Source organism: Capricornis sumatraensis, chromosome X (genome assembly GCF_032405125.1).
Source record: "Capricornis sumatraensis isolate serow.1 chromosome X, serow.2, whole genome shotgun sequence".
Taxonomy (NCBI): Eukaryota; Metazoa; Chordata; class Mammalia; order Artiodactyla; family Bovidae; genus Capricornis; species Capricornis sumatraensis.
In genome coordinates this window covers 113,307,165-113,379,253 of record NC_091092.1, presented here as the reverse complement: position 1 = coordinate 113,379,253, position 72,089 = coordinate 113,307,165, and the positions used below count along the sequence as shown (strand labels likewise).

Genomic DNA, 72,089 nt, shown 5'->3' with positions numbered 1-72,089 from the left:
ACTATTCTGAATCTTTTCTTTGTCTATTCCAAAATATTTTTAAGTTTAGAGTTAAATAATCAAGAGCTATACAGAAATACCATCCATAAGGTTCAGAATCTGTAGACTTAGGGGTTCTAATTGAGGCCTAAATACAGGTAAGACTGAAAACCAAAAGATATGTGAAGCTCTACAGACACCTTGATCCCCTCCATACTCCGTGCAGCCAGGACCCCTAGAAGACAGGAATTGTACCCCCTGGCGATGTTGAACCAGAAGGACTTCCTATTACTGTGATTCTCAACCTTGACTGCACATGAGAATCATCTTGGGAGTTAAAAAAATCCCAATACCCAGGCTGACCTCAAAACTAATTAAATCAGTGTATCTGAAGATGGTCCCCTGTGAATTACTATTTTTAAAGCTACCCAGATGATTACAGTAGGCAGCCATGGTTGAAAACCACTGTTGGGGTATCAGGCAGACGCACTGAAAAAAAAGAAAAAATGACCCATAGCATCTCTGCCTGGTGAGCATAGACAGACCACTGCTCAATAAACTCTACCCACACGTGCGGGGCTATCGGCCAACACTGTAGTGCCAGTGTCATGTGTGTATGAACATCAGCCAAGAATTACTGAACTGTGGGATACAGTAGGTTTTTGTTAGTTACCTATTTTATATGTGTGTGTGTGTTAGTCACTCAGTTGTGTCCAACTCTTTGCAACCCCATGGACTGTAGCTTGTCAGGCTCCTCTGCCCATGGAATTTTCCAGGCAAGAACACCAGAGTGGGTTGCCATTTCCTACTCCAGGGGATCTTCCCAATCCAGGGATCAAACCTGGGTCTCCCGCATTGCAGGCAGATTCTTTATGGTCTGAGCTACCAGGGAAGCCTATTTTATATGTAGTAGTATATATATGAGTATTACTCAGTCATAAAAAGGAACGAAATAGTGCCATTTGCAGAGATGTGGAGTGTTCAAGGAGTGTTTGATATAATTAATATTTATAGTTCTCATGATTGAAGCTTGGATTTTACAGTCACATATTTTCCTCTAAGAGATATGTCTCAGGCCTGCATTTCACTTCAGAGATTGGTTTACAATTTATACATTGCTTAGCAGCACACAACAATGTAATTAACTTTCCCTTTATTTTCTGTCTCTTTTCATCTCTTAGGCCAGAGTATTGATGTTTAATACTGTATCCTTACCCAGCCGAGACTCATAATCAAGAGAAGGGTGTTTTTAAAACTAATGTGAGGAGTAGAATAATAGTATTGACCAGGTAATGTGTACCCTAAATCTGTTAGCTGCATGAATCATCAGACTAGTTCACTGATGAAAATAATTAGTCTGTATGTTTTGTTTTATATTTCCAGCCCACTTATAATCTTACATGATCCTCCCAGTGCTGATCCCAGAGAGCAAAAGTGATATTAGTCTCTCATTTTGTAGATGAGAAAAAAAACCTGAGGTTCAAGATTAAAAGTTGCCCAGCAACATATCTAGCAAGTGGCGGGGGAAAGAGCACTATTCCAATCATTTGGACTCAGAATGCATTTTTTTTTCTCCTCCATACCATCCTCCCTCTTACATGAGAATGTTTCTCAAGGCTTATGATCCTCACCCCTGCTCTAAACATTTACTATTGCATAATAATGTTTTCTCTGATTTGAAGTCTTCTGTCAAAAGTGGAAATCTGACAGTTTACCTAAATAATCTCAAAAGCAACAGGTGATATAAATTTTCAAACATGCATTTATATGTCAAGTCCTCTTTACTGGCTCACAGTACAAAGATTTCTTGGAGACACTTGAAGGATTTCCATGTGGAACTTCCCCCAAACTATCACCTTTACAAAGTCTATTTGAAAGGAAAAAAAAATCAGTAGCCTTTATTATCATCTAAGAAAACTGACACTAATAAAATTCATGTGCTAAAATTTTATATATTTTTATCAAAACTGACACTAATAAAATTCATGTGCTGAAATTTTATATATTTTTATCAGTTTTTTTCAAACTTTGCTGTACATTGGAATCACCAGGAAGCCTTTGAGAAAAAAAATGCACCTACCTTCAGGCATTCTGATTTAATTATTAAGACAGGCAACTTGGACATCCTCATCTATAAAATGTTCCAAGTGGTTTTAATGAACCTCAGATTTGGGGAAACATTGCTATTTAGTCTACATCTGGAAAATGAAAATTAAAGATGTTTCAAAATAGCATAACTTTGGTTCTCTTCAATTTTAAAGATAATTAATTGATTGACATCTGATAATTTCTGTTGATTTTGCCCTCTGTTTTTCAATAATTACATACAGTCAGACATGTAAAATGTCATGTCATACACAACTGTACCTGATTATACATTAACATATAATTCAGTATGAGTGTGGCTGTATGATTCTCTTTTATATAATGTTATGTGTAAAGAATCTGATGATTAATGATAAGATTTGAGGGCTAAAAAAGTGCCCATTGCCTTGTGTAATTTTAGCTGATCATTGTTGCTAATCACAAGAACCATTTCAAAAATTACTTGGTGACAGTATTGCATTAATAAAATCTATAACACTAGCTAGAAAACAGCACTTGTACACTTACATGGAAAAAGGAAATGACAAAGTATTTAAGTAAACAAATTGCACTGAAAGGCATATTTTTTATTCACATTACTATACCATTTCCTAGTGTCTGTCACCATGTTCATTAGCTTTAAGTTAAGATATTTGTTAAATCACTATCTTTAATGCTATCCACACTGCTAAGGATAATAAAAATAATGGAAAAGTAAAATCTTACTTGACAGTTGACTCTTATTATCTAAATACTTTTGTTTCATCAATCATATCAAAGCAAAAATGAACACAACAGCTTTACTTCTATGAAAAATGTTAAGCATAATACCATGAATAATTATACATATATAACATGTTATACTTACATAGACATCAATCTGAGCAAACTCTGGGAGACAGTGAAGGACAGGGCTGGGCTTCCCTGGTGGCTCAGATGGTGAAGAATCCACCTGTAATGTGGGAGACCTGGGTTTGATCCCTGGAGAAGGAAATGGCAAATCACTCCAGTATTCCTGCCTGGAGAATCCCAATGGACAGAGAAGCCTGGCAGGCTACAATCCATGGGGTCACAAATAGTCAGATATGACTTAGCAACTGAACAACAACAATATACATACATAATATGTTATATATGTAATAAATAAATAAATACATACGTGTGTGTGTATGTTACTGATCCCTGTTTACTTGACCTGTTAATGTTTATGTGATGTAAATACCAAACTGGGCTATTTTTCCCTAGTGTCTGTCACCAAGCTTCTGACGTTTCTAGTGAAGTATTTAAAGCTGCTAAAAAAAACAGGCTTATTGCCCCCCCTCTCTACCTAATGTTTGTTCTTTATTATGTCAAACCAGATATAATGTAGAGCCCATAGCTTTCTGGCTATCATGGCATAAGTGTTTTCATGTAAGTAAGAATTATAAAATGTTAGAATCATTTGTGTGGCTTATTATGTTGGGTTCTTAAGACTGAAGATTTCTTTCAAATATTTTATTTTAGATAGTAACAAGCTATGAAATATTCCTAAAGTATATTGCCAACAGAATGTAGTATAAATATCTCTTAGAAAAGATACAAAAATAATATGCAGCATATATACAGGAGTTTTTTCAAAACAGAATTTTGAGATTACCACAGTATATAATTTATTCATTTTTATCAACTTGAAGCCATCAAATTTTGATGTTTCTGTTTGATGTGAATCAATTTTGGGGGTTATTATAGGAGATACCCAATGAAGTCATAAGTTATTTGCAAACATACATACTGCTTATTGCTCAGGTAGGATGACAGTATGATCCAAAAGAAGCAAAGGTTTAGAAAGGGAGAGGGCAATGGAGAATTCATGTGAATTGGGAGAGCTAAGGAAGGTGAATAGAAAGAAGCCAGATTAAAGAAAAACTGAGAGTGTGACACGAAACCCATTGAACCGCTTATCTGGGCACTCTATTCCCAGTTATATACTACTGTCCTCACGTAACATTGAAACCATCATGGAGTTCACTGGTGTGACTGAGAATTGAATGTAGATGAAAAACAGTAGTTAATTTTGCACATGATTTACATGGGTTATTTGCTATTGAATTGTAGGACTTTCTTACATATTTTGGACATAAACTGTTTTTCAGATATATGGTTTGCAAATATTTTCTCCCATTCTCCATGTTGCCTTTTCATTTTGATGATTGTTACCATTGCTGTGTGGAAGCTGTTTAGTTTGTCTGTTTTTTCTTTTATTGCCTGTGCTTTTGGTGTTAAATCCAAGAAATAATTTCCAGGACTAATATCAAAAAATGTCCTCCTGTTTTCTTATTGGAGTTTTATATGGTTTCAGGTCTTATGTTGAAGCCTTTCATCCATTTAAGGGTTTTCTGTATATTGTATCATGTCATCTACAAATAGTGACAATTTTACTTATTCTTTTACAATTTGAATACCTTTTTTTCCCTTACCTTATTGCCATGGCTAGGACTATCAGTACTGTGTTGAATAAAAGTGGCAATAGTATTTTTCTATTATAGTTCATTTTCTGTGGGTCTCTTTTTGTTTTGTAAGTAAGCTTGTGTGCATCACTTCTTTTTGGATGCCACATATAAGGGATGTCATGATACTTCTCCTTCTCTGTCTGGCTTACTTCACTCAGTATGACACTCTCTAGGTCCATCCATGTTGCTGCAAATGGCCTGATTTCATTCTTTTTAATGGCTGGGTAATATTCCATTTTATGTATGTACCACATCTTCTTATCCATTCCTCTGTTGATGGACATTTAGGTTGCTTCCATGTCTTGACTATTGTAAACAATGCTGCAATGAACATTGAGGTGCATGTATCTTTGGGGGCCTCGTTTTTCCTCTGGATATATGCCCAGGAGTGGGATTGCAGGGTCATATGGTAGCTCTATTTTTAATTTTTTAAGGAACCTGCATACTGTTCTCCATAGTGGCTGTACCAATTTACATTCCCACCAACAGTGCAGCAGGATTCAAAGGGTCTTTTATTTATTCCATTATGCCACTCTGTGTTTTTGATTGGAATACTTAGTGTATTTACATTTAAAGTAATTATTGATAGGTATAAACTTATTGCCATTTTCTTCATTGTTTCCTGGGTATTATTGTTCCTCTGTTCATTTCTCTTTCCCTTTTCACTTATGTTTCGGTGGTTTTCTTCACTGTTATTTTTAAATTCCTTTCTCACTTTTGTTTGCATATTTACATTTTCTCCTTGTGATTACTGTGAGATTTAACATAGGACATCCTACTTAGGTTGGTAGCAACTTAAATTTGAACACATTCCAAATCTTTGTCTTTGTACCCCCTCCTCCATGTTTTATACTTTGATGACAAGTTTTGCCTCTATTTTATGTATCCCTTAACTAATTACTATAGTTTTAGTTATTTTTACTACTTTCTCTTTTAACCTTCAGGCTTGCTTTAGTGGTTTGTCCGCTACCTTTATTATCTATTTACCTTTTCCAGTGAGATTTTTGGTTTCATATGTTTTCTTATTAATTGACACCATTGCACCATTTCTTTTTAGTCTATAGAATTTCATTTGATATTGTAGGTCTGGTCTAGTGATGATGAACTCCTTTAGCTTTTACTTTTCTGGGAGACGTTTTATGTCTCCTTCAATTCTGAGTGATAACCTTGTTTGGTAAAGAAATCTAGGTTAGAAGGTTTTTGTTTTTGTTTGTTTCAGCTCAGTTCAGTTCAGTCACTCGGTCGTGTCTGACACTTTGTAACCCCATGGATTGCAGCACGCCAGGCTTCCCTGTCCATCAGCAACTCCTGGAGCTTACTCAAACTCATGTCCATCCCATTGGTGATGCCATCCAACCATCTCATTCTCTGTCATCCCCTTCTCCTCCCGCCTTCAATCTTTCCCAGCATCAGGGTCTTTTCCAATGAGTCGGTTCTTTGCATCGAGTGGCCAAAGGATTGGAGTTTCAGCTTTAGCATCAGTTCGTCCAATAAATACTCTGGATTGATTTCCTTTAGGATGGACTGGTTGGATCTTCTTGCAGTCCAGGGGACTCTCAAGAGTTTTCTCCAACACCACAGCTCAAAAGCATCAATTCTTCTGTGCTCAGCTTTCTTTATAGTCCAACTCTCACATCCATACATGACTACTGGAAAAACCATAGCTTTGATTAGATGGACCTTTGTTGGCAAAGTAATATCTCTGCTTTTCAATATGCTGTCTAGGTTGGTCATAGCTTTTCTTCCAAGGTGCAAACGTCTTTTAATTTCATGGCTGCAGTCACCATCTGCAGTGATTTTGGAGCCCCCCAAAATAAAATTTCTCACTGTTTCCACTGTTTCCCCATCTATTTGCCATGAAGTGATGGGACCGGATTCCATGATCTTAGTTTTCCAAATGTTGAGTTTTAAGCCAACTTTTTCACTCTCCTCTTTCACTTTAATCAAGAGGCTCTTTAGTTCTTTGTTTTCTGCCATAAGAGTGGTGTCATCTGCATATCAGTTTATTCATATTTCACCTGGCAATCTTGATTTCATCTGTGCTTCATCCAGCCCGGCATTTCACATGACATACTCTGCATATACGTTAAATAAGCAGGGTGACAATATACAGCCTTGACGTACTCCTTTCCCAATTTGGAACCAGTCTGTTGTTCCATGTCTAGTTCTAACTGTTGCTTCTTGACCTGTATACAGATTTTGTTTGTTTAGCACTTTTAATTAAATGCCATGCTTTTCCCTTCTGGCCTATAAAGTTTATGCTTGAAAATCTGCTGGCCTTACAGAGTTTCTCTTGTACATTACAAGTTCTTTTTCTATTGCTGTTTTTAGGATTTTCTCTTTATTCTTAACATTTACCGTTTTAATTAGAATGTATGTCACTTTGTGTTCATATTATTTGGAACTCCCTGGACTTCCTTGACCTGAATTTCTGTTTCCTTTCCCAGTTTTCAATCACTGTCTTCAAATATTTTTTGGCCTTTTTTTCCCTCTCTCTCTTCTCTTTCTGGGACCCCTATAAATGTGAATGTTACTCTGCTTGATGTTGTCCCAAAGGCTCTTTAAGATATCCTTACTTTTTAAAATTCTCCTTTGTTTGTGTTTTTGACTGCCCTGGCTGAATGAGATTCGCTGTTTGGTCTTCCAGCTGGCTGATTTGTTCTCCTACCTCGTTCAGTCTGCTGTTGAATCCCTCCAGTGTATTCGTCAGTTTAGTTGTAACCCATGGGGTTGCAAAGAGTCAGACATGACTGAGCGACTTCATTTTCTTTCTTTCTTTTTCTTTCTGTTTAGTACTTTCTTATATTTTCTGCCTCTTGATTGAAATTCTCACTGTTCATCCATTCTGCTCCCAAGTTTGATGAGCATCTTTATTCATGACCATTACTTTGAACTCTTTATCAACTATATTGTTTATCTTTGTTCTGATTAATTCTTTTCTTGGGTTTTGTCTTGTTCGTTTGTTTGGAACTTATATTCCACTGTCTCCTCATTTTGTCTAATTCTCTGCATTCGTTTCTGTTTATTAGTTATATCAGCTATGTCTCCCAGTCTTGAAGGGCTGACTTTATTTAGGAAATGTCCCATGTGGCTCAGAATACAGTCCTACATGGGCACCAGAGCAGGTATTCAAGCAGTGTCCCCTATGTAGGCTGCATTGACCTGTTGTGGCAGGGCTGCAGCTGCAGGATGCTAAGGGGCAGGGCTGTCACTGGACTGGCTGCAGGGCCTGGTGGTGACTGCCATGGGCCACTGGTGAGCAGGGTTGTAGCTTGACCAGCCCTGAAACCCAACTAGGGTGCAGGAATGGGCAGGGCTTTTAGCAGAATGTACTTACTATCATGAACATGTTAGATAGAAAATTCCAAAATAGTACCCACCAGTCCCAATATTAGCAAGGTATGCTGAACTTGCATAAATGGCTCCCACCAATGACTCAGTCCCCAGTGATCATCTCAACTGGTTTTGCCTTTTTGGCAAATGATTCAGTATTAGTAAGTGGGTCCCACTTACCTGTGGTCCATGAGCTTTTCAATCTGGTGTTTTTGCACTGATGTTCAGGCCAAGTGTGCATGCGGGCCTTTTAAGCATTGGTCTTCTATTTCATGCCATTCTGTAGTTTTCCTGCGCATTTTGCCTGTTGGTTTTTTTCAAACTTTTTATTTTGTATTGGGGTATAGCCAATTAACAATATTGAGATAGTTTTAAGTAAACAGCGAAGGGACTCAACCATATATATACATGTATCCATTCTCCCCCAGATTGCCTGTTGGTTTTTAAAGCCTGGGGTTTAGGGGGCTTGTCTCTCTGTGCAGGATCTAGGGGGTGGAGTGACTGACGTGAAGTTGGAATGCCCTTGCTCCTCAGGTAAAAGATCCATTCCTTGTGATCCCTCTTGAAGGTAGATCATTGTAGCTGGGATGTGGGTTAGTCCCTGGGAGCCCATATTTCTCCCTCTCCTATCATCTCAGTGTTGTCCTTTTACCCTTTGTTGTGGAGAATTTGTTCTCCAAATTTCAGTTATTTTTCTAAGGGAGCTATTGTATATGTAGTTGTAGGTTTGTTGTGTCGATGGGAGGAGATGAATTTTGGGTCTTCCTATGCCAACATCTTGTACCTTCTCCAAAAACCCCATATTGCTGTCATTCCCCTATTCCCCTGTCCCTTACCAACCTAGCCCTGAGAACCACTAATCTACTTTCTGTCTCTAGCTTTCCCTACTGCTGGTCTTTAATGTGAATGAAATCATATAGGATGTGGTAACTTTGTAACTTACTGCTTTCATTGAGTGTAATATTTTCAAAGCTCATCCATGTTGTAGCATGTATCAATATTTCATTCTCTTTTATATAAACAATATTATGGACTATTTCATTGTAGGAATAGACTGTATTTTGTTTATCCATTCACCTATTGATAGACATTTGGGTTTCCATTTTTGGCCTTAATGAGTAATGTTGCTATGTTCATTCATGTACAAGTTTTGTGTGGAGGACATGTGTTTTTATTTCCATTGGGTATATAAATGTAAGAGTTGAATTACTGGGTCACGTGGTAACTCTGTGTTTGATCATTTGATGAACTGCCAGAATGTTTTCTAAAGTGGCAGAAAAGCTTTACACAAATCACTGTAATCCTTGCCATTGATGAAGCCAAGAAAAAGTTCTAACCAGCTGCATAACCTGCTCTTTTCTAGCAGTGTGTGTGTGTGCTCAGTCGTGTCTGACTTTGTGACCCCATGGGCTGTAACTTGCCGGGCTCCCCTGTCCATGGGGATTCTCCAGACAAGAATACTGGAGTGGGTTGTCATTTCCTTTTCCACAGTATCTTCCTGACTCAGGGATCGAACCTGTGTCTCCTGCATCTCCTGCATCGGCAGGTGGATTCTTTACCACTAGAGCAACCTGAGAAGCCCCTTTTCTACCAGGAAAGGAAATTATTGGATGGAAAAGTTTACTGTGCTCACAGCCAGAAGACTTGGGTTACGTCTTGGCCCTGCCTTTCATTATCTATGTGACCTTGTATCATTCATCTTCAGTGGGTACAGTTCCCCTGTCACTGTCTAGAAACTAAGGGAATTGAATTACCTGTTACCTAACTCTCAACTCCAACCCAGAGAATTTAAAGTGGTGTAACGTTCTTCGTTTAATCCTACAAACTATTTCACTCACATTCAAGATTTTGACTGGCAAAGAAGCAGAATATGATTTTTATCTCTAGATTATATCTAATTTTTATAGAAAGCCAAAGATCACCTCTTGTTGCTTATTTCATTTTTCCCTTAGGTAGACCATGTCCTGCTACTTCAACATAGAAAATTACCGTAAACTAGAAGCATTTCACATATCTTTCTGGACACGTGCCTTTTGAAAGAATATCTTCAAATTGGGTTATAAAGATGCCCATTTTGAATATGTCGCACTCAGCAGGAAAGCAGTTATTTAGTAGCTCCCTCCTACTCAGTGGGTGGGTCACAGATGACCAGCATTGACATCACGTGATATAGCATGTTATAAATGAGAATTCATAGGCCCCGTGAGTCAGAATCTCTGGAGGTGGAGCCCAGCAATCTGAGTTGTAACAAGATCTCTGAGTGAAACCTATTCACACTAAATTCTTAAATTCTACTTCAGACTATACATTGTAATCTTCCATCCTAGATCATGGTGTACAGAAGGAGGCCTTACAAATAGCTGAGAAAAGAAGAGAAGGTAAAGGCAAAGGAGGGAAGGAAAGATATACTCATCTGAATGCAGAGTTCCAAAGAATAGCAAGGAGAGATAAGAAAGCCTTCTTCAGCGATCAATGCAAAGAAAGAGAGGGAAGAAAGAGAATGGGAAAAACTAGAGATCTCTCCAAGAAAAGGAGAGATACCAAGGGAACATTTCATGCAAAGATAGGCTCAATAAAGGACAGAAATGGTATAGACCTAACAGAAGCAGAAGATATTAAGAAGAGGTGGCAAGAATACACAGAAGAACTATACAGAGAAGATCTTCATGACCCAGATAACCGCAATGGTGTGATCACTCACCTAGAGTCAGACATCCTGGAATGCAAAGTCAAGTGGGCCTTAGGAAGCATGACTGTGAACAAAGCTAGTGGAGGTGATGGAATTCCAGTTGAGCTATTTCAAATCCTGAAAGATAATGCTGTGAAAGTGCTGCACTCCATATGCCAGCAAATTTGGAAAACTCAGCAGTGGCCACAGGACTGGAAAAGGTCAGTTTTCATTCCAATCCTAAAGAAGGGCAATGCCAAAGAATGCTCATACTACTGTACAGTTGCACTCTTCTCACACACTAGTAATGCTAAAAATTCTCCAAGGTAGGCTTCACTAGTACGTGAACTGTGAAGTTCCAGATGTTCAAGCTGGTTTTAGAAAAGGCAGAGGAACCAGAGATCAAATTGCCAACATCCGCTGGATCATCAAAAAAGCAAGAGAGTTCCAGAAAAACATCTACTTCTGTTTTACTGATTATGCCAAAGCCTTTGACTGTGTGGATCACAACAAACTGTGGAAAATTCTGAAAGAGAAGGGAATACCAGACCACCTGACCCCCTGAGAAATCTGTATGCAGGTCAGGAAGCAACAGTTAGAACTAGACATGGAACAACAGACTGGTTCCAAATCAGGAAAGGACCAGTCAAGGCTGTATATTTTCACCCTGCTTATTTAACTCATACTCAGAGTACATCATGTGAAGTGCCAGGCTGGATGAAGCACAAGCTAGAATCAAGATTGCCAGGAGAAATATCAATAACCTCAGATATGCAGATGACATCACCCTTATGGCAGAAAGTGAAGAAGAACTAAAGAGCCTCTTGATGAAAGTGTCACAAGAGGAGAGTGAAAATGTTGGCTTAAAACTCAACATTCAGAAAACTAAGATTATGGCATCCGGTCCCATCACTTCATGGCAAATAGTTGGGGAAACAATGGAAATAGGCACAGACTTTATTTTGGGGGCCTCCAGAATCTCTGCAGATGGTGACTGCAGCCATGAAATTAAAAGACTCTTGCTGCTTGGAAGAAAGGCTATGACCAGTCTGGATAGTGTGTTGAAAAGCAAAGGCATTACTTTATCAACAAAGGTCCATCTAGTCAAGGCTGTGCTTTTTCCGGTAGTCATGTTTGGATGTGAGAGTTGGACTATAAAGAAAGCTGAGCGCCGAAGAATTGATGCTTTTGAACTGTGGTGTTGGAGAAGACTCTTGAGAATCCTTGGACTGCAAGGAGATCAAACCAGTCAATCCTAAAGGAAATCAGTGCTGAATATTCAGTGGAAGGACTGCTGCTGAAGCTGAAACTCCAATCCTTTGGCCACCTGATGCAAAAACTGACTCACTGGAAAAGACCCTGATGCTGGGAAAGATTGAAGGCGGGAGGAGAAGGGGATGACAGAGAATGAGATGGTTGGATGGCATCACCAATGCAATGGACATGAGTTTGAATAAACTCTGGGAGTTGGTGATGGACAAGGAAGCCTGGTGTGCTGCAGTCCATGGGGTTGCAGAGTCAGACACAGCTGAGCGACTGAACTGAACTTTCTCAAAATGACTAAGTATCCGTGCTACTGTGCATAGCTGTTCATTTGCATTGCTGTGCATTATTCCATTGTAATCTACCATATTGATGACATTTTGGTCATTTTTACTTGGAGACTAATAAGCATTCTCCTACATGTACATATGTATGTTTCTCTTCAATAATTCCTACAATTGTAAATTCTGGGTCAATAGAAGAAAGATGAAATTGCACAAGATTTTAGTAAGTACACTAAAAACATTATAACATAGTGACTAAGATCACAGCAGAATTGTCACGCACCTATGTCTCTGGACATATGTAATCAGTTATCTGCTGTGTAGCAATCATGGCCATGGAGGTTAAGTAACCTGCCTAATAGCTGCATTCACTTAACCAGTATTCATAGATGTCCTATTCAGTTCCTAGCATTGTTTTAGACTAGGGATTCAAGGATAACTAAACTGCAGTCTGTTGCTTTAAGTTGCTTACAGCCTAGCACAGAATTTTCTCTCTTAGGGACCTTTGTACCTTCCCCTCTAAGAAACACAGTAGAAGTATAGAAGTAAAGTATAATTTTTAAAACCCAACTTAATGAATACATGACTTTCATGCTTAAGACAAAGGATTCCAACAGAATGTGTTTAGGGTCTAACCAAAATTTATAGTAAGTTCAAAAGCAGGTTTGGACAGCCCAGAAAGAGCACAGGATATATCATTAAAAGTCTTTAGGTTGGATTTTTGTTCTAACACTACACTTTAAGGAACTTGAGCTAAGTTTGTGATGTGTTTTCTCTGAAACAGGCAAACTGCCTCAAATATATGTATATATGTATATATATAATTTTACTTATTTTTTTGGCTGTGCTGGGTCTTCGTTACTGTGCAGACTTTTCTCTAGTTGTGGTGAGCAGGGCCTACTCTCTAGTTGTGGTGTGCAGGCTTCTCATTTCGATGGTTTCTCAGGCTGTAGAGCACGGGCTCCAGGCACATGGGCTTCAGTTGTGGTGCCTGGGCTTAGTTACTCCACAGCATGTGAGATCTTCCCAGACCAGGGATTGAACTCATGTCTCCCATATGGGCAGGCATATTCTTGACCACCAAGGCACCAGCGATTTCCCTGCCATGTTTTTAATTGGTTCAACAACTGTTGTCCTTATTCATAAGGTGAAGGTGGTAATGTTACAATATCATACTCGTTTAGCAAATAAAAGCTACTAATGCACTCCTAAAGCTCAGGACTCCAGTCCCTATCTCCAGTGACCTAAATGGAAATTCTGAAGGTGGTAGGTATGTTCTTCATCTGAGGATGAAAGAACTGCAGCAAAGCACAGATTCAAACCTACCCTTACCAACCGCCCAGGCTCTTGGGATTTTCTGTGCCAATCATAGCCCACCTGTATATGTGGGCTGTGGAAAATGTCAGTGTGATGTATCATAAATGTTGCTGAGTTCCCACTTGTATTCTCTATTAATTGCTCAAAACTTCTACAAGATTTGATGTTTTTAAATTATTTATTTGGCTGCACTGAGTCTTAGTTGCAGCACCCAGGATATTCATTGTTTATTTCAGTATGCAAGATCTTTAGTTGCAGCATGTGGGATCTAGTTCCCTGACCAGGGATCAAACCCAGGCCCCCTGCATTCGGAGCATGTCGTCTTAGCCACTGAACCACCAGGGAAGTCCCTTGATTTTGTTGACTGCATGAATTCTTATGTGAGAACTTTGTAGAATATATTCTGAAAAAATGCAATTCACTTTTATATACTAGTGGTAGAAATAGAAATGAGTGCACTATTTCTGAAAAGCTATAGTCAATATACATAACAATTTATGTGCACATACTCTTTGACCACACAATTCTAGTTCTAAAAATTTATCTTATAGATAAACTTTCATATGTACACAAAGTTATACATTCAGAAATGTTTTGCAGCATTTCTTTAGTAGCAAGAGAACAAAACAAGACACCTGTCTGTTTTCAGAAGATTGGCTGAATTGATTTTGATAATCCTTAGAGTATAATAGGAATCTTCCCTGGTAGCTCAATCAGTAAAGAATCTGCTTGCAGTGCAGAAGACCTGAGTTCAATCCTGGATTGGGAAGATTCCCCTGGAGAAGGAAATGGCAAACCACTCCAGTATTCTTGCCTGGAAAGTCCCATGGACAGAGGCGCCTGGCAGGCTACAGTCCATGGGGTTGCAGAGTCAAACATGACTTAGCAAGTAAACCATCACAGAGTATAATATCCTGTCATCTTTGAAAAGCATTGGGTGGAGCCATATATAATGGCAAGGAAAGAGGTAATATTTTAAAATATAGAACAGCATGGGGGCTTCCCATGTGGTGCAGTGGTAAAGAACCTGCCTGCTAATGCAGGAGATGCAAGAGACTCAGATTCAATCCCTGGGTCAGGAAGATCCCCTGGAGTAGGAAATGACAACCCACTCCAGTATTCTTGCCTGGAAAATCCCATGGACACAGAAGCCTGCTGGGCTATAGTCCATAGCATCGCAAAGAGTTGGCCATGACTGAACACAGCACAGCAGCATAGAACAGCATATATGGTCTATATTTAGATAAGTATCTATATATCCATGTATTTATGTATATATACAGTAGATAACATCCATTATTAATAGCTCTACTTGGGGTTAGGATTATGTGGGCGATTGTCACTTTCTCCCTCATATGCTTATATGTTGCTCAAATGTTTACTAAAATGGTCATCAGCTTCTATAATGTTAAAAAGAGTCCTCTCCTTTTGGAAAAAAAAAATGTATTCTTTAAGGATCATTGTTTCAATTCATCATGGCCATTTAAAAACATATCTTCTTTAACAACCTCACATAAATCAGGAACACTGACAGATATTCCCCTTGGTCCAGATCATCAGCTAAGATTTATTCACAAGAATCGTTCCTCCCATTTTGGCTTCTTCCCAGTCAACTCTCGTTGACTTCTTGCACCTCCCCGGAGCACTGAGACACCATTCTGGCTCGTGTGCTCCCCGTGCCATGGTGTCCTGCTTCCTGTTGTTTCTTACCCGTGAAGTCTTCATTCCTTTCACTCACTGTTCTTACCTGACTGGTTCAATTCAAGAGCTCACATGCATTCCAGCCCACACCCTTCTACTACTTTGGGGGCCCAATCGTGATCCAGATGGAACCGAATGTAAATCTTTCCAATATATAAAGTACCACCCCTGTGGCACTGATATGGAATTCTTACCACATTTTCACTTCTATTTCCTGGCCACTCTATAACTGGGCAGAGGCACAACCGACTAGAGCTGGACAATGGGCTGTGAGTGGAAATGGTTATTTGTGGGCTGAGACAATGAACAGTTGATCTGGGGCCCTCAGCATTCTCATCTCATCAGCTAGGATGATCTGGGACAGCCAGATGGCTGTGAACTGCTTCCTCTTCTCTTTCAGTGTCCAAATATCATGCAGTTGCTTCTCTCTGATGAAGTCTAATTGAAGCCCTGTTCACAAGAGTGTGAGAAATACAGTTTCCAAGATTCCACCCTTGGGATACATGAGAGAGCATTAAAGGGCATAGTGTATACACCAACAAAAAATACTGCCCATGAGTGATATATTTTCCTAGAAAAATAAGAAGGCATTTAAGTTTATTCCTAAAGTAACAGCACTCTCCTATAATTGCATGCCAAACTTCCCAGAGAGGGGGAAGAATAGCATGATGTTTTATTAATAGTGAGTGAAGAGCTCACATTGGAGAACGTTTACTCATGAGAGCATTGAAGTGAAGTGAAGTGAAGTCGCTCAGTCGTGTCCGACTCTTTGCGACCCCATGGACTGTAGCATACTACACTCCTCCGTCCGTGAGATTTTCCAGGCAAGAGTAGTGGAGTGGGCTGCCATTTCCTTCTCCAGAGGATCTTCCTGACCCAGGGATCGAACCCATGTCTCCCGCACTGTAGGCAGATGCTTTACCATCTGAGCCACCAGGGAATGAAACAGAAAAAAAAAAAAAAAGTCAAGAATTGAACCGGATAATCTGGAGATACGTCTGCAAGTTTTCTACCCCAGCTCTATAGCAACATGAAAAGCATCATGTCCTTGATATATACTAATCAAATAAAAGGTAATAATCATGCTTTAAAGATGAAAGTGCAAGCTCTGTGTAATCATCCATAGAAGAATATTTCAGGTCTTGGAAATGAGATCATTTGAGATTCTGTCAAAATGTGTGGTTTCCAATTAATCTTAGTTTCTTGACTTAACACTAGAATTGGTTCCTTCTACATACTTCAGAGAAATTTTTCACTGAATTGTGTAAGCATTCATGCCTTCTTAGCCACTACTCTTGGTGTTAGCCATTTCACTAATAATAGAATGGGCTCTTCACTTCCAGGATGATAGGAATTTTTTTAAACAAAGCATCATTTTTTTGACACGTACGCACTGCTGTGTTTATCTTTGGCTGTGCTGGGTCTTCACTGCTGCATGGACTTTCTCTAGTTGCGGAGAGCAAAGGTTACTCTCTAGTTGTGGTGTGCAGGCTTCTCATTGCGGTGGCTTCTCTTGTTCTGGAGCACGGGCTCTAGGCACACATGGGCTTCAGTAGTTGTGGCTCATGGGCTCTAGAGCACAGGCTCAGCAGCTGTGGCACATGAGCTTAGTTACTCCACAGCATGTGGGATCTTCCGAGACCAGGGATCAAGCCCATGACCCCTGAATTGGCAGGTGGATTCTTATCCTCTGCGCCACCAGGGAAGTCCGGATGATAGGAATTTAATCAGTCATTTTTAGGTCTACATTGCACTCCTTCAGGCTTCTGAGAGGCAGTATAGGATAAAACTTGCCTTTTTTCCCCTTTCAAATGGCTATTAAGCAACTTAAATGTTAGGAGCACTTAATAATAAGTATAGAGTATGTACACTTACTATTAACAGCATATATTTCTATTAGCCCTGTTTTGAGTACGGTCCTTCCTTATGTTGATTAAATAGGTGTCTTTGGGTTCATGTTACTGTTACTGTGAAGGCAGTAGGAAATAGAGATTAAGCACACAGAGGATGGCATCAGACTGGGTTTCAGTCTGGCTTAATCACTACTAGCTGTGTGACCTTGGGCAAATTTCTTAATCTTATTTTGCCCCAGTTTCTTCACCTGTTAAATGGAAATAATAATAGTACCTATCTTACAGGATTGCTGTGACAATTAAATGAAATGACATGTGTATAGTGCTGAGAAGAGTGCCAAGCACCTAGTATTAGCAATCATTATTACTTAATGACATATTTCCCCCACAGGCCTAATCAAAACTGCTGTAACATCTACTTGAAGCTTCCTTATTCCATACAGTGGCAATGGCTCTAAGAATCTCTTTGTGCATCATGGTGTGAGATTTGTGTGCCTGGTGGATTGAATCACACACTGATGGCAAAAGACATTGTTTTATCTGAAAAAGAAGTAAAGAAAACAGTCCCATTTACTGCAGCATTGAAAACAACAAAATACTTAGGAATAAGTTTAACCAAAGAGGTGAGGGATCTCTATACTGAAGACTACAAGACATTGATGAAAGAAATTAAGAAGATGCAAATAAATGGAAAGGTATCCCATATTCACAGCTATGTTTTTTCCTGTAGTCATGTACAGATGTGAGAGTTGGACCAGAAGGAAGGCTGAGCGCCAAAGTATTGTCACTTTCAATTTGTGGTACTGAAGACTCTTGAGAGTCCATTGAACAGCAAGGTGATCAAACCAGTCAATTCTAAAGGAAATCAACCCTGAATATTCACTGGAAGGACTGATGCTGAAGCTGAAGCTCCAGTACTTTGGCTACCTGATGCAAAGAGCTGACTCATTAGAAAAGACCCTGATGCTGGGAAAGATTGAAGGCAGGAGGAGAAGGGGACAGCAGAGGATGAAATGATTGGATGGCATCACCAATTCGATGGACATGAGTTTAAGCAAGCTCCAGGAGTGGTGATGGACAGAGAAGCCTGGCTTGCCATAGTCCATGGGGTCATATAGAGTCGGACATAACTGAGCAACTGAACTGATCTTTGTGCAAAGAAAGGGATTCTCTGTACTTCTATCATTTTTGAACTTAATATTCATCACTTTAAACCCTTTTCACATATGTTATCCATGTTTTTAATATAAGTCTTCCTGATGTGGATAACTCAGTATGAATAACTTCATGTGCCCATAGGGAAACAGAATGTATGAAAGGATAAATGGTTTATATATTCATGTATTTGATAAGACCTTTTAGTTTCATTTTAAAAATATGGATATCATATCTTAAAATGATAATCAAATGACAATTTAACAAAGTGTAATTTTAAAAGATAAGTTAGGTAATAATGATGTAGGGGGGAAAAAAAAACAGGTTAAGAACTAGAAGCAAGTTCCCAACTCAGTCTTCATCCACCTGCCCTTCCACCCCACTCCACCAGACAGCTTCTGTCATTAATATGGGTGTTCTCACCTCGGAAGGGAGAAACAATGAGACGCTTAATTCTGTGGGCGAAGGCCAGCCGTGAAGGCCACCTCACCCTCAAGTGAACACTGGTGTAAGACAATGAAAACCCCCTTCAAGTAAAGCATGTGCGTTTGAACTGCCTGATTCTATTACAGCTGCATAACCTTCTTGTTCAAATGTTAATGAAATGCTTTTCAGCATGTGTTAATAGTGAGGATCTACTTAAGGAAAGCTTCAGGTAAATGTTGCATCAGCCGCTGTGTTATCCTCCCAGGGTTGTGTGGCTGCTGCTGCCACGTGTCTGTCAAAGGGAAGAATGCAGAGGAGTCTCCAAATGACTCCTTTGGCCAGTGTTAAGTGGCAGAATGACAGTGTTTCCCTTTGTGAAATGAAGGACGTTTGCACTTAAAAGTCTTTAAGAAAAAGAAATATTGAGAGCAATTGCTGTAAAACCTTAAAATTAAACGTGTGGTTTTTCCCTATTGTGCTGCATCTGATTTCTGTAGAATGAATCTTGTTGATGCCAGTTTCAAGGTTGCTGTTCTTTGTGCTTTTAAACCAAGGTCAAGCGAGAGGCAGCTCATAGGCCTTGAGATTGTCATTGACAAGGAAAATAGAAGCTTTATAGCTGGAGCACTAATTAATCACTTCTAGAAAAATAGAAATAGCAAAATATATACATACATATAGAATTTTGCATGTCAACAGCTAAATAGAAAATTTTCTTTGTGATCTTATGCATGTAATTATGTGTGTGTAAGCATACTTTAAGGCATGTTAATATATATACTCTATAGCTAGATAAATATAGGGAAAAACTGGAGTCTATTATAATAGCTTTCCAAATTACTGTGTAGTCAAGGTCAGCCTTCAGGAAGTCAAAAATTTCAGAGTTAACTGTGTCAGTTAAAATCTGAATCTGTTTCCACTGTGTATCACTGGATTCTGATATCTCATAACTTGAGACAAAGAGTGCTTTTGATAGCATGTTTATCTTTGTTTATAAAATATAACAATTAACCCCCAAATAATTCACATATGAAGTATTTCTCAAAAAAGTATTTTGATTCAAAACTTGCACATGAAAATTATTTGATTAAAAGTCATAGTTTATTCATTTTGACTGGTCTTTAGCAAACCTTTAATAAGCACCTAGTATGTGCCAAGTGTTCAATGACTTCTGTAATATTCTTTTGAAATATACAACATAGTGAAGAGCCTATTGCAGAGTAGGCTCACAGTTAACACTTTTTGTTAATTGCTAGTTTGAAAGTTTTATTGGCTTTTTGTTACATTAAAAATGTTTACTTTAAATGGAGATATTAAAATTGTTTTCAGAAAGAAGTTCTATTTTGCTTTATTACAAATGAGTAGTGTCATGCTCCTATAAGAAAGCAGAGGCTTGTCATTTAAAAAGATAAAGTGAAGAGAATAATATTTCATTCTTTCAGAATGTTAAGAAATCAAACATTAAATATAATTCATTACACAAACATTTAACACTTAAACACTGAAAACTGACTATGAACCAGGAGTTGTACAAGGCTCTAAAGATACAGCAGTGATTCAAAATGTTGACCATTTCTGCCTTCATGTAAGTTTGGGTCTAGTAAGGGTGCTTAGTCACTTTTCTGACAGAAGTAATAACCACCTTCTATTGAGCTGGGCATGGCAGCCCACTCCAGTATTCTTGCCTGGAGCATCCCATGGACAGAGGAGCCTGGCAGGCTATGTATACAGGATCTCAAAGAGTTGGACACAACTGAAGCAACTTAGCACACACTCACATGGGAGACTTAAGGCCACTCAATCCAGAATGGGGATTCAGTCACAGTTGTCCATAGGAGGTAGCTGCTAAACCCAGACCCAAAAGAGAGAAAAGGATTGCCCAGGCTGAAGAAAATAGTGGCTTTCCAAGTAGCAGAAAGAGTTCAGGAGTGGAAGAAGACCTTGAAGGAATTCAGATCTATTTAGTTGTGTCTTGAGTTTAGCTTTTGGGAGAAAAAAAAAAAAACTGGTGAGAGATGAGGTTCTGAAAGGTGAGCTGAAGCAACCTTAGTACAACTCTGTGTGCCCTTATCAAGGCTAGTGCTTCACCTTGAGGGTGGCCCCAAGCCACTGAAGTGTTTCAGTAAGGGATTATGATAAGATGGTCTTAAAATGATCACTTTGCCCATGAGGCTGAGAATGTAATGTAGGACAGCAAGACTGGAGGGAGGGAGATCAGACCCTCATGGTATCAAAGTGTGAGAGGATGCTGACCTGAACTAAGATGGTGGCAGTGGGCATAGAAACACCATGGTCTGACTGGAGCAGTGATTAATCAGTGGAATCAGCAAGATTATGGTGGTACATGGAAAGTAAGAGTGAGCAAGGTCTATGCCAGGAGTATTTCACCTGGGCACTACTGATAATTTGGACCAGGTCATTCTTTGTTGTTGGGAATGGTCCTATACATTGTATTGGGCTCACCAAAAAGATTGTGTTTTCCATCCCAGCATACAGAAAAACCCGAATGAACTTTGTGGCCAACACAACAGCATGTTTAGTAGCATCCCTAGTCTCCACCCACTAAATAATAGAATCCTTCTCCCTCTACCTGTGACAATCAAAAGAGTCTCCAAACATTGCCAATATCCCCTGGAAGAGCAAAATCACCCCAGGTTGAGAACTGCTTTGTCTATTCAAATGACAGTGTTCTTCCAGTCTTGACTCCATGTTAGAATCACCTAGGAGGTTTTATTTTTTGTTTTTAAATATTTATTTATTTATTTGGGGCTGTGCTAGGTCTTTATTGCTGTGTTAGCTTTCCTTTAGTTGCCAAGAGCTGGAGCTCCTCTGTCTAGTTGTGATGCTCAGGCTTCTCATTGCAGTGGCTTCTTGTGTTGTAGCATGCTCTAGGGCACGCAGGCTCCAGTAGTTGCAATGTATGGGTTCAGTAGTTGTGGCTCTTAGGCCCTGCAACACAGGCTCAATAGTTGTGATGCGTGGGCTCAGTTGCTCTGTGGCATATGGGATCTTCCCAGGTCAGGGATTGAACCTTTATCTCCTGCATTGGCGGGAGGATTCTTACCCTCTGAGCCACCAGGGAAGCCTGCTGGGAAGTTTTTAAAACACATTGATGGCCTACCCTTGTCCACTACCCATAAAAATCTCAGAGGCAAGACTATTTTCTGAAATAAATTCTGATGTGCAGCTTAGTTTGAGAGAAAGCTGTTAATGTAGATAGGATTAACATTTAAAATTTTAAAACCTAGGTAGATTAACATACAAACACCACACCTTTTGCTAAATTTTCAACACTTTGAAGTAAATTTTTAAGTGTTGTTCTTTTCCTAGTGGACATAATGTAAATGTTCTCTTGTGATTCAGATCCAGAATTGTGAACATTTGAAAATATTAATATGCAATTACGGAAACTGCTCTTAGGCATTACTACATTGGGTGAGGTGCCTAATTCATACAACCAATGGCCCAAAACTATGATTCATTGCTGGTTTTCTCTCCGTTTTGGATACCACTAAGAAGTCCAAGAAATTATGACATTGGAGGGTCATTTCTTGTTACCAGTGTATCTATATCTATTTCTCTCTTCTCTCACCTTCACTCAGAAATCTTTATTCACCATACTTCAAGCTCTAATTTGGAATTTTGCAACCCACTCCAGTATTCTTGACTGGGAAATCCCATAGACAGAGGAGCCTGGCAGGCTACAATCCATGGGGTTGCAGGGAGTCAGACACAACTGAGCAACTAAACAACAAAAACAAGATTGAGAAATACTCTAAACTAGATTCTTGTGATGGAGCTAAATAATAACCAACATGGCTTTCAGGAAGAGGTTAAGAATGCCTTCAACAAAATAATATGTTAATGTTTGGTCCATGGAAATCTTCCCAACTCTAAGAGCTTAGTATATGGCAGATATCTAATTCATACAAGGTACCCCCCAACACACACATATAGAAGGAGAGAAAACTCACATTAGTATAGATGCAAACACATAACTAAAACAGCATATCAGTGTATTAAAAGAATAATAGATTAAGAATCTACAAAATTTTCTCTGAGAATAAAAAAGGTTCAACATTAAGTGTAGCACTGAAATATAATACATTGAAAGAAAAAAGGAGGAAAGACATATGACCATCTTTAAGAGGTATTAAAAAGGTTATAAAATCCAACAGCCATTCTTGTTTTTAAAAGAGATTTAAATTGGGCATCTAGAAATACAAGACTTCCTTAAACCTGTAATACTTTGAATACATGCATGTGTGCTTAGTCACGTCCAACTCTTGACCCTTTGGACTGTAGCCTGCCAGGCTCCTCTGTCCATGGGATTATCCAGGCAAGAATATTGGAGTGGGTTGCCATGCCCTCCCCCAGGAAATCTTCCAGACCCAGGAATCAAACCCACATCTCCTGCATTGCAGCCAGATTCTTTACTGCTGAGCCACCAGGGCTTCCCTACAGTGAACACAGAAAGTGAAGTTGCTCAGTCGTGTCCAACTCTTTGCGACCCTGTGGACTCTAGCCCTCCAGGCTCCTCCGTCTGTGGGATTCTCCAGGCAAGAATACTGGAGTGGGTTGCCATTTCCTTCTCCAGGGGATCTTCCTGACCCAGGGATCGAACCCAGGTCTGCCGCATTGCAGGCAGACGCTTTAACCTCTGAGTTGATGAAATTTGCCACATAAAAAAGGAAAACTATCATAAAAGAGAGCGTAAGCAAATTTGAAAGATAAGCAAAAGATGGGGGAAATATAGGGCTTCCCTGGTGGCTCAGATGGTAGAGAATCTGCCTACAGTGCAGGAGACCTGAGATCAATCCCTGGGTTAGGATGATCCCCTGAGGAAGGGAATGGCTACCCACTCCAGTATTCTTGCCTGGAGAGTTCCCTGGACAGTGGAGCTTGGTGGGCAATATAGTCCGTGGGATCACAAAGAGTCGGACACAACTGAGTAACACTTTCAGGGAAAATATATTCAAATATTTTTGAAATGGTGAAGAATTGTCCATAATATTTTAAAAGTCCTAAAAACTATAAGAAAATGACAAATATGTAACAAAAAAAAAACACCAAAGGACATAAACAAATGGCTTATAAAACAAATCTAAATGGCCAATAAGTAAATGGCCAAAAAAAACCATAACCTCACAAGTAATTGTTACTGTTGTTATAGTATCACTTCAGTTCAGTTGCTCATTCATGTCTGACTCTTTGCGACCCCATGAACCACAGCACACCAGGCCTCGCTGGCCATCACCAACTCCCGGCATTTACCCAAACCCATATCCATTGAGTCAGTGATGCCATCCAACCATCTCATCCTCTGTCACCCCTTCTCCTCCTGCCTTCAATCTTTCCCAGCATCAGGGTCTTTTCAAATGAGTCAGCTCTTTGCATCAGGTGGCCAAAGTATTGGAGTTTCAGCTTCAACATTAGTCCTTCCAATGAACACCCGGGACTGATCTTTGGAATGGACTGGTTGGATCTCCTTGCAGTCCAAGGGACTCTCTAGAGTCTTCGCCAACACCACAGTTCAAAAGCATCAATTCTTCCGTGCTCAGCTTTCTTTATAGTCCAACTCTCACATCCATACATGACTACTGGAAAAACCATAGCCTTGACTAGATGGACCTTTGTTAACAAGGTAATGTCTCTGCTTTTTAATATGCTGTCTAGGTTGGTCATAACTTTTCTTCCAAGGAGTAAGCGTCTTTTAATTTCATGGCTGCAGTCACCATCTGCAGTGATTTAGGTATGACCTAAATCAAATCCCTTATGATTATACCATGGAAGTGAGAAATAGATTTAAGGGACTAGATCTGATAGACAGGGTGCCTGCTGAACTATGGATGGAGGTTCATGACATTGTACAGGAGACAGATCAAGACCATCCCCAAGAAAAATAAATGCAAAAAAGGAAAATGGCTGTCTGAGGACGCCTTACAAATAGCTGTGAAAAGAAGAGAAGCAAAAAGCAAAGGAGAAAAGGAAAGATATACCCATTTTAATGCAGAGTTCCAAAGAATAGCAAGGAGAGATAAAGCCTTCCTCAGTGATCAGTGCAAAGAAATAGAGGAAAACAATAGAATGGGAAAGACTAGAGATCTCTTCAAGAAAATTAGAGATACCAAGGGAACATTTCATGCAAAGATGTTATAGTATGGCTTTCCCTAAAATATTGTAAATACTAATAACTTGATAGTTTGTAAAAGTATTAAAGAAAAGGAGCACTTTCTTACATGTTGGTGGAGAGATGTTGTTGCAGCCTTTTTGGCTGCACTGGATGACATGTGGGATCTTCGTTCCCTGGCTGGGGATGGAACCCATGTTCCCTGCTGTGATAGCATGGGAGTCTTAACCACTGGACCTCCAACAAAGGCCCTACAGTCTTTTAAAAGGGCAACTTGGTAGCAGTTAGTGAGATTTTAGATAAACTGGACCCAGGAAATTCCTACATTCCTAATATTTCCTACAACATCATCATATATGTGCCCCAAGAAATAGATATGTTTTGTGAATTGCTTTCAAAAGTAAAAATTTGGAGTTTCCCTATATAGGAACATCAATAAAAATTAAAAAGATTAAATAAGTGATGGCACATCCATATCATGAAATACTAGAAAACTGTGTAATTATTTAAAAGAATGAGATAGCCATGTATGTAGTAGGATGGAGACAGCTTCAAGATACACAGTTTACAAAAACAAAAAAACATTTTCTGCTTAGTTCCTTACCCTTCTCTGCCCTGTTTTCCCTAGGTTAGCTTATCAATTTCCCCCAGAACAGTTCCTTAATAAATTACTTACACATGAATCTTCATCTCAAGGTCTCTTTCTAGGCCAGTCAACCAAAGATAGACCCCTACAGGGGAACAGAGGAATGGAAGGGCAATCTATTCACTTATCGTCAGGGGCTACTGAACAGAACCAGCACAAGAGCTCTGTCTTAATGAAACCCTCACCTGTGTATGTAAGAAAATGACCCCAAATGTCCATAAGGTTACATAGAAAAGTACTGAAAAGTGGTTATCCCTGGGAATTAGGGGTGAGGGAACATGAAAGAGGATTTTCATTTTTGACTCTACAAACTTCAATATCGTCTGAATTTTGTACAGTGAGCTTGAGTTCAAACATTGCAAGTGTAGTTTAAAAAAAAAAGGGAGAGAGGCTTTGCCACTGCCATTTTGTCTGCATGACAGTCTTTATGCTGGGTTTAGGTTGTACTGGGAATAAATAAACCCTTTCCAAGGAGTATATGGCCATCAAGAACCGCAAGAAGATAAATTTCTAGATCCTAACTTCCGTATGTACCCTTACCTAAAACCGTAACACTGGGCTTTCTTCAGCCTGCCTTCGCAGCACTGCAATTCTTTGTCAGTTTGTTTCTCCCACATTCTAAATATTACTATGATAACTGTTCCCCAGAGTATTAAAACATCTGGAGTGAAATAAAGATGAGAAATATAATTAATAGCATCACTCTTGGGAAAATACATGAATCTAATGACTAGGTAACTAATCCTTTAGCATGACAGGTGGTTTCTAGTTTTTTGCTTTTAACAAAATGGAAGTACCTAACTTAGTTGTCAGCTAATAGATCATTAACATTTATTTTTGATGATATATAACTACCTCGTATTTGGCATATAATTCAGAAAGAGTTAAAAGAATTGTTTTACCTTTAAACAAAATTCCTTCTATTCCTGTGTTCTTCTTTACATGCAGGTTTATTAGTACTTATACCTAGAAGGCCCACTTGACTTCACATTCCAGGATGTCTGGCTCTAGGTGAGTGATCATACCATCATGATAATCCTTGGAAGAAAAGTTATGACCAACTAGATAGCATATTCAAAAGCAGAGACATTACTTTGCCAACTAAGGTCCGTCTAGTCAAGGCTATGGTTTTTCCAGTGGTCATGTATGGATGTGAGAGTTGGACTGTGAAGAAAGCTGAGTGACGAAGAATTGATGCTTTTGAACTGTGGTGTTGGAGAAGACTCTTGAGAGTCCCTTGGACTGCAAGGAGATCCAACCAGTCCATTCTAAAGGATATCAGCCCTGGATGTTCTTTGGAAGGAATGATGCTAAAGCTGAAACTCCAGTACTTTGACCACCTGATGTGAAGAGCTAACTCATTGGAAAAGACTCTGATGCTGGGAGGGATTGGGGACAGGAGGAAAAGAGGATGACAGAGGATGAGATGGTTGGATGGCATCACGGACTCGATGGACATGAGTTTGAGTGAACTCCGGGAGTTGGTGATGGACAGGGAGGCCTGGCATGCTGTGATTCATGGGGTCACAAAGAGTTGGACACAACTGAATGACTGATATGATCTGAATACCTAGAAGAGCAGACAATGGGAATAGATGTTGAATTCTGTCTTTGTATAATTAATGTTCATCCAGAAATAAAAATTAATTAGGAAAAAAATCCTCATCATTTAATCAAGGAATGCACTTGTAATAAATATTTACTTTTAATGTTTAATCATTATTTATCAAATTGTATATTATATTTCTAGCATTTTGATTAACTGTGTTTTAATAATAACCCAATAACAGAATTTTTTCAACCCAAAGATTAATGATCATGGGAATTTTTAAAAATTAGTTATGATTTATATATATATATATATTTGCAATAGAGAAATATGAAACAAAATTGTGTCATAGAAATGGAATAAAAATTCAAGGGAAAAAAGGAAACAAACCTTTTTAAACTACTGTTAAAAAATAAGAGCTTGTGCATTTAGTTTTAAATTGATAATGCTGATATCAGATAACTATGATCTTTACATACTATGTTGTTCTCCAGAATGTTTGTTTCTGGGAATGACGTAATAGCCTTATTTCTAAATGAGTGAATCCCACGGATGGCGGAGCCTGGTGGGCTGCCATCTATGGGGTCGCACAGTCAGACACGACTGAAACGACTTAGCAGCAGCAGCAGCTAATGGTAGCTAGCACATTTTTATTAAAATAAGCATAATCCTGTGTTCAGAGCAGTGTTCCAGAAGGTGGGGCTTTTAGAGCTCAAAGCTCTCCAAAAGTAAAGATCGTGTGGCATTTTGAAAGAGAGGGAAACGCTCCTCTGGTTATTTTAGTCAGTGCCAAGAAAGAACAGTCTCTTCTAGGATGTGAGCTCTTCAGATGACAGGTTTGGGTACCAGGGTGACCCTGCTAAGCCATGTTTGAAACAGCAAATTGTAGACAGTCAAGGGGCAGGAAATTGCTGAACAGCTTGGGAGGAAATATCTTCAGAGAACACTCTGCTCTTGAAATAAGCAGAGGAGTCTACTTTCTGTGACCAATAACTCATGACCTTTTGAATCTGCTTCTGGGAACTTAGTTGATCTTCCACCATGTGCTTTGAACCCACTCTATTTTGTTAAACTTCTGAAAAGATTGTTACTTGGATTTGGTAGAATGCTGAAGTTATGATTTTTTTAAAAATGTTTTTATGTGGAAATAATTAAGAAGCCCAAATAGACATTCCTTAGGAATCTAAAAAATTGTCACACTAGTTCACTTGGTACCTGGACAACCAACAGAGGAACTTGTTTATGACAGCTGTTTCTAAAAATGTTCAGAAATCAAATACAAAAACCTAGGTCCACCCAATAGCCTCAATTCCCTGTGTAATCAACAATACTTATTGAGCAGACACTGTGCTAGGTGTTTTACATAGAATATCATGTAATCCTCATAGCAACCGGCATTAAAGGACCTTTTTATTTCCATTTTATGGATAAGGAAACTTGGAACCCAGAGCACTTAGGTAACTTGCTCCAAGTTATGTAGCATTAATACCCAGCATGTCAGCTTGTTTGTAAATGAGAAAGCTGGGATTTGCAGGTGTTTGCCATGCTCTTGATGGTTGAAGCAGGTCATTTCCATTGCAATTTATTACCCATTAGCAGCTCTCAGGATAATTCATTTCATAAATTTATTCTCCAAGATCCATGATATAAATTGATACTTAAAAATAATTATTGTGGTAAATGTTTGCATGTTGAAAATGGTAAGCTGAACTTCCTGTTTTGTAATTTTCATTTTCAAGCACATACTTCTGCAAATCAGTAGTCTTTTTCCTTTTCCTGTTCCTCATTTTTTCAATGGTTGGGCAGGGACGTGATCATGTTAATACAAATGAAAGAAGTGATCAGAGACAACTTCACAATGCAACTTCAATTTTTTTAAAAAATTTGCTTGGAAAAGGGCAAATGACCAAAATTATACCCTCAGGTCAGGAAATTAATACAAGTCATCTGAACAGTTTAAAAATGGTTGTGAAAGAAAGAAGCTGAGAATTAATTGTGATAAAGCTAATAAGGTTTATCAAAAATTTGTGCTAACAGCAACAGGACAAAAAATGCAGGGTCTGTTCAAAACTGATTCTACATTTTGGAGATTTTCTATTATAACATAAGCTTCATAAGGGCCAAGGCACATCTCTTTTATACAGTGAGGATTCCTAGCTCTTAGGACAGGGTCTTGCACATAGTAAATTCTTAGTTTATATTTGACAAGTTAATTCATTCCTGTTATGTATTACTATACTAAAAAATTATGATCATATTGGTTGCCAGAAGATGGTGTTGACTGCATAATTTCATTTTTCTCATTACTGAATATTCTTATACAAAGTAGTGATATCCTCTAAACAATGATACCACTTTGTTGTATCATGATAAGCACTTTGTGCCTACCACTTTCTGCTTGTCTAAGACAGCAAGATGGCTGTGGTACAGCCAAGGAAATAATTCAACAGAGCCTGTCTGTATCATCCACTCCTGCCCACAGTCTCTCACTGTAGCACTACTCACAAGGTGGCTCCCAGGCTGTGAATTGTTTGTTGCCTACTCACAAGATTAAGTTCAAAAACTGAAGGGTAGGCAAGTAAAAACCTTTACAGCAATTTTACATTGCTGAAACATCTAGGAGTTTGTTTTTATTATGATTTCCAAAAATTATCAGACCTTGGCAAATCTGAAACTTAAAAACACTCTCTTGTTTACCAGCAGGGCCAATGTTACATACAGCCTGGATTAGAGCACTTCAAGTTTTTGTGACTTGAATAGAAAAAAAAAAAGTGTTCTGTCCCAAAACATAAACCACACTCCATGCCAGACTATTCTTGTAGCATAACTCCTTTGAGTACTGAGGTCTTTTGATGGTTAAGAAACCCCCTACGAAGGCAAATATCTCTAATGGAAATCTTGTCTATATCTGCTATTAACACTTTAATCGTCACCTTCTACCTTGGCATAATAAAAGGGGGAAAAGACACATCAGCTAGTACTGAAAGTGCCTAGGAACTATCTTGAGTAACAGTGAGAGTAGTCATAGTGATTTTCAAGCTTAGACCAAACAGACTTTAGTCCTAGAAATGTAGCAACTGAAAAATTAAATGATGCTACTGCTACTCAGTTCCCAGATATTGCAATGACTGATTATTTCTGTCAGTTGAATATCTCTTATTTTTGTTTGCCATAATGTAAATAAAAATTTATTAGTAGATAAAATTCAGCCAATAATTTACTAAACCATGTGACTTTGTTGCTTGAAATGGTACTATTGACTTAGCAATATCTTTAAATAGCTCCACACTATCAGCTAGATCTTGCCACCAAAATCCAGCATGACAGAGCACCCTGAAATTCAGTGGCATAAAACTACAGTGAGTTCTCCTTGCTCACACATCTGCAGTTTGGCTGAGTATTAGCTGATCGAGATTGGCCTCAGATGGCCTTGGTGCCACACTGCAGATTGGGTTCAGGTGAGCTCCATGTGTCCTTCACTTCCCTCTTCCCATGGTACAGAAGCACAAGAAGGTGGGCGGAAACACAGATGCCTCTTAAGGCACTGTTACTTCCTCTCACATTTCATAGGCTAAGGCAAGTTACATGGCCAAGTCCACAAAGATTGCCGTCTATTGGGAATAACTGAATAAGTGACACAGACAAGGGAATGGATATGAATAGTAGTGACAGGTTGGAAAACTTACCATATCCAATGAGAATCTTACTAGGAACATTTTTCATGAGACCAGGGACTGTGTCTGATACACTTTCTTTCTTTCTTTGATATTTTTAATGACTGAAAGAGACCTAAAACCGAAGCTTCTGGAAGAACCATTTGTTCTTGCCAGTCTTGTATCTGTCCTCAAACTTGACCTTGGCCTCTTGTCAGGCCTTGCATTTGAGAGTAGGATCTCTGAAGACAACCTTGTTGACAGGTTTTGTCCAAGGGAATATCCACAGAATACCTTGTGGGCATGAGGTGATTATAATTATAAACTTTCACAAAAGACTTGATCTTTGACCTCTTGGTAATTTTCTTCTTGCCCATGGCACTTTGCAGGAATAGCAATCAGTTCCACTCACCAGAGCATGGCTGTAGGGTCGGTCTGAGGTGCCATCTCCAATGTTATTCATGATGACTGCTTTGCGTCCAGAGTAGCGACCAGCCAAGACCAGCCCCATCTTCCCAGGTTTCCTAAACTTGACCTTTTTGGCAGCAACCACTTGGGCCTACAGCAGAAAGCTGATATACTTTCCACTGTGGCTTTTGCTATGTAAAAAGCCTCCTCCAAAGTTGGTAGAATCAAGCAGCCATCACTTATTAGCTTATGATTACATGATTTGAAAACTTGAGCTGGGCTCCACTGAACAGTTGTCCTGCTGCTCTCGTTCACATGGTTAGACGGCAGGTTTCCTGGGGGCCACTTGGCCTAGCATGGCCTCACTCACCTGCCCAGCAGTTGGTGTTGGACTGCTGGCCAGAGTGGCAAGGGTGACAGGGCCACGTGAGTCTCCAGCAGTCCAGTGTGGATTTATTCACATGCTGAAGGTTCAAGGTTTCTAGGACCAGCAAGAGAGAGCAAGCTCGAATGCACAGATGTTGACAAAGCTTCTGCTTGTGTCTCATTTTCTGTTATACCATTGGTCGAAGGTGATTTCCTTCAGCCACACCCAGGTTCAGAATACACAGAGGCACAGATACAGAGAATGTGAACAAATTGTGAGCTGTTACTCTGATAGTCTTCTATACCTAATACTGTTCCTGACACATCATGGGCACTCAGAAATACCAGTTGAATATCTGAGTCCTGAGATTTGTCTACTTTGGTTTGTTATCAGGTACAGACATTTAAAATCTTCCAAATTATTACTGGCACATGGGTAATATATTGATCTCTACTAGAGTAAAGTCTCCAGTGATATACTTTCCACAAAAAGGGGCTGTCAGAGGCATGCTTTTCAGATTTCAAGATGTCACAATGTTTGAAACTAATACATTGAATGATATAATAAAAACCCAAAATATTGGGCTGAAACAAATAGTATTTTTTAAAAAGGTAGTAAGTCTGCATGTCAATACTAAATGTATTATTTTTCAAGTTTAGAATGAAAGGCCACATCTGGTTGCAAGTCATTTGAAAAAGATGTTAGGGTTTAAATAATCCTGAGTTCAACTGATGTAATGTCCAATAAAAAGTAAAAATACGATTTTTAGCACACTGTAATGTCCAATAAAAAGTAAAAATGTGATTTTTAGCCTACGTGGATAGATATATAGTATTAATATCATCATGAGGAAGCCTAATAGTACTGGTAAGAGCATAACCCAAACCTTTCATGTATTTCTAGATGCTCCATCTAAAGAACTTCCACATATTAAGATATTTCTCCAGGAAAGCAGCCAAGATGGTGAACAAGCTGGAAATCATTTTACAGAAGGAAGAGCTGAGAGAAGTACAGGTATGTACCCTAAAAAAAAAAAAAAAGGACTTTGAGAAACATGTTGTTGCTCTTCAAAGTCTGAAGAGTTATATCCTGTGAAAGCAAAAACAATCAACCTGTGATGTTCCAGCTGTTTCCTAGAACCAGTAGCTAGAAAGTTACAGAGGCAGATTTTTACTCTATTCAAGGACTAACGATTAGACACAAATGAAATGGAGCACCTGGTAAAGAATGAGTTCCTCTCACTGAAAGTATTCAGGCAGACACTGACCATGTCCCAGAAATGTTTTAAATTTGGAATAAGGTTGAACTAATGCCATTTAAGTTCCCTACTAGATTCAAGGTTGCATCTAGTGCTTTGTTTGTGTTGAGGAAAGGAAAGGTTTCAGATGGGAGGGCTGTTGGGATTATTAGAAGAGACACTATTTTTACTAGGATTGACGAGAAAGTTCATTCGGGGTTTGTCATGCCATCTTATTGAGAAACCTGGATGAACTTTTTAGCCAATCCAATATATGAATTAAGTTAGAATAATAATGTTGTAGAGTACCAGACTGACTAGAAAACAGTCAAGGATGTTTTCTAATGGAAACCAAATTACTGACAAGTATTGCCAAAATGGGACTCACAAATCCATTTCAAATAAGGCAAAACTAGACATTTTCTATTTTAATTATTTTCTGTACAGATTCTTTTATTAGCACACCCGTGAGTTTGCCCTATCCTTCCAGGAAAATGTATGCTTTTGTTTTCTTCTTTCCTCTTCTCTCAGTATAGTGATTTTTGTCCTTTTATTACTGTTAGAAGCAAACATTTATTTTTAAATCATAAAACCCTTTTTTATACTTCCACTAATTAATTCTGTCTGTGGCTGTGTTTGTAAAGCACTGCTTTTCTGTATCTTGAAGTAGAAACAAAACTGTTTTTAAACTGTTCTCTGTGATGTTAAGCACAAAGAATAAAATAAATAAGTCCTTTTCACTGTCAAGATTTATCTGTTTCAAATTTTTCTAAAGCACAAAGCATTATTAATGAAGCACTTAACATTAAGCTCCCAACAGTCTGGTATAAAACAGCAACAGTAATCCACCAGATAAAGAGAAATATGGAAATGAGTTTTCAGTGGGAGCAGGGGAGGGATTTCTGCACTTTCAATAGAAGTTTATAGGTTTTGAGTTCCATTCCTGTGTCAGAGATATGAAAAAAAGAAAAAGGGAGTAATCTTTTTAATCAATTCCAAAAAGTTGAGAAAACAGTTGAGAGGGTCTGGAAATGAGGGAGAATTTAAATGAGTGGGTGAGAGGAAATTTTCTTTTTCAGTTTGCAAGCTGAACCCCAGGGATCCAAAGGAAACTGAGCAATAAAAACCAGAGACACTATCTAGTTGCAGGGAGGGGAACATGCCAGGAGAGAAGGCTGTCAGTGAACTCAGAGAAACGCCCACTGGATAATCTTTGTTAGCAGAAGAGATGGAGGGTTCTACTAAGTCTGTGCCTAATAGGAAATGAGTTGGTGCCAAAACCTGCTGAAGGAGTGGGGAACTGCATTTTAAAATGATAATCATGCCTTTTCAGTTCAAAAGAAAGTGTATGAGAAGCTATGAGGGATGTCTTTGGAAGAAGAGGCAACAATAAAGAATAGAGGTCCTTTGGTATATATGATGTTTGAAGCACATCCAAGTTTCCAAACATTACTTTGTACATTTATCATTTTGCCTGTTTCATTGGTCTTCATCTACAGAGATGATGCAGCTGATCCACCTGTCAATAAGCCATACCTTTGGACACTTTATACTTTTGGAGATAGACTGGACTAAGACCAACCAAATCTTGAGCCTTATCCCTCTCGTGGCCAAGGACAGGTAATCTGAGATGGGTGACTGTGGTTTAAAGTCGTATTTTCCCCAAGAAATCTAATTTCTCTAAGAGATTTATTGACCCCAATAGATATAGTTACTTAACACAAGTCTACAGATCAGAGATCACAGAAATATTACCCATTTCCATAGATATTAGTCTCATATGAAAGATTTTCTTTCCAAAGAAAGTGAATATGCTTATTCCTAAAAAAGAAAAAAAAAATCAGATATAGGGACTTCCCTGGCAGTCCACTGGTTAAGACTCCATGTTCCCAATGCAGGGTACACAGGTTTGATCCCTGGTTGGGGAACTAAGATTCCACATTCTACGCAGCCAAAAAATAAAGATAAATTTTTAAAGAAATAATCATTTAAAAATAGGGTATGTAGGAATTAACATGATTGTTGCACTGGGGACCTTTCCCGTGTCCATGTCCACTCTTCCCCTTTCTCCATCCTGCTGTGACTCACGAGGCTGCCCTAGATGAACTGTGTCAGTGAGATTCTCTTCCCTCAAGTTTGGGGTTCAATTTGGCTACTAGGGTGTATTGGCAGGAGAGAGGAAGGAGGGGAAGAAGGTGAAAGAATTTAGTCCCCAGCTCCCTCTCTGCCAGGTCACCTTGTCTTGGCCACTTTCTTCCACCAGAAGCTAGAACTTCTGTTATCCTTCTCCCCTCATCACATTGCCTTCTCTTCTTCTAAGTCCCAGTAACTGTTCTCTCCCCTGACACCTTAAGGCTTAGGGGTGGTAGCAGCATTCAGTAATTACTAGCCCTGGGGTATTCCACAGCCCCTGTGGTTTTCCTATACTCTGTCTGCTCATTTTTAAATCTATTTATTAAACTATCCCCAAATGACCCAGGGTTGGTGATGCCATTCCACACTAGATGATTTTAATACCTAGAAGGGACTTCCCTGATGGTCCGGTGGCTAAAACACCTCTCTCCCAATGCAGGGGGCTGGGGCTTGATCCCTGGTTGGAGAACTAGATCCCACGTGCTGCAGCTAAGGGTTTGTATGCTGCAACTGTGAGTTCAGATACCATAACTAAAGATCCCGTGTGCCACAACTAAGACCTGGCACAGCCAAATGAATGAATTAATTAATAAGTAAATATTTTTAAAAGATAAATACCTAGCAAATTTACTAATATATGAAGAACAGAGACCATTCATAAGAAAGTGAAACTTTCATACTTGGGTTTTCTTATTGAGTCACTACTATTTAAAGAAAAAATAGCTATTGTTTACTGAGAGCTTACTCTAGTCCTGAAACTGCTCTAAAAAAATAACACCTTAATAATAACACCTTTCATAAGGGGCTTCCCTGGTAGCTCAACTGGTAAATAATCCACCTGCAATGCAGGAGACCCTGGTTCAATTCCTGGGTCAGGAAAATCCCTTGGAGAAGGGATAGGCTACCCACTCCAGTATTCTTGGGCTTCCCTGCTGGCTCAGATGGTAAAGAATCTGCCTGTAATGTGGGAAACCTGAGTTCATTCTCAGAGTTGGGAAGATCCCCTGGAGAAGGGAATGGCTACCCATTCCAGTATTCTTGCCTGGAATACTCTTGCCTGGAATTCCATGGAGAGAGGAGCCTGGCAGGCTACAGTCCACAGGGTCACAAAAAGTCAGGCATGACTAAGCACAGCACAGGTCATATAACCTCACGATTAAACCTGTGAAGATGCTACAACCATTATCCACATAGGCAAAGGAAGATGTGACTTGCTCATATGACATTGTGAGTTATAATACGAAAGAGATAATTCATTTGAAGTCCCTGTTTCTGGCACAGAGCTCCTAAAACCCTAAGAATTTCGTAAGTGATAAGAGCAATAAATGTCTGTTGATACTCATAACCAACCTGTTTCAACCACATCTGAATTTATGTCAATGAGGTGGCTTTTGGAGAAGGAAATGGCAACCCACTCCAGTATTCTTGCCTATAGAATCCTGTGGATGGAGGAGCCTGGTGGGCTGCTGTCCATAGGGTTGCACAGAGTCGGACACACTGAGGAGACTTAGCATGCATGCATGCATTGGAGAAGGAAATGGCAACCCACTCCAGTGTTCTTGCCTGGAGAATCCCAGGGACAGAGGTGCCTGGTGGGCTGCCATCTATGGGGTTGCACAGAGTCGGACACAACTGTAGCAACAGCAGCAGCAGCAGGTGACTTTTAGAAAGCAATTAGGGGTTTAGTTGTCAAGGGAACCCACCTTGTGGTTGGGGAGTTGGAACTTTTAGTCTCACCCCCCTGACCTCTGAGGGAAGAGGTACTTTAGGTAAAGTTCAATAATGAGTGGCGAATGGTTTAATCAACTATGCCTGTGTGATAAAGCCTTCATAAAAGGGGTTTAGAGAGCTTCCTGGTTGGGAGGAGAGGCGTGCTCAGAGAATATAGCAGTTCTGAGCCCTTTCCCCATATACATCTTCCATCTCACTGTTCCTGAGTTACCTTCTTTTACAATAGGCCAGTAGTCTAGTTATTGTGGCAGTTCTAGCACAGGTTGGAAAAGAATTTCCAGACACAGAGTATTTTAGAAGAGATAGTTTATTGAGAGCAAAAGGCTGAGCTAGTGAGGGCACTGCAAAGACAACAGACCAACTTCCTGACAGACCAAGGAGAGCCGACCCCTTTCATGGGCTTGCAGCCAGTTTTAATAGTCTCAGGACAAAGAAACTTCCTATGGGGAGGGATGGTGTTAAGTCATTGGTTGGGGGTCTTTTGGTGCCCACTTTGCCTAATATGGAGATGGGAGCTGGCTGGTTAGGGACAGGATGGCTCATGACAAACAGGATGGCACAGATCCATGACAAACAGGATGGCCCATGACAATGGTTGCCATGGAGCTTGGCTAATTCTGGATTTATTGCCCTATGACCTCCGCCTGGGCTCCACACTAGTAAGTGAAATATTTCTGAGTTCTGTGAACCATACTAGCAAATTAATCAAAACCAAGGGGAGGAGGTTGTTGGAACTTCCAGTCTATATGTGGCAGATCAGGAGCACAGGTGACAACCTGGACTTTGGTTTGGTGTCTAAAGTGGGAGTGAGTAGTCTTGTAAGACTGAGCCCTTAACCTGTGGAATCTGACAGTGTCTGCAAGGTAGAGGATGATGTAGAAAGCTCAGTCTCCGTGCTCCGGTACCAAATTAAATCTCAAGAAACAAGAGTTTTGGGTGAAGTAGGTGAAACTGGCTTTTTGCTTTGCCGGGGGTGGAGGCTGGACACAGCTGGCTGGTGCCCTGAAAAACTGTGTGTCCCCACCTGGGGAATTTGGTGAGGAATTTTATAGCAGCAGTTCAAGGACAGGTTTGATAAGAAGGATCAGGGTTGGGGAAAGGAGCTGTATTCCTTTCGTCTGACGTCAGATGGTCTCCTGATGAGCATTTATGTTATCAAACTGTGACCTTCTCTCTGGAACATCCTCCATTCAGTGGAGGTTTTAGTTCTACAGATGAATTTAATGATACTGTTCTGTGTTTCCCTTCCTTGAGGGGGAACACAAGAGCCTGCCCCACGGCGGTGCTGTTGTTTCCTGACTGCTCCTCCCTTATCTCTGTATTCTGTCCCTTCCCTGATTTGCAACCATTTGAAAGGCTTCCATGTCCTGGAGACCCACAGGGTCCTGCCTGGTTTCAATAGTATCAGAATTAAGTTGAATTGTAGGGCACCCAGCTAGTGTCAGAGCATTGCTGGGTATGGGAGGAAGAAACAACACGTCAGAATTCGCACCAAAATTGGACTTAATATTGCATGATTAATAAGTGTCAGGGCTAGGATGTGAACCCAAGAAATCGGACTCCTGAGTTCATCTTGTTGACACAGAGTAATACTGCCTTTCTATACAAGAATGGTAGAAGTGTAATTCATGGGAAAAGTTATGTAATACAAATGGAAAATTACATTGATTGAAATTTCCAGAATGTATGAAGTTGCTCAGTAGTAAAATTAAATATATTGGCTTTAATTTTAGCAGAAAATATTTATAAGATATAATGTTATGCAGGGGAAGGCCCTATGAAAAATGGTAGTTTAGAAAAGGTCAATTGGGAAGGAAATTTGATTTTATTCAGCACTACCTCTCCTACCAAAAGTTTATGTGCAAACATACATGCTTGCATATTTTATTTCTATGATACTTGTAACAAAAGTGTGTGGCAGCTGCTGCTATTCTAATTTATATATACGAGGTGTGGGTGTGTGCTCAGTTGCTCAGTCGTGTCTGACCCTTTGCAGCCTCATGGACTCCAACCCACCAGGTTCCTCTGTCCACGGGATTCTCCAGGCAAGAATACTGGACTGGGTTGCCATGCCCTCCTCCAGGGGAACTCTCTGACCCAGGGATCAAACCTGAGTCTCCTGCACTGCAGGTGGTTTCTTTACCACTAACGCCACCTGGGAAGCCCTTATATATGAGGAAACAGGCTTAGATTGGAAGTCACACCACCATAAGTCATTGGCCTCCTTCGTCAAAACATTTTATGTATTGTCCACCTCAGTCTCAGGAATTGGCAGCCTTATCTCCAACTCAGGACCACCTGCAAATTAGGGATATATCGCAAGAACTGCATGAAGCTCAGAATTCTGAAGTCATTACAAGACAGAGAATGAGATCATGATGATAACAAAGATAACAATGGCAAAAAAAAAAAAAAAAAGCTACCTTTTGCCATATTTCCAGCTGGTTCTGTAGTATCTGGCTCTGCTCTCACTTACTCTGAAATGGCCCTTCCATCTGAAGCAGAAAATCAGTCAGATTCCTTCATTTTCATAACAGAATGTTCACTTTGCTAGCACAGCCGATATCTTCATTCAGCAGTTTTACACATTCTGTACAAAGACCAAATGTTTTAAATTTTTATTTTTTTGGCCACACTGTGCAGCTTGTGGGATCTTAGTTCCTAGATGAAGAATTAAACCCATGTCCTGTGTAGTGGAAGCCAGAGTCCTACACATTGGACCACCAGGGAATTCCCACCAAGTCCGATTTTGAACTGATAACTCTCTGTTTTTGCCTTAAATACAGTTTAGACCACTGATAATTGAAAACTCAGACTAAAGAATATTAGTGATGTGTTAAATCTTTTTTTTTTCCTCTTAGTAGATGAATGCCCATTCACTTCTCTTATGGGTACAGACCCTGGATCTCTCAGGCTCCAGACTACAATGCAAGAGGAATGAGAGATCCGATCTTCTCTCTGTGTTCTGCCTATTGAACCAAAGCGTGGGTAAGGGTTTTTTTGTTCTTTACTCAGTTTCACAAACCACAGCTTTATGAGAAATTTCACCCAGATTTTGGCAGTAGCATACCTGTTCATCTGTATGCTTAGCTCTATTTTTTTAGTTGTTATCATGTGTGAATAGTCATCCAATTATTTTTTGTGAGACATTAGGAGGATCTATAATCAGAGACACTTCTTTAAACTCCCCCATTGCACTGTAGTCTGAAGCCTGAGAGACCCATAAAAAGAAGTGAGTGAGCATTCATCTACTGAGAGAGGAAAAAATATATTACATCACTGAATGTAGCACATCCCACATGTTACCTTGTCTATCTTTTGAATTATAAACCTAAAGGAAGAAGGTTAGGGAATAAGGGCACAGTTGGCACCAAGCAAGACATCATGTCGTATGATTTCTAAAATGTTGTCAGTTTTTTTGTTTCCTTTTCTCCTATCCTGTGGGACAATTTGCCTGTTTCTAGTGACTTCTAGATCACCTGGAGATATCTTATATGGACACTGCAGTTTTACTTAACAAGTTATAGAACTGAAAATTTTCATTTACATTTCTTTAGCTCCCCTAAATCTGTTCTTAATAATTAGCTAGTGTGTAATGGCCTTGTAATAGATCTGTTCAGTTCTATAACTAGCTACATAATTTATTGGCTTCCTTGGTGGCTCAGTAGTAAAGAATCCGCCTGCTAATGCAGGAGACGTGAGTTCGATCCCTAGGTCAAGGAATATCCCCTGGAGAAGGAAATGGCAACCCACTCCAGTATTCTTGACTGGGAAATCCCATGGACAGAGTAAGTTCCAATGTAAAATGAAGCTGTAAAACCTCTTGTTCAGAAATTTTAACAACTTCAAGATGGCAACAGTAGAGCATTAAACCAAACCCTTCTGAATGTGGGGCCCTGTGCAGCCGTAGAGGCCACATGCCTGTGAAGCCAGCCTTGCTCATTTTCCTAGATTTATGTTCAATGCAATAAAATAGTTTAATGTATCCTTTCTTGGATTACTGTTGAACATGATTTTATATGACAGTGGCCAAAAGGAAGCTTCTTGCCATATGAAAGGCATTAATTTGTACATTCAATGCCTTAAAAAAACACAGAAAAAAAAAACCTTAATTTTTTCTAGTGTTTAATGTTAGGCAAAATGTTTCTTTCCAAAGAAATGCATATACTTTCTTTCATCATCCATTCCTTCATTTATAGGTATAGGTATTTATAGGTATTTACTGAGTAGTCATCCTTTGCAAGCATTGCTCCACTTGGATAGATCCATGAACAACTGAACAGGGCAAAATCTATGCCTTTGTAGAGTTTATAGTCAGTGGGTGGAATTATGGTCAGTTTCTTAAGCTTTTCAGGGAAACTTTAAGTTCTCCTGAAGCCTGACAATATTTACAGCATTTCCCTCTACTCCACTGTGTTGTCACAGTTTGTATGCTATATTAAGCAAATAAATATTTTTTTTTAATTTAGTGCACAGTAGGAGTGAAATGAGGAAACCATATTCTAACATAACTACCTTCTTCTACTTCATAGAATTCTTTTATAAGAATAAACTTCTGTATAATTTGTATGATAGATGTATATAGGTATGAATGAAAAGCATGATCCCACGTAACTCACTGACTATAAATAATCAGGGTTTCGTAGGCAACTTTTAGGCTTATCTCAGTTACCTTCTATTATGACCAGGCATCAGTGTTAGATCTAGTCACTGATTCAATAAAATGGGGGGAAAGGAGCCAAAAAAATCTAAACAGAGCTTTTTCATTGAATGTAAACACTAAATGGCAAAAGTGGAAAATATTCACAGCTGACACTCTGAAATTTCAGAAACCCATATTCCAACAAGTGTACCTGAAATTTCTTGACCTGGCTCCTGACCAGGATAGTATTTATTGACAAAACAACAGCATACAGTTACTAGGGACTTTGAGCTTTGCAATCAGACATTTTGTCAATCTGATACTGACTTAGCATCCCTAAACTTCCCCAACATCAGGGCTCAGAGGGATGAAGAAGCAGAGCGCAGAGGGTTTCTAGAGCAGTGTAACTGCTGGGTATGATTGTGGTGGATCCATGTCATATGTTTGTTCAAATTCTTAGAATATATAACACCACGAGTGAACTTTAATGTAAACTGTGGACTTTGAGTGATAATGACATGTCAGTGTAGGTTCATCAATTACAACAAAGGTACCAACTATAGTGTAAGATGCTGATAATGGGGGAGGTTATGCCTGTGCAACGGCAAAGGTGTATGGGAAATCTCTTGTGCCTAGTACTACTGTGAACCTAAAGTTTCTCTTAAAAAATAAAATCTATTTTTTAAAAAAGCCCACATAATGTTCTCAGTCCACTATATCCTTAGTTCAGACACTAACTCATCTTAGTTGCACTCTCAGTAAAATATAGTTTGAGGCTTTCTACCCAAACATAGCAGACCCACATCAACTCTTTGAAATTTAAAATATCTCCTAATGGCTTAAAATATCTCAGAAGGTAAAGAAAACACAGAGTCAGTAGAGAATGACAAGAAAGTGAATAGCTGGTGTGTGTTCCCTCTTTCAGATAATATAAAAGTACAAATTATTGAGATAACTCCTTAAATGACTACCATATAATCTTTAGGGATGGAGCTAAGTGGCAGTCAGGAGAGGTTTTCAAGACTGGGCTTCACTGGCTTACAGTGTGTCTTAGGTCAGGCTGCCATTGCATTGCAATATACCAGACTGGGTGTTTTAAACAACAGACATTTTTTTCACAGTGCTGGAGGCTGAGAAGTTCATGATCAAGATGTTGATAACATAGGTTTCAATCTGAGATCTCTTCTGTTTGCTTGTAGGTGGCATCCATCTCACTGTGCACTCACATGACTCTTCTGTGTAACACACACACACAGCACATGCTCTCTTATGTTCCTTCTTATAAAGTCACTAATCCCATGAGGGCCCCACCCTCATGACTTCATCTAAACCTAATTACTTCCTAAAGGCTTCCCTGGTGGCTCAGACAGTAAAGCATCTGCCTGCAATGCGGATACCCGGGTTCGATTCCTGGGTCGGGAAGATCCCCTGGAGAAGGAAATGGCAATCCACTCCAGCATTCTTGCCTGGAAAATCCCATGGACGGAGGAGCCTGATAGGCTACAGTCCATGGGGTTGCAAAGAGTTGGACACGACTGAGCGACTTCACTTTCACTTTCTTTCAAAGACACACTGGGGTTAAAGATTTCAACATATGAATGGGAAGTAGGGCACACCTCAGCCCAGAGCACCATTATTCAAAGTATGATCTGTCAGCCCTACACATAGAAGATAAAGAAAGGAAACTTTGTTTATAAAGTCCTTACTCTATTCTGGCACTAGGTTAAGGGCTTCAATATATTATTTCATTTAATGGAGTAAATCAGGAGGCTCAGAGAGGTGAAACCACTTTGTCCAAGTCACAGAACTAGTAAACTTTGCAGTTTCAAATCCTGTCCCCTTGATTCCATTGCTACAGTCTTTCTGCTAGTCATTGGAGCCTTTCTTATATTTCAGTATTTACTGGCCAGCTTATTGAAGAGTGATTATGCCCAAAGAAAACAGACTCACACCTCTAATGCAGGTGAAACCAATTTGAATCAAGAAGTCACTGATTTTATTTCATAGAGGGAACTATAGTTGGTCAAAGAGCATATTTTTGTGTTTGCTCTTTAATCTGTGGATGAGTTTAAAAAATGGATTTTTTTTTACATTGACTAGTTAACATGAAGTCAGAACAAAGGGATTTGGATGGTCTGCAAAGGTATTTCAGTATTAGCTGTTGTTTAGCATTCTTATTCTGTTGACTTTGTGATGTTTTCACATCCCTTCACATCAGAATCATCTAGCTTGGAGAAGTAAGGACTATGTCAATCTAAATTGTCACATACAACCGATTATAGTAGCAAAAAGAAAAAAGGAAAAGAACCTCAATAACTGTTCATCGTCTGGCCACGTTTCTTGGTGCACTGTCAAATACTTGGCTGCTAAGCCAGGAGAATCTACAAACGTTCTTTCTTAGGCTTGGAAATAGTGGATCCAGCCTGCAAAAATCTTACCCCTCTACCACATTGACCCAGTATTAATCACCTCATTGTAGTTTCCCTCACCTACCCCCATAGTGGTACAGGGGTTTACACTTTTTTTCTGAAAAGGGCCAGATACTAAACATTTTCAATTTTGCAGGCTCTACTGATCTCTGTTGCAGCTATTCAACTCTGCCCTCGTCACATGAAAGCAGCTACAGACAATATAGAAATGTATGTGTGGCTGTGTGCCAATAAAATTGTCCTCAGGCACAAAGAAATGGTGGCATCCCAGATTTAGTGTGCTAATAGTAGTTTTCCCACTCCTCCATAAGTAAATAATGTAGGTTTTTCCTGAAATTGTATGATGAATAGAAGAGTGTTCACTGTCACTACACACTTCATAAAAAACTCAAAGCCTCCACTGAAATGTTCATTGTCTTACCCCAAAGTCTGTTTCTGGCCTCCAGGAGCCCTAACTCTTCTCTCTCTCCCTTTCAAACACAAATCTTTCAAAGGGCCCAGTATTCTCCAGAGCATTTCAATTCTTCCTCAAAGTTTGCAAACCCTATTAAAGGATTACCAATACCCATTGTCTTTAAAAAGCCATTTAAATGAATAACTGTTGTTATTACAGTCTGCCCCTTGAAGGTCTCACCCTCTACTCCAATATTGCATTAAAATGCAATAAGTTATCCCCCCATAATTCATCTGTTGAAGCACTAATCCCCAGTGTGATGGTTCTTGGTACTGGGGCCCTTGGAACTTAGTCTGGCCATGGTTTGAGTCCTCCTGAGTAGGATTAGTGTCCTCCGTGTCCTTATAAGAAGAGACACAGGAGAGATGTCCTATCTTGGTCATGTACAGCAAGAAGATAGCAGTCTATAATTTAGGAAGAGGTTTCTCACCAGATACCAAATCTACCAGCACCTTGATCTTAGATTGGATTTCCCAGCCTCCAGATCTGTTAGAGAGTAATATTTGTTTTTTAAGCTACCCAGTCTATGGTATTTTTGCTATGGTAGTCCAACTGACTAAGATGACTACTGATACATGCAATAATATGAATGGATGTCAAAAATATGCTAAGTGTAAGAAGCCAGGTGAAATAAAGAGCACATAGTATATGACCCTTTATATGAAATTCTAAATAGACAAAATTAACATATGAAAACAGAAATCAGATTAGCAGTTCTTAGGTGAAGTGTTGAGATTGACTGCAGAGCATGAGGGGTCTTTTCAGAGTGATGGGAATACTGTAGGTCTTGATATGTATTTGCCTAAACTTATTGAACAATATCCATAAGGTCTGAATGTTTCATTGTACATAAACTTTACCTCAGTACAAAAATATTAAAAATAATGTAATTACTTGATATTTTTAAAATCAAGTCCCAAAGTGACTGCTAGAGTGCCAGCCATCACATCTGCATTCCAAGTAGTGAAAAGGAAGACAAATGGAGAGGTAAAAGGATAAAGAACACATGCCTGCTCTCTGGTCATTCTTGAGGAGACTCAAGGTCTTACCAAGAACTTGCACTAAATTCTCAGTGGACAGTCCTACCTAGAAGACAAGTGGGAAAATTAGCACATGCACTATCCAGCCAAGCACCTTCCAGATGGAATAAAATCAGTATTTAAACAAGAATAAGAGGAGAAAGGATACTGGCTCTCCATTAGTCATTCAGCCACAGCACAGAAAGTGTATACACACACACACACACACACACACACACACACACACACACAATTTCTTACACAGTTTCAGGGGATTCGTAGTCTTCACTGAGTCCCAATGTTTTAAATTCAGTATTAAAAACCACTGGTCTAGGGAGCTTGATAATTAGTTGTTGTTAAACACAATTAATGAAAAGTGTGTGGGTGGCAAATTTTCGTGGCAATGTCTTTCACAAAACACAAGAATATGCCATGCTCACCCACCTGAAATTAATTTTCTGGTCTGTGTCTCCCAAAGGCTCCAATCCATCAAGTGGCTTGTTCTTAATTGAGCAGTATTTAATTCTTCTGCCATCTTATATATATAATAGGTGAATGTAGGAAGATAGGCCACTTCACATAAGTGTACATTCTCCTTACACACTTGATTTGATGGCATTAGTTTGCAGGTGTCTCTACTTCAATTAATTGCATATTGACTGTGTAATTTAAACTCAGTACAAAACTGAAGTATTCAAATGATAGTCTCTTCAATATAATTATTCCACATAAGTTGGAGTGCTGACAAAATGTTGTCCTTTATTTTTTTTAAATAATAGCTTCAAGTGTGTTCAAGAGTAGATAACACAGAAAATGTCAACAAGATATGACAAATATGAAATGAAAATAATGAGATGAAACTGTATATCTTTATTTAATTTTTCCTCCATAGAGTCACAAACGATCAAACGATTGTTCCTTATGAAAATCATGTCACAGACACCTAATGCCCTGTATAGCTTTTTTTCAGTCTGATTTGAAGAACGAGAAAGCCACATAAAGACCCAGGATTTTTGCTGACCAGTAAGTTAGATGTTGATCTGTAAAAACACGCTGACTTCCTATTATTGTAATAGCAAAAAGAATATGAAAATGATTCAATTCAATAGAGGAAATACACAACTCATCTTATACACTGTATTTGAAGACTGACTTAAATAGCTTTAGTTTTCTTATAAATCGACCTCTTGCCTGAGTAGATATTAAAAAGTAAATGCCTGTGTCCTTTCACTATACCCAGAATGTGAAAAATGTCATTTTATCATTGAGTCATTCACTGACACAGCACCTGACTGACTGCTAAATTAACATTTCACGGCCAATGATAATAAACATGTTTCTGTTTATTGGTGGGGCCTTTACATACAGCATTTCTGTGGTTGGCTGCATCATGGCTCCCTCAGATCCTCATTCCTACAACCTGTGAATGCTGCTTATATGGCAAAGGGAATTTTGCTGATTTGATTAAATTTAGGATCTTGAGATGGGGAGATTACCCTGGCTTATCTGGGTGGCTCCAATGATATCAAGAATCCTTATTCGTTAAAAATTTTTTATTGCAATATAATTGCTTTACAATGTTTTGTCAGTTTCTTCTATACAACAATGTAAATCAGCCATATGTATACATATGTCCCCTCCCGCTTGAGCCTCTCTTCCCATCCTTACCCCCAGATCATCACAGAGCACTGAGCTGAGCTCCCTGTGCGATATAGCAGCTTCCCACTAGTTACCTATTTTACACATGGTAGTGTATGAGATGGCACCCCACTCCAGTACTCTTGCCTGGAAAATCCCATGGATGGGGGAGCCTGGTAGGCTGTAGTCCATGGGGTTGCGAAGAGTCGGACACGACTGAGCGACTTCACTTTCACTTTTCACTTTCATGCATTGGAGAAGGAAATGGCAACCCACTCCAGTGTTCTTGCCCGGAGAATCCCAGGGACGGGGGAGCCTGTTGGGCCGCCGCCTATGGGGTCGCACAGAGTCAGACACAACTGAAGCGACTTAGCAGCAGCAGCAGCAGCAGCGGCAGTGTATGAGAGTCCTTAAAAGAGTCCTTATTCTTATGTAAGGAAACGCGAAGATTCAGTCAAGGAGAGATTTGAAGATGCTGTGCTGCTTGAAGATAAATCCATGAACCAGAGAAGGCAGTGAATTCTGGCACACTCTAGAAGCTGAAAGAAGCAAAGAACAGATTCTCTCCTAGAACCTCCGGAAAGAACCAGACCTGCTGACACCTTGACCTTAGCCCAGTGAGACCGATTTTGGACTTCTGGGCTCCAAAACTGTAAGAGAGTAAGTTTGTGTTGTCTTAAGTCTCTAAGTCTATGGTTGTTTATGACAATAGCAATAAGATACTAATAGAATTTCTAATTTCAAACTACTATGGAAGGATTAAGGGTTCCCAGGTGATACTAATGGTAAAGAATCCACCTGCTAGTGCAGGAGATGTAAGAGACACAGATTTGATCCCTGGGTTGGGAAGATCCCCTGGTGAAGGGCATGGCAACCCACTCCAGTATTCTTGCCTGAGTGACTTCCCTGATGGCTCAGATGGCAAAGAATCCACCTGCAATGTGGGAGTCCTGGGTTTGATCCCTGGGTTGGGAAGAAGCCATTGGGCTTCCCTGGTGGCTCAGACAGTAAAGAATCTGCCTGTAATGTGGGAGACCTGGGTTTGATCACTGGATTGGGAAGATCTCTTGGAGGAGGGCATGGCGACCCACTCCAGTATTCTTGCCTGGAGAATCCCCATGGACAGAGGAGCCTGGCGGGCTACAGTCCATGGGGTCACAAAGAGTTGGATATGACTGAGAGACTAAGTACGTGGAAAGATTATTACTAAACATACACATGTTTATCAGATGAAGAAAATAAGACTTGAAGAGAGGTTTAAAAAAAGTAGGCAAATGTACACAGTCAGAGAATGACAGAAACGTGGCATCTAGGCATGGCTTGATGCCCTCAAGCCATTCATTGTCATACTGGCTCATGGAAACCATCAAGGCACATTTTGCTGTCTTATCCTAAAAGACTTTCCCTTTGTTGATCAAGAAAAAGAAGCGAATAGGTGCCCCATGTTACATGCATTTTGAAGGGAAAGTATTTGTTATAAACAATAAGGGCATTGAGTCTAATTTTTGCAAGACCCTAGTCTTTTTCCGTAAGGGGACTTTTATACACCACATTAAACTCCTTTGTCCCTATAAGTATGGGAAATATAAAACATCTATCAAGAATAAATTCTGCATGAAAACTCCGTGGAGATGGACTATAAATCTCAGTGCCATGAAGTCATTGCACAGTTGTCGAGTCCAGCCTCTGCCTAGAAGCATAATCATTTTATGAAGCTTCTTTGCAATGAGCATGTGGTATGTTCCCCATCCAGATTTCATAAGAGTTCCCCTTGTAGCTAAATTGAAATTCTAAAGGAATTTTCTAGAAACATATTATCTGGGGTTGTATTTTGTCACATTTGAGAACTGTTGAATTAGAAGATAGCTTCATAAGTCTTAAAAGCATAGAATGAAAGAAATAATGAAAAACAAAATGTTTTATTTAACCATGATAATCGTATCTGCCCAATGTGTGTATTGCAGGTGAAGAAGTGGATGTAATTATTTCAAAGTCCCTGAAAGGCTCTAGATTCTGTGGGAGATGACCATATCAGTTGTGATTTGATCTTTATTCAACTAAAATTTTCTAAATTTGTCTACCAGAGAAACATTGACGATTTCCATGGATATGTTTGCTATTGAAACATCAGAGTAGATAGTTTTAAATGATTGCAGAGAAAAATTTCAGTATTAAGACTGGTAAGATAGTGACATCTTGTGGTGAGAATTAGCAACACACTCCCTAAAGTTAAGGCAGGGACTATGGGGTCGCAAAGAGCTGGACATGACTGAGCAACTGAACAAGGCAGGGAAGCTAAGTTAAATGGGGGGAAAATAAAAACAAAAAAAATTTAAAAGCAAACCTTATTAAATCTTTGTTCTTGAAGATAAAATGAATTTTTCTCATTTGACTTCTGGCTATGGGAAAAAAAAAATTCTGGGTCTCTGCCTTGTAACTCTATTTCCCATACCAATAGGGACAAAAGAGTTTAATTTAGAAAATGAAAAAACCCTTATGGAAATAGACCAGGACAATGTAGGTATTTCCTTCTTTAAACTCATTGTTTAAGACCAAAGTATTTTACATTTGACATTCATGTAACATGAGAAACTGATTTCTTTTTCTTACCAACTTTCCCTTTAGGGCCTGTAGTGGATGCTCTTGACAATTTCACCCATGTTCCTTCCGTTGACCTCAGGGATCACCTGCAAGATGGATAGTTATACAATACATGCCTTCTCTCTGTCTGAGATCTATTTCTGTCAGCAGAAATAAGTCCTGCCTGCCGTCTGGAAAATACCTTAAAGTTAACACCCCCATGAGCCCCTTTCAGTCAAGAGGGCAGGGCACAAAGGAATGAATACCCTGGCTTGCTAAACCATCAGTGGGATTATTCTGAGTTGTGTTCTACATGGTTTCTCCCAGCAAGATAGAACTCCAGTTTCCCACAGCAGTAACTTGCTCAGGAATGTTCCTTTTATGTTCTTACTTTTCCTAACTTCCTCACCATGCCTGGGGCCACCATACAATAGACTGCCTGAACTCAAACCATTGTCTCAGGGACAGCTTTTGGAAGCATCCAAACGAATACAGTGATGGACCCACATTGTATACACATGTGCATGTTTCAGAGGGGAGAAAAAAAACGAGTCCTAAGCATTTTTTTTTTTTTACTAGTTTTATCAGCAAAGCACCAAACTGAATGAAAACAAAGACAAATCTAGCCCATTTTGGCTTTATTGTGGGAGTGGAAGTTCAACAAGCTGAACTGCCTCAGGAAGGAAGGCGGGCACCTCCCCTCCAGGAATTTTGTATCCATTCTAAATCCCTGCTGGAAAATGTGAATTGGGATGCTAAAAGCTGACTAAACTAACTGAGTTGCTAATTGGTTAGGAAATAATATATTACAGTTGTATATTTGAAGACCCAAAGAATTAGAAATATACTTTACCAAACATATTTATTCATTAGGAACTGTCTTTTATTCTTTCTTAATAACCAGTTTAATCAAGTATTTCTCTTCACTTTCAAGGGCAAATGAGGGACAGAGAGACCAGTATCTCAATATTTTATACAAAACAGCTCCCAGTCCAGGACGTGATATACAAGAACAGGGGGGTGGGGGCTTCAGCTAGTCAATGCTTTGACCATTAATCACAGGTAAATTTCAACCCCTGGCTACAACTTTGCATCAAGAGTCAATTTATTCTGACCTGATGGCAATGAAGGGGCAAAAAAAAGCTGTTTTATATTGGCATGTTGAAAATTACAAAATAAATCTCAAATGTATTCACCTGAACTCTTGGTCACAAACAAATCAAATGTGCTAACTACTGCATGTGACTAATAGCACTTTATACACCAAGTGATGTTGGTAAAGTCATGTTTTTATTTTCCTTTAAAAGAAAACTATTTCAAGCTCATTATTCATCTACCCAAGTAGTAAATTTGTGCAGTTTAACAGTCATTAAACTAAAGAGGAAAGATTTATTTGCCCCAAGCTTCAGAATAAATGCCTTTTTTTTCAACCACCGTATGTTCTAACATCGAATCTCCATCTTGAAATAAATGCATGTCTCTTACTCCCCTGCATCCCTGAGTCCCCAAGTATCATCCTAGCTTTTGATAAAATAATAATGAGACATTGCACCTAGTATTTTTGATACATATACTGTTTTATTTATTTTCTATAATACTGTGATATAGTTATAATTACATATGTCTTATGGATGAGAATACTGAATCTTCAGGGAAGTTGCCCAGTTTCTGATCTGTCAAAAAGTTCAAGGTCTTACCTATGCCAGCTCTTGCTGTATAATAAGCAGTCACAGAATCTCAATGACATTCAAGTCTAAATACTCTTTTTCGCATGTCTGCACGTTCACTAGGGTGTCTCCGCTCATCTTAGCTGAACTTAAGTAGATGGCTCCAAGCTGCAGGTTGGATCCAAATCTGGTTCACACGCCTCTCAGTCTCCTTGGATGAACAGACTAGCTGAAAAACAGGCTTCCCATGATGATCACAGAAGTGCAAACAGTAAGTGAAGCACAGGAAGCCTCATGAGGCCTAAACTTGAAGTCAGTCCAGTAGGTAACACTCCATGCTTCCACTGCAGAAGGCACAGGTTCAATCCCTGGTCAGGGAGCCAAGATTTCACATGCTGCAGAAATGGGGGGGGGTAACCTAAAAAAAGGAAACAAGTACAGTGTTGCTTGCACCCACGTCATCATCATGTGGCCAAGCTCAAAGTTAAGGAGCACAGCAGCGTATCCCTCACTCGGTGAAAAAACATGCAGAGTTACATGACACAAAGTGTGGATACAGGAAAGAGTAAAAAATTGGAAACAAGAATTCAGCATATTTAATTATTTTTAGAAAATGGGATGTCATATGAAAACCTATTTTACTGAAGTTTTCAAACTAACAAGGAGATTGTTTTGTAAAAATAAAAAAAGAATTCAGCATATTCCAGTTGCTATGTCTGTGGACTCCCATAGTGGCATAATCTTTCAAAAATACTTTGAGATGTATGTGGTTACACTGAGGCAAAGAAGGAGCTGTCATTCTGATACACTTGAAAGTGGTGAAAGAATATCAAATGTGATCAGTTAAACAAGACACAGGAGATAAATCTCTAAGTTTGGAAAACCTCAAGTCTGGCGTTACTGGCAGGGCCCATCATAGATGAAGTAGGCAAATTTGTCTTTGATACTCCTTAATCTCCCTTCTAATCATTCCCACTTTCATGCCTTTGTTTTATCTATTTATCTGGTCTCCATAACAAAACGTTTCATCCCTGTAGCCCACTCTCCCTAAACCCTCTGTGTGTGCACGTGCTCAGTCGCGTCCAGCTCTTTGCCACCCCATGGACTGTAGCTTGCCAGGCTCCTCTCTCCGTGGGATTCTCCAGGCAAGAATACTGGAGTGGGTTGCCATGCCCTTCTCCAGGGGGTCTCCCCAACCCAGGGATCAAACCCTTGTCTCCTGCATTGGCAGGTGGGTTCTTTACCTCTGAGCCATCTGGGAAGCCCTCTCCCTAAGCACAAGCCACTGCATTTAAGGCTTAGCTCTCTGATAACTAATACCCCCTGAAACTGAGAGCTGAATAGGTTTTTGCTTTAAAATATCTACATTGTAACTGGGCATTGGACATGAGAGATGAAACAGCAGTTACCAAAATAATTTTTTGGAAATCAAACTCTTATATCTTTAAAAAAAACTTAAAACCCAGTTTATTAAAAGATGGTAAGAGCAGGATAATATTATCGCTATCATCTTTTAATGGGCTTCCCTGGTGGCTCAGATGGTAAGGAATCTGCCTGCAATGCAGGAGACCTGATTCAATCCCTGGGTCAGGAAGATCCCTTGGAGAAGGGTGTGGCAACTCACTCCAGTATTCTTGCCTGGAGAATCCCATGGTCAGAGGAGTCTGGTGGGCTACAGTCCACGGGGTCACTTTTTTAAAAGTCAACTATTATTAGTTTATAAGAGGGGATAAGGAAAGTGACAAGCCACTCGTTCTGTTGGTGTCCCCCTAATATTACCTTGGTGACCTCTTAAGATCTTCCACAAAAGCCCCAGGTACTGAAGAACACAGTTTGAAAACCCATGACATAAATTCTCATGTCAAGAATGTCTTGTAGATTGTCTCATCTTTTTTTTTAATTTTATTGGAGTATAGTTGATTTACAATGCTGTGTTAGTTCCACAAAGTAATTCAGTTAAACACATACATATATTCATTCCTTTTTAGATTCTTTTCTTATATAGGTTATCACAGAATATTGGGTAGAGTTCCTTGTGCTACACAGTAGGTCCTTGTTGGCTATCTATCTTATATCATTCCAAGCTCCTAATTTAGCCTTCCTGTCCCACTTTTCCCCTTTGGTAACCATAAGTTTGTTTTTGATATCTGGAAGTCTGTTTCTATTTTATAAGTAGGTTCAGTTGTATCATTTTTTAAATTTAATTTCACATATGAGTGATATCATATGATATTTGTTTTTGTCTGACTGACTTCTCTTAGTATGATAATCTCTAGGTCTACCCATGTTGCTCCAAAGGGCATTATTTCATTCTTTTTATGGTTGAGTAATATTCCATTGTATATCTGTACCATATCTTTATCCATTCCTTTGCTGATGACTTTTAGGTTGCTTCTATGTCCTGGCTCTTATAAATAGTGCTGCAGTGAACAATGGGATGCATGTATCTTTCTGAAGTATAAATATATCTCTGTATATATGCCCAGGAGTGGGACTGCTGGATCATATCATAGTTCTGTTTTTGCAGCTCAATATAAAAAAAAACAGACAACCCAGTCAAAAATGGGAAGAAGATTTAAATAGACATTTCTCCAAAGAAGACATACAGATGGCCAAAAAGCACATGAAAAGATCTCACCACCACTAATTATCAGAGAAATGCAAATCAGAACAAATCTAATCTACAGTGCAAATCAAAACTTCCTCACACCATCATCAAAAAATCTACTAACTGCTAGAGAGAGTGTAGAGAAAAGGGAATCCTCCTGCACTGTTGGTGGGAAGATAAATTGGTACAACCACTATGGAGAATAGTATGTTGGTTCCTTTAAAAAACTAAAAATAAAGCTACCATATGATCCTCTCATCTTTCAAATCACACTATGGCTCTCTCAACCTCTGTGAAAGCAAAAAGCTATCTTGGTCCCGGGGCCTCTGTGATGTGATCTGAGATGCATGTAAAATTTTCCTTCCCTTCAGTCTGCTACAGGGCCTAAATGTCTACAACTGGAGGCACCACTCCTGTGGTCTAGGGCATTTCCATCTTCAGGAGCCCTTTTGAATCGTACTTATTGATTTATTTTGGCTGCCCGGGATCTTCATTGCTGTGCAGGCTTTCTCTAGTTGTGGTGAGCAGGGAGTACTCTTCGTTGCAGAGCGCGGGCTTCTCATTGCGGTGGCTTCTCTCGTTGCAGAGCACAGGCTCCAGGCATGCAGGCTTCAGTAACTGCAGCACACAGGCTCAGTAATTCTGGCTCATGGCATCTAGAGCATGGGCTCAATTGTTGTGGCACATAGATTTAGTTGCTTTGTGGCATGTGGAATCTTCCCAGACCAGGGATTGAACCTGTGTCCACTGCATTGACAAGCGGATCTTAACCACTGGACCACCAGGGAAGTCCCAGGAGTCCTTTTAAAAGTGTAAAATCTCTTGAGATAAATAATCCATCAGTCCATTAATACCATAGCTTTACTAGGGTTTTGGGAGGTTCCCTGTGCGAGTGGGATATGTCTAAAGGGCATGGTTTAGGGAGTCAGGAAAACCTCTGGAAAAAGTGAGCAGGGAAAAAAGGGGGAAGTGAAAGTGGAAAGGTGAGGTGAATTCAAAACAGAGTCAAGCCCTGTCTGAGAAACACTTTTTCACTAACAAGCTCCAGCAAGTACCACATTGAGATTATTTTCTCTGAACACAGACCCTCTAGGAAGTTCATCTCTCTATATAGATGAGTAGATAGATAGATAGTTCCTCTATCTATCCATGTTTCTCTGCTGCTGCTGCTGCTAAGTTGCTTCAGTCGTATCCGACTCTGTGCAACCCCATAGACGGAAGCCCACCAGGCTCCCCCATCCCTGGGATTCTCCAGGCAAGAACACTGGAGTGGGTTGCCAATTCCTTCTCCAATGCATGAAAGTGAAAAGTGAAAGTGAAAGTCGCTCAGTCATGCCCAACCCTTAGCGACCTCATGAACTTCAGCCTACCAGGCTCGTCCATCCATGGGATTTTCCAGGCAAGAGTACTGGAGTGGGGTGCCATCGCCTTCTCTGAGTGTGAATGGCAACTCATCAGTTAAGAACCCACTATTGAATTCCAGCACCCAGAACTCTACCTGGAATGCAGAAGCACTTCAGAGACTATTTGATGGATAAATGAATGAAAGAAAAAAAAAAACAGGAAAAGTAGATACCCCCCCCCCAAAAAAATCCATCTTCTTTTGGTACTTATTTTTGAAATAGTAAGAAAATACTAATGACCTCCATCATATGGTTACAATAAAAAAGGATAATAAATATTTTTTCATACTCTCTGGGGTTTTTCCCGTTTTCATTTTCTGGAACTCAGAGCACTACTCAGTTCTATCAGAAGTGGGAAAATGTTTCAGTTCTTAGAAGAGCTTATGAATTGAGTTTTTCTCCCTTCTGGTCCCTGAGTGGAGAATACACTTTGAATAAATAAAATGTGGGATAGAATTCATCCACTCAGAGTAAAATAAAGTGGGAAAATTATGGCAGATTGTGGTACAAGTGAATGGTCATTAATACCACCATCGTTAAGTAGTGGGGCACACTCCCTTCCACAGAAAGAGAGCAAAATTGCCAAATCCACCAGAAGTAAAATTAAAACGTGACCCAATATGTCAAAACCCAGTGAACATTTTTATGGCCCATCAGTTGTATCATTGCAAGTCATTCTGAAGAATATTTTGATGAACATCCATTTCTACATCAGGAAAAATAAATGAGTCTCCATTTCTTACCTTCTCTTTGTTCTCACCTTCAAGTTGTTAAGGTCTTTGAGAAGAATAAAAGATGACACTTTAGTAGCTCACAAATCAGACTTAACTGTTCCCATGTCAGTTTGAGTTTAGAAAAGATTACTTTCATCTAACAGCCCTTTCAGATACAATACTATAGTGGGATACTCTGTCACGTCCAGAAAGGATTGATACTGTAACTATCTAAATTTTAAAAATATTAGAGAACTCTGCTTTCTATCTCTCTGCTTTAAAAACAGCTCCCAACTGTGCCTTAAGAGCACAAAGAACAAAGGAAGACATTCTCCTATTCCTAAACTACCCACAATCCTAATTAAGTTAGTGTTTAGAAAGAGGTTCAAAACAGAGGTCAAAATGAACACACCCACAGCTATTCTCTAATTTTCCAGTCACCTTAAGAGAAACAAACCTGAGATTTAATCACTTTTCATTCAAAAAAGTATAAACTAAATGTAACAGGCTCTTATGAGTATTACAAATATAAATGACCCCTTTCCTCAGGGAACTCCCAATCTAGCAGGGACAATAGGAGATGTACACAAGTAATATAAATGTACAGAATAATGAGAGACCTATCTTAGAAAGTTGCTGAAAGTGCCAGCAATGGTCAGAAAAGGAAGGCATAACTTCAGAACCAACCAGGACTGGGGATGTGAAGGCATTCTAGTGACAGCAAATGGAATAAACATAGGACCAACAACTGCGCGACTTCACTTTCACTTTTCACTTCCATGCATTGGAGAAGGAAATGGCAACCCACTCCACTGTTCTTGCCTGGAGAATCCCAGGGACAGGGGAGCCTGGTGAGCTGCCATCTATGGGGTCGCACAGACATGACTGAAGTGACGCAACAGCAGCAAGGATCTCCAAGAAGAGGCAGAGAGTCCAGTTCCCCTGGGAGTGAAGAGAGCAGTGAGAGAATATCTGAAAAGCTAAGTGTAGAACAAAGAATGGATGACTTTGAGTGTCAGGGTGAAGAATGCGGATTTGTATGAGATAATTAATGAGAACACTTCAGAGTGAGGAAATCACATTATGTCAGTTGAATTTTAGATTAATTTGGAAGTGATGTGAAGCTGCAATAGAGGAAATAGAGAGACTTAAGATGGACACAAACACGATGGTTATAATAATAATCCAGTAATGAAATTTCAAACCAGGGCATCAGCAAGGGAGATGGAAAGGAGGGACCAGATTCAAGAGCCATAAAGAGACATGACTTCGATTATTAAGTTCCACATGTAAAGAGCTTTGAAGTCACCACCTTATCCTAACAACAAGTGAAAAGCTCAACAGACTTGAAATATCAGTGACTGCTCTTAGAGTCCCTGGGATTCTCCAGGCAAGAACACTGGAGTGGGTTGCCATTTCCTTCTCCAATGCACGAAAGTGAAAAGTGAAAGTGAAGTCGCTTAGTCGTGTTCGACTCTTAGCGACCCCATGGACTGCAGCCCACCAGGCTCCTCCGTCCATGGGATTTTCTGGGCAAGAGTACTGGAGTGGGGTGCCACTGCCTTCTCTGAAGAGAGAAAAGAACATAGGACAAATCCCTGCCCTCAAGATTGAAGAGACAGACCAGCGAATGCAGGAAGTCAACGCTTACTGGGGCAGAGACTCACAAGTAGAAACTGCCATGAGAACTGATACCAGCTTTGGAAAACCTGACCTGTAATTGATGAATTGATGGAGGCTCAGTGTGGGCAACTCTGAGAGTTAAAAACTGGAGAGGAGCCAAATCATAAGGGGGCCACCCAATATGATATTTATTTCCAGGAGGTAGACCAGGTTCACACAATAAATACTGGAGAAAAATCCTGCACCTGCCCCCCTTGTCCACCCTGCTTCTGGTGGAGGAAGGGGAAAAGGAAACATTTTGAAATATGCCAGAGTGTATTGTTCTTCTTAATAAGGCCTTTACTCAATAGTTAATCAGAGCCTGACTTGCTGGAGTATTATCAGAAGCTAACTGATGTGGGGAAGGGAAATACCCAACATCAGCTGGCTCTAGTCTTCCACATGGGAGAAGGGAAATACCCAACTCTGGCACACTCTAACCCTCCTGCTCTACATAGGAGGAGAGGAAAAAGAGAGAAGCATTTTGAAATTCACAGTCCAGAGGCACAGGCTCACTAAAAGACTGAGACTTGATCATAGGACTATAGAATGCTTGCCCGTCCAAGGACTGTGTGAAAACTACCAAAGGTGTAACATCCATAATGCCAGAAGGAGGAAGAAAGAGAGAAAGGAACGTAAGAAATATTTTAAACAGTGTTGACTGAGAATTTTTCCCCAGGTAATGTCAAACACTAAACCATAGATCCAGGAAGCTAAGAGAACACCAAGCAGGATAAATGCCAACAGAACTACACCTGGGTATATCATCTTCAAACTACAGAATATCAAAAATAAAGATAAAATCTTAAAAGAAGCCAGAGGGGGAAAAAATTACTTACCTATAGAAGAACAAAGATAAAAAAATTACATCTAACTTCTCCTCAGAAGCCATGCACACAAAGAGAAGGTGGAGTAAAACATTTAAAGTGTTGAGAGGAAAAAAAATCTAGAATAGTCTATTTGGCCAAACTATCCCCCCAAAATTAGATAGAACTAGATTTTCTCAGACAAAACTTGAAGGAATGTGTTGCCAGTAGACCTGCCTTGCCAAAAAAAAAAAAAAAAAGTTTTACAGTTTTTTAGAGAGAAGGGAAATAATACAGGTCAGAAACTCAGATCTACATACAGAAAGGAAGAACACTGAAGAAGGAATAAGTGATGGTAAAATTCAAAAAGATGAAGGTTAAAAGAAAAGTCAAAGAATTGATGCTTTTGAACTGTGTTGTTGGGGAAGACTCTTCAGTGTCCCTTGGACTGCAAGGAGATCCAACCAGTCCATCCTAAAGATCAGTCCTGAATATTCATCAGACGAACTGTTGCTGAAGCTGAAGCACCAATACTTTGGCCACCTTATGGGAAGAACAGACTCATTAGAAAAGACCCTTATGTTAGGAAAGATTGAAGACAGGAGGAGAAGGGGATGACAGAGGATGAGACGGTTGGATGGCATCACTGACTCAATGGACATGAATTTGAGCAAGCTCCGGGAATTGGTGATAGACAGGGAGGCCTGGCGTGCTGCAGTCCATGGGTCACAAAGAGTCGGATGTGACTGAGCAACTGAACTGAACAAAAATAAAAAAACTATTTTCTGATTCTTAATTGCTCTAACATATAAGTTTGTTTAAAATAATATGTACATATAGCAATGTATACATATATATATATGTATGTATATATGCATATATGATATGAATGAGAACAGTGATACAAGGGACAGAAGGGAGTAATTAGGATTATTTTGTCATTCTAAAGTACTAACACTACATTGAAGTAGTATAATGTTATTTGAAAATGGACCTGGGTTAGTTGAAAGATGCTGCACATTGTAGGATGACCACTAAAAAGTTTTCAAAAGAAGTGTAGCTGATATGCTGAGATAGAGCACATGGAATCATATAAGATGCTGAATTAAAACTACAAAAGGAGAGAAAAGAGTGGAAGACAGAAATAATGACAAAAGCACCAGGTTAGGAAACAGTAATTAATATGGTAGGTATTCAGTTCAGTTCAGTCACTCAGTTGTGTCTGACTCTTTGCGACCCCATGGACTGCAGCACACCAGGCCTCCCTGTCCATCACCAGCTCCAGGAGTTCACTCAAACTTGTCCATCAAGTCGGTGATGCCATCCAACCATCTCATCCTCTGTCGTCCCCTTCTCCTGCCCTCAATCTTTCCCAGCATCAGAGTCTTTTCCAGTGAGTCAGTTCTTCACATCAGGTGATTGTTTTCAATAATTCAGGTCAACATGGAGGCAAGAAATTCAGATATGCCAGTCTTCAGCACTCATCAACCAGATGAAGCTACACTCATTCGTTCTGCTTCAGACATATAGATCCTTCTTAGGTCTGTTAGAAGTAAAAAAAATAGGGTCAAAAATAGAGAGGGTCTTGAGTCCTGAAAATTTTGTATTAATTCAAGCTTTGCTTTGTATTAAATATGTGAAGTAGAATATCTCATTTATCTTTTGAGCCTTAATTTTCTTGTGTATAAAATAGTAATAATGATATTTACTTTATTTGCCCTACCTTAAAATGTATTCATGTATGTGTGCTTATGCATCACCCATAATAGAGCTCAACAAAATCTCAATGACTTCTAGTTTACTTCCTTACAGAATTACTTTTAGAATTAAGTGAAATAATGTATTTAAAGGCACCTGGAAAGCAGTAGATTAGCTTGACAAATTTGCAAAGTAATAAAAAATAGCCTGAAGAAATGGCTGTAGTTGTGTATATATATTCTCATGGTTTTTCTAAGTTGACATGAGAATGAGCTTATCTTCCTTTACTGAATAATACCTTGTAGCCTTATTAAAGTTCTAAATAGCCTCCCTGCTAAAATAAAATGGTAGTGCATTCCCTAGAACGTTTTCAATCACTGTAAAATATCATCTAAAAGCAGTGAATATTTTTTTAGAGGCAAGCCACATTTGACTTCGAGACTATGCTGACAGAAAACGCAGTGTTGATTAGCTTGTTAAACCCCACTAGATTTCCAAGATAATCATCTTCTACTCTACATTTTAGTTGTATAAATGAGGCCCTAGTCTGTTATCTACATGCCCTCCAAAATTTAGATTAAAATGGTTCCTAACCTGTAGATCTCTGACCCCTTGTGGTGGTTAATTGCAAGATGTCTTCATGTTGATATACACACAGAATGTTAATTTCTCATTTAACACTATGTCTCATGAATATTTGTGCTAATATTTTAAATATTTCTTGGAGCACACACAGCAGTCAGCTCTTGGGGATTAATCAAATAAAATATCATCTCAAAGCATGTATATTAGAAGAGACTCCTACTTTTGAGTAAGAGAAACCAAATTCAAACTAAAAATTATATTTAGAGGTTCATATATCTGAAAAATATATGAGTAAGTCCAGGCATGAATAGTTCTAGGAGCCCAAACCATGAAAATTGAACTCCATCTCTTTAAATATCTCATCTTTATGCCCTGTCACTGAGCTTTATTCTCATGAGTACTTTATTATCATGTAGATGGTTGCCAACAGCTAAAAAGGCTTATATAGGCAAATCCTAGTAATCCAGGAAAAAAATGGGACTGTCTCCCTCTCAACAATCCCAACAAATATTCAAAGATTATCTCAAATTGGGTTAGTCCATGTCCATCTTGGAAGTAATTATTGCGGCCAAGTAAATTGGATGTTCTAATTGGCCAGGTCTGAGTCACATACCTACCTCTGAAGACAAGAACTGAGTCAAAATAATCCAAGATGGATGGATTGAAAGTAGAAAAGAAGGGATGCTTCACCATAGGAAAGCTGGTGTATATTAGGACCTCAGTCAACAGAAGGGCTGACCAGTAAAAATAACAGATGGCCATTATAGCATTTTGACCCTCTGGTGATGTCCATGTGTAGAGTCTTCTCTTGTGTTGTTGGAAGAGAGTGTTTGCTATGACCAGTGTGTTCTCTTCTCAAAACTCTGTTAGCCTTTGCCCTGCTTCATTTGGTACTTCAAGGCCAAATTTGCCTGTTATTCCAGGTATCTCTTGACTTCCTACTTTTGCATTCCAGTCCCCTATGATGAAAAGGACATCTTTTCAGAGTGTTAGTTCTAGAAGGTCTTGTAGGTCTTCATAGAACTGTTCAACTTCAGCTTCTTTGGTATTAATGGTTGGGGCATAGATTTGGATTACTCTGATATTGAATGGTTTGCCTTAGAAACAGACATCATTTTGTCATTTTTGAGATCGCACCCAAGTACTGCATTTTGGACTCTCTTGTTGACTATGAGGGCTACTCCTTTTCTTCTAAGGGATTCTTGCCCACAGTAGTAGATATAATGGTCATCTGAATTAAATTCATCTATTCCACTCTAGTTCAGTTCACCGATTCCTAAAATGTTGATATTCACTCTTGCCATCTCCTGCTTGACTACCTCTAATTTACCTTGATTCATGCATTCCAGGTTCCTATGCAATTTGCTGTTTACAGCATCAGACTTCCATCACCAGTCACATCCACAACTGGGTGTTGTTTTTACTTTGGCTCCATCTCTTCATTCTTTCTGGAGTTATTTCTCTGTTCTTCTCCAGTAGCATATTGGGCACCTACCAACCTGGGGAGTTCATCTTTCAGTGTCATATCTTTTTGCCTTTTCATACTGTTCATGGGGTTCTCAAGGCAAGAATATTGAAGCGGTTTGCCATTCCCTTCTCCAGTGGACCATGTTTTGTCAGAACTCTCCACCATGACCTGTCTGTCTTGGGTGACCCTATATGGCATGGCTCAGACTTTCATTGAGTTAGACAAGGCTGTGGTCCATGTGATCAGTTTGATTAGTTTGCTGTGATTGTGCTTTTTATTCTGTCCCTCCTTATGGGCTTCCCAGGTGGCGTTCATGGTAAAGAACTCGCTTGCCAGTGCAAGAGACAGAAGAGATGTGGGTCTCTGAGTTGGGAAGATCCCCTGGAGGAGGGCATGGCAACCCACTCCAGTATTCTTTCCTGGAGCCTATGGACTGGGAGGGTACAGTCCATAGGATTGCAAAGAGTTGGACATGACTGAAGCGACTTAGAACAGAGCAAGTAAGTCTCCTTAGCTGTCCTTGGCTCTCCTATGAATACCATGTCAAGGTAAGTAAGTCTCTTGAGCTCTCTGTAGCTCTCCAAAACATACTATGTCGGGTAAGTAAGTCTCCTTAGCTCTCTTGAGAACACTTGCTTGGGGTAAGAAAGTCTCCTTAGCTCTCCTTCAGTTCAGTTCAGTTCACTCAGTTGTGTAAAACTCTTGGTGACCCCATGGACTGCAGCACACGAGGCTTCCCTGTCCATCATCAACTCCTGAAGCTTGCTCAAACTTATATCCATCAAGTTGGTGATGCCATCTAACGACCTCATCCTCTGTCATCCCATTCTCCTCCTGCCTTCAATCTTTCCCAGCATCAGGGTCTTTTCCAATGAGTCAGTTTTTGCATCAGGTGGTCAAAGTATTGGAGCTTCACCTTCAGCATCAGTCCATCCAATGGATATTCAGGACTGATTTCCTTTAGGATTGACTGGTTGGATCTCCTTACAGTCCAAGAGATTCTGAAGAGTCTTCTTCAACACCACAGTTCAAAAGCATCAATTCAGCCAAGGATACTGGGGTGATGGCTATCCCTTCTCCAGTTCAGTTCAGTCGCTCAGTCATGTCCGACTCTTTGCGACCCCATGAATCGCAGCACGCCAGGCTTCCCTGTCCATCACCCACTCCCGGAGTTCACTCAGACTCACGTCCATCGAGTCAGTGATGCCATCCAGCCATCTCATCCTCGGTCGTCCCCTTCTTCTCCTGCCCAGTAGATCTTCCTGAACCAGGAATCGAATCACGGTCTCCTGCATTGCAGGTGGATTCTTTACCAGCTGAGCTACCAGGGAAACCCCAAGCTCTCCTTAGCTCTTCTTAGAAAACTTGCCTGGGGTAAGTAAGTCTTGTTAGCTTTCCTTAAAACACTTGTTTGGGGTAAGTAAGTCTACTTAGTTCTTAGCTCTCCTTAAACACTTGTTGGGTAAATAAGTCTCCTTAGCTCTCCTTAGAACACTTGCTTGGGGCAAGTAAGTCTATTTAGCTCTCCATAGCTCTCCTTAGAACAGTTTCCTTGGGTTAAGTAAGTCTCCTTAGCTCTCCTTAAAACATTTGCATGAGGTTCAGTCTCCTCATCTCTCCAAGGTCTCTGTAGCTCTCTTTAGAACACTTGCTTGGGGTAAGTAAGTCCCCTTAGCTTTCCATAGCTCTCCTCAGAACACTTACTTGGGGTAAGTAAGTCTCCTTAGCTCTCCTTAATACACTTGCTTGGGGTAAGTAAGTCAGGCCACCGCTGACCCATGCCCTCCACTGGAGACTCCTGGACACTCACAGGCAAGTCTGGGTCAGTCTCTTGTCGGATCACTGCCCCTTTCTCCTGGGTCCTGATGTGAACAAGGTTTTATCTGTGCCCTCCAAGAGTCTTTTCCCCTAGTCCTGTGGAAGTACTTTAATCAAATCCCACTTGCCTCCAAAGTCAAATTCCCTGGGGTTTCTCAGTCCCTTTGCCAGATCCTCAGGTTGGGAAATCTGTTGTGGGTCCTAGAACTTTCTTAACAGTGCAAACATTTCTTTGGTATAATTATTCTGCAGTTTGTGGGTTGTCTGCTTGGCAACTCTATGGTGGGGCTAATGAGGACCTTCTCCAGGAGGGCTTACACCATAGGCTGTGTGACCCAGGTAGCTGCACCCAGAGCCCAAGCCCCTGTGGCAGGCCACTGCTGACCTGTAATGGTCAACACTGAAATCAGACTGATTATATTCTTTGCAGCCAAAGATGGAGAAGCTCTATTCAGTCAGAAAAAGCAAGACTGGGAGCTGACTGTGGCTCAGATCATGAACTTCTTATTGCCAAATTCAGACTTAAATTGAAAAATGTAGAGAAAACCTCTAGACCATTCTGGTATGACCTACATCAAATCCCTTACGATTATACAGTGGAAGTGACAAGTAGATTCAAGGGATTAGATCTGATAGACAGAGTGCCTGAAGAACTATGGATGGAGGGAGATTCATGACATTGTACAGGAGGTAGTGATCAAGACCATCCCCAAGGAAAAGAAATTCAAAAAGGCAAAATGGTTGTCTGAGGAGGCCTTACAAATATCTGAGAAAAGAAGAGAAGCTAAAGGCAAAGGAGAAAAGGAAAGACATACCCATTTGAATGCAGAGTTCCAAAGAAGAGCAAGGAGAGATAAGAAAGCCTTCCTAAGTTATCAATGCAAAGAAATAGTGAAAAACAAAAGAATGGGAAAGACTAGAGATCTCTTCAGAAAATTAGAGATACCAAGGGAACATTTCATGCAAAGATGGGCTCAATAAAGGACAGAAATGGTATGAACCTAACAGAAGCAGAATATATTAAGAAGAGGTGGCAAGAATACACAGAACTATACAAAAAAGATCCTCATGACCCAGCTAACCACAATGGTGTGATCACTCACCTAGAGCCAGACATCCTGGAGTATGAAGTCAAATGGACCTCAGGAAGCATCACTACAAACAAAGCTAGTGGAGGTGATGGAATTCCAGTTGAGCTATTTCAAATCCTGAAAGATAATGCTGTTAAAGTGCTGCACTCAATATGCCAACAAATTTGGAAAGCTCAGCAGTGGTCACAGGACTGGAAAAAGTCAGTTTTCATTCCAATCCCAAAGGAGGGCAATGCCAAGAATGTTCAAACTACTGCATGATTGCACTCATCTCACATGCTAGCACAGTAATGCTCAAAATTCTCCAAGCCAGGCTTCAACAGAACATGAACCATGAACTTCCAGAGGTTCAAGCTGGTTTTAGAAAAGGTAGAGGAACCAGAGATCAAATTGCCAACATCTGTTGGATCATTGAAAAAGCAAGGGAATTCCAGAAAAACATCTACTTCTGCTTTATTGATTACTCCAAAGCCTTTGACTGTGTAGATCACAACAAACTGTGGAAAATTCTTCAAGAGATGGTAATATCAGACCACCTTACCTGCCTCCTGAGAAATCAGTATGCAGGTCAAGAAGCAACAGTTAGAACTGGATATGGAGCAACGGACTGGCTCCAAATTGGGAAAGGAGTATGTCAAGGCTACATATTGTCACCCTGCTTATTTAACTTCTATGCAGAGTACATCATGCAAAATGCCAGGCTAGATGAAGCACAAGCTGGAATCAAGATTGCCGGGAGAAATATCAATAACTTCATATACATAGATGACACCACCCTTATGGCAGAAGGTGAAGAGAAACTAGAGCCCCTTGATGAAAGTGAAAGACAAGAGTGAAACAGCTGGCTTAAAACTCAACATTCAAAAAAACTAAGATCATGGCATTCATGGCAAATAGATGGGGAAACAATGGAAACAGTGAGAGGCTTTATTTTGGGGGGCTCCAAAGCCACTGCAGATGGTGACTGCAGCCATGAAATTAAAAGATGCTTGCTCCTTGGAAGGAAAGCTATGACCAACCTAGACAGCATATTGAAAAGCAGAGACATTACTTTGTTGACAAAGGTCCACATAGTCAAAGCTATTGTTTTTCCAGTAGTCATGTATGGATGTGAGCATTGGACCATAAAGAAAGCTGAACACTGAAAGATTGATGCTTTGGGACTATGGTGTTGGAGAAGACTCTTGAGAGTTCCCTGGACTGCAAGGAGATCCAACCAGTCAGTCCTAAAGGAAATCAGTCCTGAATATTCATTGGAAGGACTGATGCTGAAGCTGAAACTCCAATACTTTGGCTATCTCATGTGAAGAACTGACTCATTGGAAAAGACCCTACTGCTGGGAAAGATTGAAGGTGGGAGGAGAAGGGGATGACAGAGGATGAGATGGCTGGATGGCATCGCCGACTCAATGGACATGAGTTTGACCAAGCTCTGGGAGTTGGTGATGGTCAGGGAGGCCTGGCGTGCTGCAGTCCATGGGGTCGCAAAGAGTCAGACACAACTGAGCAACTGAACTGAACTGATTATAGCATTATGGAATCAATAGTGTTAATTTGCAACAATGCATTTTTTCAAACTTTGTGGATCTTAAAAATGTTTTGATGGCTAAAAAGGGGTCCTTACATTGGAGAAGTTTGAGAGTATCTAACCAATTCTTCTATAGGAGTATATGAACTGATATTGATAGAATATATGGGTGAGGAAAGTTTGTGTCTCTCAATCTAGGTGATTAATGTGTTCAATATGATGCCTCAAATGAATCCTTTGGAATTTCTTGTGCCTACAGGTCCCTAGCTCAGTGAATTTTCTTGGCCCATTAGATAACTTCACAAAGCTATGGAAGAAAATTTTATAAAGCACATTTTCAGCAAGAATTGTCTTGCAATTGAAGCATTTATCCTTGTACCTTCTGAGGTATCCAGATCTTTATCCATTCTATATATAATAGCTTGCATCTGCTAACCCCAATCTCCCATTCCATTTCTCCCCCCCAACTCCCTCCCCCTTGGCAGCCACAAGCCTGTTCTCTGTTTCGTAGAGAGGTTCCTCTGTGTCATATTTTAGATTCCTCATGTAAATTATATATATTTGTCTTTCTCTTACTGACTTCACTGAGCATGATCATCTCCAGTTGCATCCATGTTGCTGCAAATGGCATTATTTCACTGTTTTTTATGACTGAGTAGTATTCCACCGTATATACGTGCCACATCTTTTATTATTACTGTCTGTGTTGGATCTTCATTTCTGCTCAGGCATTCCCTAGTTGCAGTGAGCAGGGGTTACTCTCTAGTTGCAGTGCACAGGCTTCTCATTGTGGCGGCTTCTTTTGTTGCAGAGCACAGGCTCTTGACCACATGGGCTTCAGTAGTTGTAGAGCACTCGCTCATTAGTTGTGCCACATCTTTATCCATTCATCTGTCAATGAACGTTTAGGCTGTTTCCATGTCTTGGCTATTGTGAAGAGTGCTGCTATGAACATAAGCGTCCATGTATCTCTTTGAATTTGTTTTATCTGGTTATGTGCCCAGGAGTGGGATTGCTGGATCATATAGCAACTCTGCTTTTACTTTTTTGCTAAACCTCCATGTTTTCTGTAGTTACACCAACATACATTGCTACCAACAGTATAAGAGGGTTCCCTTTTCTCCACACCCTCTCCAGAATTTATTTGTAGGCTTTTTAAATGATGGTCATTTTGACTGGTATGAAGTGATACCTCACTGTAGTTTTGATTTGTATTTCTCCAATGTTAGCAGTGTTGAGCATCTTTTTATGTGCCTGTTAGCCATCTGCATATCTTCTTTGGAGAAGTGTCAATTTAGGTCTTCTGCCCATTTTTTCAATTGGGTTGTTTATTTTTTTGTTTTGTTGAATTGTATGAGTTGTTTGTATATTTTGGAAATTAAGCCCTTGTTGTTCATATCATTTGCAGATATTTTCTCCCGTTCTGTAGGTTGTCTTTTCATTTTTTTTACTGTTTCCTTTGCTGTACAGAAGCTTGTAAATTTGACTAAGTCCCATTTGTTTATTTTTGCTTTTATTTCTATTGCCTTGGGAGACTGACCTAAGAAAACATTGTTATGATTTATGTCAGACACTGTTTTTCTCAGCACATACTTTTGTTCCTTGTGTATTTTGTAGAAGTTCACCCTTGTCTTTTGGCCTTGATTGATACTATGGAGAAATCTGAGGCCTGCCTGAGTGACTTGATTTTTTTTTGCCTGATTGCCCAATGGATTCTTTTATATATATATATTTATAACTGATGTACTAAAAAAGAATTTTCATAATGTACTTACAAATTTTGATTTGAAGTGTAGGTGTAACTATGTTAGTAAAGGTATTCAATTTGGATCCTTCATTTATTTTTAAGGCCTGGTAAATTTACCAGTACATGTTTTAATGCAAACCATTCTGTCAGTTTTTTTCCTAGCCAACAATATAAAGATTATCTTTTGTTTAAAGAAAGTTTTTTAATATTTAAAAATCTGTTTTTCTTCTTCTGGGACTGCAGTGTATTTTGGCTGTCTTCTATAACTATTATTTTCTCTCTAATCTCTTTTAATTTTTTTATTTCAACTTCATTAGGATGACTGTTTTCATTTCTGTCTTCTATTTATCTCCCACTTGTTTACTCTAGTATCTATAATTATACCTGTGGTCTTTTTTCCTCCTGATTCTATCTTTATTTCTGTGATTCAGCCATTTTTCTTCTCATACTCTCCCATGTTCTGACAACTCACTTGATATTCTGCCTCATGCTATATTTTCCCTGAGTTCCACCATTCCTTCTTTGCAACTATTCTTCCAAGTGGCAATTGCTTTCTTTCTTTCTTTCCTTCTTTTCTTTGATTTCTTGATAAAATATGTGGTAACCATCATAGGTTGAGTTCCCTCAGAAATAGATTCTAAGATAAGGATATGAGGTGTTGAGGTCCTTTAATGGACCGGAACCTGGTGATCCAGTCGACCAATGAGAAAGTAAAGGAAAGAGTAAGTAAGTAAGTAAAGTCACTCAGTCGTGTCCGACTCTTTGTGACCCCGTGGACTGCAGCCCACCAGGCTCCTCAGTCCATGGGATTCTCCAGGCAAGAGTACTGGAGTGGGTTGCCATTTCCTTCTCCAGGGGATCTTCCCAACCCAGGGATCGAACCCGGGTCTCCTCCATTGGAGGCAGACGCTTTAACCTCTGAACCACCAGGGAAGCCCTAAAAGAGACTGATATCCCTTGGTTTACGCAGAAAGCCAATAAAGCCCCTGCACGGGGCTTGCTCTGTTCACGGAGGCCTCAGGCACCCTCTCAATGGGGTGAAGGCGCAGAGTGCCTTCTGGAGAGGGTCTTAGAAGCCTGGGCAGGAACGTGAACTCAGAAGGCCTCTGTGCTCCAGAGAAATAGCCTGAGAGAGAGAGAGAGAGAAAGAAAGACATGGGGACCAAAGCTCTGATGGAGCAAAGGTGTTTTAATCAACATGGCGTGGGCATATATACTGTAGTTATTCTCAGCAAAGACGAAGATTAAAATTCCAGACTTGCAAAACGTAGGCGATCCATATTAAAGAGAGAGAGAGTTGTAAACAATCACTTTCACAGTATGGTTCACAAGAAGGAAGAGGGTATTTATCATCGTATTGAAAACCTAATGAAGGAAATGCCTGGATCCCTCAGCCCCGGGAGAGGTTTGCCTCTCCTCGTAATTCCTAAATATTCAGGAATTAATAAGGAACAGAAGACTCCTGACAGATCCAAAACAGCACGCATGAAACCTCCTGTTAAATGCTTCCTGACAATGAGGCAAGTTGTTTATTTGGGAGGGGATCCTAAGAAATACAGGTGTGAGACTGGTAAACTGAGACAAGAAAAGGACAAAAGGACAGCAGCCAATAGTAGGTGCATTTATGGGCCGGTTATTGCTGTGGACAGTAGGTCCCAATCCTGTTGGGGTCCTCTAGGAGACTGTATATAACAAGGATTCTCAAGTTTTATTTAAAGTCACATAGATCACCATGGGATCTTTTTGAAGAACAGATACTTGTTCAGCAGGTCTGAGATTCTGGAAGTCTATTAAGATCCCAGGTAATGTTGAACGATAAGATGTAGAACCCATCTCAGAATTGTCCCTCACATTTCCAAAGTGGTGAGTTTATTATTGATTGAGGGCTGCTTCTGGGGACATAAACCCTTGCCCACCTTGTATTAGTTGTCATGAAGCCACAGGAGCTTGCAGCAAATAGTCAACAGCATTTTCAGGAACTGTGAGTGCAAAGGGGTTGAAGCAGGCACCAGTTATGTCTATTAGTCACAGTTTTCCTTATCCAAGGCAACATTCTTCTGGTAGCATTTTCAGGTATTGGTAATATTTACTGCTATATCATACATTGTTTTTTGGTATGGTGTCTGTATGCCTGTTTCTTTTCTATTACTCATGGTAAGTAGGTTATGTTCTTGAGGGTCAGCTACTTCCAGTCCATGTTTACAGCAGGGGGTGAGGGGAATGATCACGAGAGTGACTTCACAGAACAAAGGCTCCTCCTCTGCTACCACAGAGACACATTGCTTCCTGCAGTTACGGCGCATCTGTGGATTATCCATGTAGCCCCAACTCTTCTGCTTCTCTGACCCAGACTGGACTTCTGAGAGCTTCTGCCTCCAGGCCAGAAGACCCAGTTTCTGTACCTACAGTTATACACAATCTATATAGCTTTAGCACATCTGAGTAAGCCCCTTCCTTTCTGATATTTTCTGAGAGCTTCCATTATTACTCCCTCTCACCATTCCCAAGGGCTTCTGTTCACTCCCTCCTATACACTTATACTCAGTCTCAGCTTCCTTCCTTATATATTTACATATATAAATATACTGTGTATATATATATATATATATATATACACAAATGCATATAAATATATTTTGGTGTCTTGAGGATTACTTGTCCCCTGGTTTTATTCAAAATGAAGTTTGTACAGCATTTTCCTCCCTTTTGCTTTTGTAATAATTCCAGGAGGAGAAGGGGTAAGAGTATTTGCACTATTAGGTTTTTAATTCATAATTTAATTTTTTATTGAAGTATTATTGATTTACAATGTTGTGCCAATGTCTGCTGTACAGCAAAGTGACTGGCTGAGTAATACACATATATTCTTTTTTATATTCTTTTCCATTATGGTTTAGTATAAGATACTGAATATAGTTCCCTGTGCTATACAGTAGGACCTTGTTGTTTATCCATCCTGTATATAATAGTTTACATCTGCCAACTGCAAACTCCCAGTCCTTCCCTCCCTCACTCCCCTCTTCCTTGGCAATCACAAGTCTGTTCTCTGTCTGTGAGTCTTTCTGTTTCATAGATAGGTTAATTTGTGCCATATTTTAGATTCTACATGTAAGTGATTTATAATATCTGTCTTTCTCTTTGACTCAATTCATTTGGTATGTTTATCTCTAGGTTCACCCATGTTACTAAAAATGGCATTATTTCATTCTTTTTTATGACTGAGTAACATTCCATTGTATATTTGCACCAGCTCTTCTTTATCCATTCGTTTGTTGATGGACATTTAGGTTGCTTCTATATCCTGGCTACTGTAAGTAGTGCTACTATGAACACTGAGGTACATGTATCTTTTTGAGTTATAGTTTTGTCTGAGTATATGCCCAGGAGTGGAATTACTGGATCATAGAGCAATTCTACTTTTAGTTTTCTGAGGACCCTCCACACTGTTTTCTATCATATTATTCGTTTTAGAACACGATCCTCTTATATACCAGGCTGATCACAGTACAGTCGAAGATGAATATGACACTGCCCCAGCCCTCACCTTGCTGACAGTCCTACATAGTGTGTTAAAACAAGTTGGAAGCTGATGTACTGAACTAAGTTTGGCTCCCTCTCTGTGCTGTCATTGTGGCATTGAGGAACATTAAACTTGTCTAACTTTCAACTTTCCACATATGAAATCAAGATAATTATTTTTGTGCCTAGCATCTGTAAAACATACTGTCAATGCCTAAAACTATTGCAGATTCCTTTATACATATGTTAAGAGATGATTCCTCTGTTTAGGAGAAAATAGGTAATTGATGTTTATAAAAAAATAATAGAAATGTTACAGGAAATATACATTTAATCACCAAAATAAATACTAATAAGTATTATTATCTACCAAACTTCGTAAGTGTTAACAAAATGTCTATGGCTACACAGAGAACAGTTGGCTAAACAAATATTCAAACTCAGTGTCATTCAGTCCCAAAGCCTGTACTTTTTCCAATGCACCATATTGCCTTTCCCTGGAAGAGAATAATTTCTTCCAGAAAATTCTTAATAACCACATACCTACCTTAACAAACTTCTTATACTTCAGGAGTCAATTAAATATTTTCTTGTTAGACAAACTAGC

The 72,089-nt window shown here is 39.6% G+C and overlaps 1 pseudogene; it reads right to left on the bottom strand.

The window, feature by feature from the left end:
- Nucleotides 1-30,667: 30,667 nt before the first annotated feature.
- On the bottom strand, nucleotides 30,668-35,902 carry LOC138071852 (large ribosomal subunit protein eL27-like; annotated as a pseudogene).
- Nucleotides 35,903-72,089: the final 36,187 nt, after the last annotated feature.